Genomic DNA, 71,105 nt, shown 5'->3' on the forward strand with positions numbered 1-71,105 from the left:
TCCTGATACCCCAACAAGCAGCACCTGCCACTGCAGAGGAGACTGGAATGTGGACCAGTGGGGGTGGGGTGCTGGAGACCAGGTGGCCCTCTCCAGGAGGCCTGAGGGGTGACCTTTGTTCCCTTGTCCCATTAATCCTGCTTCTCCCGGACCTGCCATTCTCAAAGATGTAGAACAATTGCAGACCCCCACTTGCTAGACTAGCCCAGCAAACCAGGATGCTGCGTATTGATCGGTACTGAAAAGTCTGCCCTTTGGGGGACCGGAATACGCTTGTCAACCTTACCTGCGTATTCTCTCCCTCAGATGGATCTGCATGGGAAGCCGAGTCATAAACAGGCAGTGTCTTGGCAGGCTCCGGGCCAGACAGCAGGGCTGCATGAAGCAGATGCTCAACAGCCCTGGCTAAGAGGTCTGGGTCATCCATCCCGCAGTGGACTGGCGTCCTGTGGGGCAGAGCTGACACCCTCCTCCCCGGGCACTGCCTGGAGGGACAGTGGCCTCTGGGACTCTCCCTTCCCCGAGTGCCCACAGCCTCCCTCCACTGTGGAAGCCGATCTTCCTTCTGCTGTGCCAACACGCTTCGTGGGGCCCGTCAGTCCGTGCGGGTGGGGAAACCACATCTGACTTTCTGCCGGCATATCTCTGCTTCGGTCCAATATGCCAGATGGCCATGCCAGTCCAGGTCAAGGCTGCCCGGCTTCCAATCCTGCCTCTTCCACTTGCCAGCTGTGGATGTGGGCTGGGTCACAGACCGGCGCCCACCTCTGTTTGCTCAGCTGTGGAGTGCAGAGGCTGGAGGATTGCTCGAGATGCTACCTGGAGGGCCCTTCGGACAGCGCCTGCCTGGCGCAGTGATCGCACAACAGAAAGGTTAATGATTACCATGTGCGGGGGTCGGGGCTTGACTCTGAGGTCAAATTTATTTTTCCTCTCTCTTCCAAGCTTTTGGGGAATTCCTCATTGGATCAGAAAATTCTCAGCTCTCTGTTCTTGGAAGGACACTGGAGTGCAAAAGCTGTCTCCCCTCCCCCCACCCCACTCCCCCACCCCCACTCCCACCCAAATGACCGAGGGAACTCCATTGTGCTGTGTTGCTTAACTGAAAGCTTTCATTGTAAACGTGCTTTATCACTTTGAGCCGAAATCTGCTCCTGGACCTTTCACCCACAACCAGTCTAATTCCGAATTCCTTTTCCCCGTGACAGGCTCACATGTTTGCCCACATGTTTCCCCAAAGAGCTGCCCTTCTCAGGGCAAGCATCTCCCGTCCTCACACAGCTCCCCATTGCTGGACTCCGGCTGCACCCCTGCTAATCCTTCACCTGATAAATGTGTGGAGTTTGTCATCCGACAAAAATCAGAGCACCACCCAGTCCCTAAAGATGCATGCGGTTAAGCGCTGGCATGTATACTGCAGAGATATCTCTGAGGAGAGAAGCTTTTTTTGTTGTTGTTTTAACAAATGAGATGTAAGCTGAACTGTGGTATGTTCCTTTCGAGCATTCCACTCAAAGCTAAAGAAGTGGTTCTGTCTCCCTTTTCTCTTTCTTGTTGACTGGAATACAGACATGATGGCTGGAACCTGAGTAGCCATTTTAGACCATGAGGCGCTGTGCTCGGAATGACAGCACAGCACATAGGAGAAGCTCAAGGTGCCAAGGACTGTGCAGAAGCCATACCAGCCAGGAGCAGCTTCCTTTGGAGTTTTCTTGTTTTAATATATGGAAGTGAGCCCGGCCAGTGTGGCTCAGTGGTTGAGCATCGATGCAGGCACCACCAAGAGGTCACCAGTTCAATTCCTGGTCAAGGCGCACGCCCAGGTTGCAGGATCGATCCCCAGCGGGGGCATGCAGGAGGCAGCCGATCGATGCTGATGTCTCTCTCTCATCCATGTTTTTCTCTCTCTCTTCCTCTCCCTTTCTCTCTCTCAAAATAAAAAATCAATAAAAGAAACATTTAATGTGTGGGAGAGAAATTATCTGTCTAGTGAAAAAACGGTTTTCCTCTCTCATCCCGGCCCTCCTTCCTTCTCTCCTTCCTTTAATCTTTCTATTTCCCCTTCCCTCCCTCGATTTCTCCCACCTACCTCCCTCTCTTCTTCCCTTCTTCCTTTTTGCACCCAAACTTAACTCTATCTGATACTCAGCCTGGCGCTGCTCCATTTCTCCAATACAACAGATCAAACAGAAGAATAAATTGGGCGGAGCCGTCCCACCACCTGCTCTGCAGGAAAACACCATCCGTCAGAAGAGTCCGCTCTGTCCAGACAAGCAGAGCTGAGGAGGAGCAGAGACCAGCCCCGGGGAGACGCTCCCCAGGCGGGTCTGGAGGACAGTCCGGGCCATGGGCTTTGTGCCTGCCTCTCCGGCACCCGCTCACTCGGGGGAGGGCGCGGCGAGGGGGAGGGAGTGAAGGGAATTAGCCTGCCATGCATAGAGCTGTGTGTCTACGATTTTAAAAAAAGCAAGTGCTTGGCAAAGAGGGGAAAGAAAGAGGGAAAACTCGCTGAGATCCCTTGTCTGAGGCCCCTTGTTAAAGAGCCCCCAACCCCCATTCCATCTCAGTCTTTGGAAAATTCACTAAATCCTCAGTGCCAGAATCTTCCATCTGCCCCCCACACACACATATTCACCTCCCCTCCTCTCCTTCCTACCCTGGGGCTGGCCTGTGCGGCCCATCAGAGGGCTCCCCTGGCTCACATGTTGGGCTAACGGGGAGTCCTGCAGGAGACTAGAGGGAAGGAGGAGAGGGCTGTGGGGCATATAGCCCCGCCCCTCCCTCTCCCACTGTGTCCCCTGATGGAAAATCACTGTTCCCCTTAGGGCAACCTCGAGATAACCCTCTCCTTCCGGTTCCAGAAATTTCTTCCATGCCCTAGATGGTTTGGCTCAGTGGATAGAGCGTCGGCCTGCAGACTGAAGCATCCCAGGTTTGATTCCAGTCAAGAGCACAGGCCCAGGTTTCAGGCTAGATCCCCAGTAGGGGACGTGCAAGAGACAGCCTATCAATGATTCTCTCTCATCATTGATATCTCTATCTCTTTCTCCCTCTCCCTTCCTCCCTGCAATCAATAAAAAAAAAAATTTTTTTTAAAGAAATTTCTTCCTTCCCTCATCCCTTCCGGCCTGTGGTAGAGACAGCTCCCTGCCGCCCGCCCAGGGTTCTGAACTCTTCCTTCAGGCTCTGCGCACCTGCCACATCCTCTAAAATGGTCTCTTGGGAACAAAGCACCTGCACTGTGCTAAGTCGAGAGCCTCTTTGCATGGGGACCTCTGACGCAGCCGCCCAGAGCTCAGGTCCTCATATGTAAATGTGGTGATCACACCTACTTCCACGGTTTTAATGAGAGTTAAGTTGATGATAAATATGAAAAAGCTTCAACTGTTAAATCCACTGCAGACACAGACTTGCCAAAACAGATGGGGAAAAGGCATTTTGCTGACTGTAAATTCAGCTGAGTCAGCAGTGGGCGGGGCTGCCAAATGCAGCTAGCATCTGGCAGTGGGCCCTGGGGTCCTAAAGAAGGGAGAGGAGAGGCCTGCTGGTCCCCTCTGGTCAGGCCACAGGGAGGTCTGTGTTCACTTCAGGGACCTCACCTGCAGACCAGACTGAGATCCGAGCGAGCGAGGGGCTGGCGAGGGGCCCGAGGCAGGAGTGGGGTTGGAAGAACCATGGCCTGTCCCTGGAAAAGGGAAGCTGTGCGGGGCCTGCCAGCCGCCTTCACTGCTCCATGACCTGGTGAGCATTTGAGTTGAGAGCTCATGGCTCCTTTGCGCAGAGCCTGGACCCCTGGGTGGGTGGGTGGAGGCTGCCAGGAGCTGGATCTGGGTTCTAAAGGAGGACAAAATTTCTAGGGACTTGAGCTTCTGAAATAAAATGCCTCCCACAGGGAGGAGGGCTCCTGCACACATATTTATTGCAGTATTGTTGGGGGAAGTCGGGGATTAAGGGACCATGGATAGAACTGTCACAGCACAGAACAACAGGCTGCATTTAGAAAGAGCATGCTGCCCCTGGGTCCTGCAGGGGGACGAGCTCTGTCATAGATGGTTGAGTGACAAGAGCAACTCACAGACATGCATGTGTAGTTGAGGATGAAAAGAAGTATTAGCAGAGTTGGGTTAGAATAAAATAGGGATCCATTATGTATATTAATGTAAGTGAATAAATACATGAGGAGGAAAAGAAAGCTCTAGAGCAGAATGCCATCTCCTGTAAGGAACACTGGCATTTGAAAAATCACCATTTGGCCATCCTAATAGCAATCATTAATTAAAAGAAGAGATATTCATGGATTCTAAAATTAGCAAAAGAGGAATAAGAAACAGGATTTTACATAGTCTCAACGTTTCTCTCAACAACAACAACAAAAAAAACATATTAAATACAAAAGGGGAAAGTAACTTTACAGGGAAGAAACCAAGCAGCCACATCTTAATCAAGTGATCAAAGTCAATGCCACCGGGTTGGACAAATCTCCATCATGCACTCCCTCCCCGCCCTCACCCCAGAGGATGCACTGAGAACTCAGGATCATTTCTGTGATTTTCCAGCCAAAATGCACAACTTGTAAACATCAGACAAATCCAAATTGAAAGGCATTGGACAAAAGACGAGTCTGTGATATTCAAACAGGTCAGGGCTGTGACTGCCGAGGGAAGACCGCAGAACGGACCCAGACCGAAGACTGTTCCACGCGTTATGAGTCGGGCCCTAGAACAACGGCTCCCTTCTACTGGGCAACTTAAATGGGGTCCCTGGGTGAGGGGTACACAGGAATCCTTTGTGATGTTCATATGTTTCTGTACATTTGAAATGGTTTAAAATTAACAGGAACAATGAACGTAAAGGAGAAAAATCACAAATAAGCAAAACCAAACGCTATGGAGCTGACTTCTGTGCCTTCTGATAAGAGGCAATAGGAAGGGCAGGGCACCCTCTGAAATGTTCCTGCTGAAAACTGACCCCAAGCCTGACCAGCGTTGTTCAGTGGTTAAGCATCGACCCATGAACCAGGAGATCACGGCTCAATCCCTGGTCGGGGAGCATGCCCACTTGTGGGGTAGTTCTCCAATAAGGGCGTGCAGGAGGCAGCCCATGAACGATTCTCTCTCATCATTGATGTTTCTATCTCTCTCTACCTCTCCCTTCCTCTGAAATCAATGAAAACATTAAAGCACACACACACACACGCGCGCGCGTGCGCGCGCACACACACATGCACACACACGCACACGCGCACGCACACGTACACGCACACACGCACACGGAGACGCGTCATCCAAGTCAGCATGTGAAACACTCTACAGGACCACCACCCAGTTTCTTCAACAAATAAATGGCAAGAGCGAAAGTAGAAGGTAAGGGAGACCTAAGAGACAGGTTGACCTTTTTAAAAAAAGAAGTTTTTATTGATTTTAGAGAGAAATGAAGGGAGAGGGGGAGAAAGAAACATTGATGTGATCAATTGGTTGTCTCACACATGCACGCCGACCAGGGATTGAACCCAAAACCCAGGTATGTGCCCTGACCAAGGATTGAACCAACAACCTTTCAGTGCAGGAGACGATGCTCAACCAACTGAGCCACACCGGCCATGGCCTTTTTTGGATCCTGATTCAAGCAAACCAACTTAAGGAACAGTTCACAGAAAAATCAGAGAAATCTGAATACTGACTGGATAGTAGATGATATAAAGGCATCACTGTTAAGTTGTCTGCAGGGAATTGTGGTATTGCTGTGATACACAGTTTTCTAAGTCCTCATCTCCAAGAGCATTTATAAATGAAACAAGATGATCTCTGGAATTTGCTTAAATAAACCAGGGTCAAACAACCTAAATGTCCATCAAAAAATGAAAGGGTAAACAAAATTCAGTTTACACATACAATGGAATATTATTCAGACATAGAAAAGAAATTCTAACACATGCTCCGCCATGGATGAATCTGGAGAAACATCGTGATAAGTGAAAGAAGCCAGACTCAAAAGGTCAAATATTATCTCACTTACATGAGGCACCTCAATAGTCAAATTCATGGAGACAAAAAGTAGAACAGAGGTTACCAGGGGCTGGGGAGGGAGGAAGGGGAGTTCGTGTTTAATGGGTACGGAGTTTCAGTTTGGGATGATGAAAATGTTTTGGAGATGATGGTGATGATGATTGCAGAACAATGTGAACGGGCTTAACGCCACTGAACTGAGCATTTAAAAATAGCTATAATGATAACCTATATGTTATGCATGTACTAGCACAATGTTCTTTAAAGTCCAGGGCAGGTGAAGCACATGCCTACAGTTGTTGAAAGTGAATGATGAGAGCACAGAAATTCCTTTTACTACTCTCTCTACTGTTATATATGTTTGATTTTTTTACACGCTAAAGTGCTTTCTTTTTTAAATAATTTTTAATTTATTTCAGAGGGGGAGGAACAGAGAGGGAGAAAGAGAGAGAAACATTGATCGGCTTCCTCCTAAACAGATCAGACTGGAGATTGAACCCAAAACCTAGGTATGTGCCCTGACCGGAAATCAAACCCGGCACTTTCCAGAGCACAGGATGGCATTCCAACCAATTGAGCCACACCAGCCAGGGGTAAAGTGCTTCTCAAAAATTTACAACTCAAATAACCGCCCAAACACCCCAGGCTGATGAGGAATAAGTATGAAAACAAAAGCAGCATGGAAAAATGCTCGTGAAATTATGTTGGGTAAGAGCTGGCTCCCCACTTATGTCTACACTCTATATCATATGCAAATATATGCATTAGGGGGAAAAGTCTGGAAGGAAATAGACCAAAATTACAATAACTATAGTGTTTGGAATGTAAGATACTGGGTAAATTTTCTTTTCTTTTTTTAAACTTTCTCTAATAGGCTTACTTAGATAGTTTTTAGAAATAAATTACATATACTCCAAGGTATAGTCATAGGAGTGGATATTAAGAAGCAAGAAATGTGAAGGATGCTGAGTGATAAGAAAATATCCTTCTAGATGGTTCTAAGGCCTTCCTGGGAGAGGATTTACCAGAGAGCTGCAAGCCCAGACCAGGGGGTCCGCATCCTCTGCCCACCTATCTGACCCTGGGGTTTAAAGGTGGGCACCCACCCTGCGGGCGCCTCCGTGGTGTGGTGTGTGTGAAGAATGGACCCCAAGGCGCCCACCCTGCACAAAGGGGCTCGTGAGTCCAGGCTGGGGGGGCACTTCCTGTGCCAACGCCTGTGGTCGTCCGGCCCCAATCTGGGCTAGGAGTTGTGCAACCCGCCATGCCTTTCCTGTTCCCCTTTTCCCGGGCGGGCGTGCAGCCTCTGCAGCATCGGCGGGGGCTCTGTGGGCTCACCACAGGGAAGAGCCAGCTCCCGGCACAGCCAACCCCCCCCCCACCACCACCACCACCCAGAGCTGTTTCCACGTCTCTGATTGTTTTCCCTCCCCGGGTTGCTAAACAGCATATGAAGAAAGCCCTTTCTTTTGCTTTTTTATTTTAGGGAAGGAGACTAATGCTGTCTGTTTTTGAAGATGCTAGGATGAGCCAGCTAAGGCCATGGGACAAGCCCCGCTGCACCCCGAGAACAAGGTGGAAGCAGCTCCCCCTCCTTCCTCTCCATGAGCAATGGTGCCCGAATGTGTCTGGAGTTTGCACGATAATAACACCACGAATGTTTACCACCAGAGCGGGGAGCAAGCCCGTCCATCCCATGCTCCCAACAGCCCTCCCTCCCCCACTTCCCCTCCCCCTCCCGTGACCCTGGGGTTTAGATGAGGAAACTGCAGAGGCACCAGGAGCTGACCCAGCTGACCTGGGTCAGGGAGGGGACTGGGGGTGGGCAGTGGGGAATGGGGCGGTGAGCAGAACCAGGATTGGACCACTCACTGTCCCAGGTGCCCAAGGGCCTCAAAGACCACTCTGAACCCTGCGGGAACAGGGGTCCTTGGTAAAACCGAAGACTCACTCCCAAAACCACACCTTTTGGAAGAAAGCTGCAGGGGCAGGGAGAACACCTATGTGGAGAAGAATGTCACTTCTCTGGGGGGTTGAGAATTGAGGGGGTGATAGAGAAGGGGTCCCAGTTAATGCTTTTTTTTCTTAAGCCAGATGACAACAGGTCCATGGGGTTCATTATATCATCCTGCATACAATTTTGTGTCTGAAATACTTCACAATCTTAATTAAAGCAAAAACAAAAGCCCAGCTGCACAGATCCCTCCCCTAACAGTGGGTAAATACTCTGAAAAATACTGGCCAGTATTCTGGTGCTTGATCTTTGCATCAAAGACACTGGGCTCCATTGTGTATCCCAAGACACAACCTCAGGATTCCAGCTCCCGGAAGACAACATAAAAGCAAAGCCAGGCCCTCCCTGACAAAGGCCCCGCCACAACCCGCTGGCTCCGAGGGCCACCTGACCTCCTTTATAAGAACCTGTGAGACTCTCCACAGCAACCCGGACTCAGAGCAATTGGCTGTGTTTTTCAAACCCAAGGGAAGAAAAATTCAGGCTGCTCAGACATCTGAAACAAACATTGGCTTCTCTGATTCTGAGACCTGCGGGGATCTTTATTATGTAAACATCTGAGAGATCTGTTCTCTGCAAATGGACAAAAATACATAATTCATTTGCAACGTAAATAGCTCAGCATTCAACTACTCCAGACCCTGGTTATATATTATTATTTGAAAAATCTCCTGAAGGTTTCATGGCCAGTGACCAATGCTCTGTCTCCATGAGTGTAAGTCTGGCCACAACAGGCTCTGTGTGGAGTAAGGGCAGGGAGAGCCTGGGCTCAGGGCAGGGACATCCCAGGTCTGCGAAGCTGCATCCCAACACCACCCCCGGCTCCTTCTGTGCCAGTGGTGTGGGACAGGGGCTGAGTTTCGAGGCTTTGTTTTCTGGGATTGCTTCAAGTTGAAAACGCTTTTACGTGGTAGCAGGCTATTGTTGACACCGGTACAGCTCACCTCTCTGAACCTGAGCTTTTCACCTGTGTGTTAGGGGGAGGGTGGACTAGATCCATGGTTAAAACGTTCCCCAGGAGTCCAAGGTCCCCAAGTTGACCCCTTGAAGTTTTTTTTAATATTTTTAAAATTAATTTCAGAGAGGAAGGAAGAGGGAGAGAAAGAGATTGAAACATCAATAATGAGAGCGAATCGTTGATCAGCTGCCTCCTGCACACCCCCTACTGGGGATTGACCCCACAGCCGGGCATGTGCCCTGATCAGGAATCAAACCCTGACTTCCTGGTTCATAGGTCGATGCTCAACCACTGAGCCACACCAACTGGGCAACCCCATGAAGTGTTTTGAAGTCAGGGGTCTTCAGCCGCCAGTAACAGGAAAACACCTATTCTAGGCAAAGGGAAAGGAATTTATGGACCCATATAACTGGGCAGTCCTAGGGTAGATCCAGCATGTGGGGTCTAGAGCTTTAAATAAAACTGCCAGTATTCAGTGTGTGTGTGTGTACGTGTACTAGTATGTGTGCAAGTCCATGCATGTGTGTACATTGGTATGTGTACATATACGTATGTGCATGTATTCACACATGTGCATGGTCCTGTATGCATGTGCACATGCGTTGTGTTGTGTATGCATGTGTATTTGAGCATGTGTGCATATTGTGTGTGTGTGTGTGTGTGTGTGCATGTGTATCTCTGAGACCAGGCTTCACAGAAAACTCGGAGTGACAGCTGGAACAGACGCTGGAGTGGGGGTTTTCTGTGTCTGCTTCAGAGCCTGGTTAAGAACTAAAACACCACAGAAAGCGATCCTCCAGATCCCTTGCCCAAACCAGGGCAGCCGCTGCCCTGAAGTCGCATGATCCCACATGCCCACAGCCGTCTCCTTTTCCACAGATGAAGGTGTCCCTGAAGACTGCACATCACTGCCTCGTCTAACATTTCTCCATCGTGGTTTCATGCAGTCCACGTCCTCAGCACCTCCCCCCTCTCCCTCCTCCGAATGGTTCCAAGATCTGCCTGGTTGATCCAGGTAGATCTGCTGTGTCCTGATTAACTGCTGGATGTGATTCCATGGTGTGGCCACACCACAGTCCATTTCTCCATTTCTCTCTCTTTTTTTATATTTTTATCAATTTCAGGGAGGGAAGGAGAGGGCTAGAGAGATAGAAACATCAGTGATGAGAGAGAATCATTGATTGGCTGCCTTCTGCACACCCCACACTGGGGATCGAGCTCACAACCTGGGCATGTGCCCTGACCAGGAATTAAACCGTGACCTTTGGTTCATAGGTGGACGCTCAACCACTGAGCCACACTGGCCAGGCACTCTGTTTCTCTCTTAACAGTCAGGTTCTTTCCATTTCCTTCTGTTTTATTTTTATTTTTAAAATATATTTTTATTGATTTTCAAGGGAGGAAGGGAGAGATAGAGAGATAGAAACATCAATCTGCTGCCTCCTGCACACCCCTCACTGGGGACCAAGCCCCCAAAACCCAGGCATGTGCCCCGACCAGGAATTGAACCATGACCTCCTGGTTCATGGGCCAGTGCTCAACCACTTAGCCACACCATTTTTATAAAAATAAAAATATTTTATTTTATTTTTATTTTATTTTTTTAATATTTCCCCCCAAAAAAGATTTTAAATATAATAATATCAGCCCTGACCGGTTTGGCTCAGTGGGTAGAGCGTCAGCCTGTGGACTGAAAGGTCCCGGGTTCAATTCCGGCCAAGGGCATGTACCTTGGTTGCGGGCACATCCCCAGTAGGAGATGTGCAAGAGGCAGCTGATCGATGTTTCTCTCTCATCGATGTTTCTAACTCTCTATCCCTCTCTCTTCCTCTCTGTGAAAAATCAATAAAATATATTTTTAAAAAATATAATAATATTACATGTAATAAACATTAATATTTCAAGAAAAAAAGATTTTAAATATATTAATATTACCAAAACCGTACTAATAGATAATATCACAAAAGTTGTAGGAAATATTAAAAATCTGCAAATAACAGGATTACTTCTATTATATTCTAAAATATTTTTTTCCTCTGGCTCTATTTTTGTTCATCAGTTTATGTTGTTCATTATATTCCACAAATGAGTGAGATCATGTGGTATTTATCTTTCTCTGCCTGGCTTATTCCGCTCAGCATGGTCAGCAGGGCTCTATTTTAAACAATGCCACCGTGCATATCCTCAGACACTGTAGGGATCTACAGGCCCAGCTTCGCCCAGTATAGCGGACCATTCCCCAGTGTGGTCCCACCCATCTAGTCTCTTCCCAGCAGTGTTCGAGGACTTTCTCCTGGAAGGCAGTGCTACAATGACCGATGTCAGAGGAGCGGAGAGAGCACTGGCTGATCAACACAGGAGATGATGGTGCGGATTCCACGCTGCTCATGCTCCGATGAGCCTGGGAAGAAGAGAGAGACACCATACACAGCTCTGTCTCACCTAATCTCAGAACCTGGAAGGCTCCAGTGTGGGCTTCCAAGAGCTTTTTAGCCTGAGATTCTTGGTACCCAAAAGGTCCATGAAAGAGACCCCTTGAGCCAATGGGCTCCATCGCATGCCGAAGTCTGTGTGCTGGATTCTCAAAGCAGGTGGGGACTCCAAGCCTTTGAACCTCTGTTTTTCAGTTGGGCTCTTCCAGTTAAGATTTTTTTTAAATCCGGTTTAATCTGACAAGCAAATAAAGGAGAAAAAAGGAATTGATTGGCTCACCAGGGCAAAAGGTCAGGAATAACTGGCCTCAGGTAAGGCTGAATCCAGGGGCTCACACCACACGAAAGAGCCCAAATCTCCATCTCTGGCTCCACTTTCCTGTTAGCTTTGTCGTCAGGTGGACTCACTCCACCCAGGTCCCCCAGGGTTCAGACTCACGCTCTTGCAGGCAGCATAGAGGGGGACTTCCCCCGTCTCTTCACAGGAGGCCCGGGATCCAGTAGACCAAGCAGGCCATGTGCCCGTCCTCTGGCAGAGGACTGGGATGCTCCAGGAGGGCTCAGGGTCATGGCGGGGTGGCAGGGGCAGTAAATGTCCCCTACACTCTGAAGAGGGCTACTGCCGTAAGCGAGTTCAAGCTCAGGTACTCCGGTCTTCTGTTGTGACTAGTCATGGCAGAGACCTGGCAAGCCTGGTGCCATCTGTAGGGATGGCCTGGGGGCAGCAGTGCCATCTGTTTTGAGTTAAACTGTGTCCTCCAAAAAGATACGTTAAAGTTACTGAAGTCTGACCCCCGGTTCCTGCGGTGACCTTATTTGGAAATAGGGTCTTAGCTGATGTAGTTAAGATGCTGGAGTAGGGTGGGACCTAAATCCAGTGTCAGGTCTCCTTAAAAGAAAGGAGGGGATTGTGCAGACACAGGGAAGGCCAGGTGGGGGCACTGGAAAAGGCAAGGACGGATCCTCCCATAGAGCTTCCGAAGGGACCATGGCCCTCCCACACCTTGATTTCAGGCTTCTGGTCTCCAGAACTGAAAGAGAATACATCCCTGTTGTTCTAGGCCTCCCAGTTAGGGGTAGTTCGTTGTGATAGCACTCGTCCACCATCCAACTCTGATCCTCGGCTATGACCTATCAGTGAATCCAGGCACTGGCATGGCTCCTAGGTCTCTCCAGCCTGTCGCCCCTGCAGCCCAGACTCATGAGGATCCCAACCTGGTGTTTTCCAACGTGGCCTCGGAGAGATTTGAGGAAGTGGTGGCCCTAATGGCTGGGAAAGTCCTTAGGGCAGCCCTGCGATTCTGCTTGGCAGGTGACCCCAGCAGGCTACTTGATCTAAGGGGAAACCCATGAGTCTCCCTCTCACCCAGAACGGCCATCACATGTGTGGAAACACCTGGGCAGCACCAGGAGCCAACGCAACCACTGGCCAAGAAGCCCCAAGCATGAAATTGCTGCCTAAATCCCCTTGCTGGTCACAACTTCTGGACACATGGGTCAACTCCAGCTGGTGCCCTCTACTACTAGACACTGAATTGTCTCTAGAGCCAACAAAGAAGCTAAATCAAAGCCATCCTTGAGCTCAAGTCCAAACTGATGGCTGTGCCAGAGCCTCAGGCCACCATGGTGCAGAGAGGAATGCCCAGGCTCCGCAGCTGGAAAGACTGGGGTGTAGATCCTGACTCCTGGGGTACAGCCTTTGGAAGTTGTCAAACCGCTCTGTGTCCCCATCTGGAACAGATACCTATACTTGCTACCTCCTGGGATTATAGTAAGCAGTAACTGAGATAATACACAACATAAATGTTAGCATGATTAAATGTTGAGGAGGCATTGATTCCATAAATATTTATTAAATACCTAATATGTGTCAGGCAATATCCTAGAAGCGAGGATTATAGTAAGGAACAAATCAGACACAGGGACTTGGAGCTTATGAAGATGGAGAAGGTAAGGATGGTGATGATGATGATGATGATGGTGAGGAGGAGGATGGTGGTGGTGAAGATGAGGCTAAAACTCCTCTCTAGACCATGAGATCCTCATGAGCAGGAGCTGTGTCTCCCATTTCCTGCCCCCCTACTGTCCAGCATAGAGCCTTGCACATAGTAAAGTACTCAAGAAATGTGTGTTGCCTTAGCCAGTTGTTCAGTGGTTAGAGCATTGGCCCGTGGACTGAAGGGTTCCGGGTTTGATTCCAGTCAAGGACACTATCTCGGTTGCAGGCTCGATCCCCACCCCAGTGGGTAGGCATGCAGGAGGCAACCAATCAATGATTCTCTCTCACATTGATGTTTTTCTGTCTCTCCCCCTTCCTTCCACTCTGTCTAAAAATCAATGGAAAAAATATCCTTGGATGAGGCTTAACACACACACACACAAAAGAAATATGTGTTGTTGATGGATTGATTCTTCAAGTTGCTTTAAGCAGAGATTCTCTCCTTCAAGGGTAGCTCAAACTGGCCCCTATGCAAACCATTTTGAAGTTATATGTTTTATCTTTAAAACTGACGTGAGCTTTTCATTCTATTCAATGACATATCCATGTTTGTTTTACTTATAAACAAGAATTTTTTTTCAAAACTTTCAGAGAAAATGATGCCCCAAGAAAACATGCTCTGTTTATTCCTGTGGCTTTTGAGACATTAACAACACACACACACACACACACACACACACACACACACACACCAGTCCCCACCCCAGGCCACCCCCATAGACATCCAGAGGTCCACAGAGCCCAGGGCCAGAGCATGACCCAGACTGTCCCAGGCTGTTAGACACTCTGGAGAAAACGAGCCTCCCTCCTGGTGGTGCCGGGGCTGGGGGAGCAGGGAGGGCCAACGCCTCGAAGGCAGCTCGAGTGCCGCTCTGTGCTCTGAAGGGCAAGGAGGCTGAGCCTGGACTCAGCGACTTTAAGCTGAGAGCCAGAGTCAAAGTAAAAGGAACCTGAAGAGGTCTCTGGAAATTTTGTTTTCCTCTTAAAACCTAGTGTCATCAACGTGAGAACCACACCATCGCCATGGACAGACCCTGGGTTACGAAGCAGCAACATCAGTTCTGAGAGTCCATGAGCATAAACTCTGGGAGTGCATGAGTCCAGCAGGCATGTAGGGAGCTGCAGCTGTGTCTGGCCAGAGTTTTAGGATTTGCTTGGGCATCTTGCCAGTTCCCCAGTGACAGACAGCAAAAACAGGCAGGAAGAGGGAAGGCCTCAGCCCGGGTCCCTTTGACTTGCTTCAGAGACTGCTCCCTGAGTGTCTATTTCCCCATCTCTAAAGTGAGTCTTCGACATGCTCTCTAAGATGGTTTTAGCTCTGTTACATAACATTCATCCTCACAAGCTCAGAAGCATGGGAGTGGAAAGCAGTTTGTGGATAATTTGGTCATGACACGTGTTCATAAGTAAACTGGAATTAACTGAGCGGATGAAGATCCCTGAGGATGGGGTCCTGTCCTTCCCAGAGCAGAAGCTTAGCATCGATGAGGAAATGAACAAAGGGGACAGTCAGTCTCATTTCTCCCCCTGCATAGGCCAAGGGTAAATCTGGAGCCCAATCATGTCGTTCTGAGCTTTTCAAGCCAGAGGAGGCACATTGACCTTTGATGTGTGCCGTGCCAAGAGGCTGCAAAAGCATTTTCTGGGGGGAGAGGGTGTCAATTATATTTGTAATGTGTGGGAATAATTATTTCTATATTAACACAAATACAGCCCTGGCCAGTGTGGCTCAGTTGGTTGAACCTCATCCCGTGCACTGAAAGGTTGTCAGTTTGATTCCTTGTCAGATTGTGCAGGAGGCAGCCAATCTCACATCGATGTTTCTCTCTCTCTCCTTCTTCCTTCCTCTCTCTCAAATCAATAAAAACATATTTTTTAAAAATACAGCAGTGTCATGGAGCAAAATACAAAATTCCCATGGATTTTCACAATCAAACACAAGACTTTTAAAGGAACATCACACGCATGGCAAAACAATTCAGGCCATTGCCCCATAATCCAGATTGCACAAAATCTCCTTCTAACTTTTCAGTAGGCGAGTCTGAGAGAGAAAAATCAATGCAGAGCCAGCCTCTGTGGGTCCAAGGACAAGCACGGAGCCTGGATGCCACCTCGTGTTCACTTGGGATATGACAGCCAGCTCCATGCAGCCTTAGTGAAGATGTCTGATTCAAATGTGGACAGGTGGGGGCCGTCCTGGGAGATGCTTCCCGGATGTGTCAATAGCATTGTAATAACTGTGTATGCTGTCAAATGGGTACTAGACATGGGGGCAGGGGGAATCACTTCATAGGTTATATACATGTCTAACCACTAGGCAAAGCACTTAAAACTTATATAATCTTGAATCACTGGCATTTAATAACTGAAAAAAAGTTTTTAAATTTTTTAAATAAATTACAAAAAATACCAGTTAGAGCTATTTTCTGCCTCAGTAATCGGCAGAATCAATCAGCTAAATTGCAACACTAAGAATGCAGGGCTTGAGTGCTAAAACTGGGAATGTCCCAGGAAAACCAAGACAAGTTGGTTTTCATCCTCAGACCTACCTCAGACTAGCAATAATTGGGGCTGGATCTCAATGAGTACATTTTTGAGAGTAGCAGCCAGAATGTCCATTAGATCCTTAAAGGCGTTTGTAATCCCCAAAGATGATAATCCTGCTTTCCACGCTTCTCTGCGACGCAGGCCCTGGTGGTGCATGGACTGAATCTGCCACTCGCACCACACAACTACTGTTATGAAGGGAATGGGATGCCTAACACCCATCCCAGGATGAGGTGCTGCCTGCAGGGCAGGGCAGGCAGAAAGGGCTCAGTAACTGGTCAGTTTGAGAGCAATGGACATCTGAGTTTAGCTGGTTTTGTTGTTGAAGTTTGGTTTGGTTTGGTTTGGTTTGGTTTGGTTTGGTTTGGTTTGGGGGTGAGGTGGCTATTAGGGCAAAAGATGAAGCCCTGTGAAAAGCCTCTTAAGATTTGGGCATGTTTGCTTATTCGCTGAACACTTACTGAGCACCTACTATGTGCCAGGAATTGCACAAGGTACCCAAGCAAAAACAGTTACACAACAGGCATTGACTGGGCTCTGCCATAGGCCAGTGGGGATTCGAATACCAGCTCTGCCTTTACTGGCTGTGTGGACCGTGGACAAGACACTTAACCTCTCTGTGCCCCCTCCCTTAATCTATAAAATGGGAGAATGACTTCAGAGCTCAAATGAAAAAATAATGCACGTAGGGCAGTAAGCAGGGGCTGGGACCCAGGCAGCCCGAGTTGGTGACGGTCCACTTAACCCCTTGCCGGCCTACTTCAAAAATAAAGTCCTGTGCACTTTGACTTAGAGTGCAGTGGTGTCAGTAGCTAACTGCAACTGGCTCTCAGGAACATTTTTTCCAGCGTTGTAAGCCTACATCACACCCTCGTACATTATGTTTTGCTCTTGGTAACTGTGCCAAGTCAGAGCCGTGCAAAGATCCCTGGTGGTGAAATGAAGTTTCCAGAGCATGTCCCTGTGGGCCTGATGATTCTGCAGGACAGAGAAAAGGCAGCTGGAGAGGAAATTGCAGTGAATGCCTGGTGAGTGATGGGTTTGGCCAGTGCTGCCCTGGGAATCCCTTGCCTATTGGTGAAACACTGCTATGAGTAGAGACACGTAAAGAGGAAGGTGTGTGGACAAGTGTGCCATCCATGCCTCACCCTCTGGGCTGGAGGAAGCTCCAGGGGAAAGCCCCTGATCGCTCTGCCCTGGTACAGGTTTCTGGATGCCCCTCTCTACAAACAGGATGGGTTAGGTCTCAGCACACCCTCTGCTGTTCAACACTGAGAATGCAGCCCACTGAAATACCAGGTCCAACTCTCCAATACGCAGGTCCTATCGCACGATACGAGACACCTGCAAGCTAAAGAGAACCCTTTAAAAGGCATCTGAGCCCCTGCTCTGGAACAGGAACTGTGGCTCAAGGCTGATGAGGACACCAGCACAAATTAACCATATCTCAAGTGGGCAAAGGACCTGAACAAACATGTTTCCAACAAATACATACTAAAGGCCAACAGGTATCTGAAAAGATGTTCAATATGACTAATCATTAGGGAAATAAAAGTTAACACTACAATGAGGTATCACCTCACACCTGTTAGAATGGGTATTATAAGAAAGGTAAGAGGTAACAAATGCTGGCAGGGATGTGGAGAAAAGGGAACCCTTGCGCACGGGTGGGAAGAATGTCAATCAGTAGAGCCACATTGCAAGCAGTACAGAGGATCCTCAAAAAAATCAAAAATGTAAGTACCATATTGTGGACTGAGTCAGTATTGAACATGTCTGAGAGTTGCAGGAACAGTACTGGTTACTCCTCATATCTAGAGTAAAACTCCAGTTTTGAAGTGAAATTAGACACAATAGACTGTCTACCTGAATTTCTGCAAAATCCTCTGTATGTAAGGAAGTTCAAAAGATGGCCCTTTCTACACCTCCTAACCTAATAACAGCTTTTCCCCCTTCAATGCCAATATCAAAGCTAAATTAAAAATAGATGTTCAATTTATTCAATTGTTCTTTTCCAAAAAATTCACCATCCTCCCTTTCAGAGCATTCTGCGACACCTCGTGGGACCCGGGAAACCTCAGGCTTCTTAAAGCTCCGTCTGGCGGCCTCTGCGCTGCACGGGAGCTCATGCAGACACTCCTCAACATCTTGGGCCTTGCTGTGTGCTGCTCTCCCCCAGGGCCTGGGCTTCTCACAGAAGTGGCTGAGGCTGCTCCTGCAGCGTGGACACAACTGAACAGCAAACGGCTGCAGCTACGGAGAGAACTGCCATTGCTGGGGTGAACACACCTGCTGGGTGACACTCACAGGAAGTAAACAGGACACCAACAGAAAGCAGACAGGAAACAGAAACAGATAGGACACAGGAAGCAGACAAGAAGAGCTCCTTTCTCCTCCAGCCTTCTAGGCTCCCTCAGGGCTCTAGTCACAGAGGCCAAGCCAGCGGGCCAAGCTGAAATTCAGTTTGCAGCCTCCCAGCGCCCACATCTGTCAGCAGGTACGGAAGGGTGGGTTTGAAGCTGCAAGACAGTAACTTACCTGGCACAGTCCGTCCCTTAGGCTACTCAGAGACCATGCACATTGCTCTACACATTTATGAACCTCCATACATCAAAACAAGTCTACAGCCCCACCAAAGAAGATGCAAATATCCTTCATTCGAAAGATGTTCTTGCCCTCATCCCAAAATGAGGACTCAGTAAGCCCCACAGTCATAATAGATTTACCCTTGAGCCGTGTGAATTGCTGCTCAAATTCAGTCACAGTTCCTTCTGAATATCCTGTTATCTAAAGGCTCAATTGTAAAATCAACCTCCAACAAAATTGTATAAAATAAGGGAAAGAGAGGCCAAAAAAAGAGACCTCAACCCAAACTCATTCCCAGGCCTGAGGCCCCATACTCAGGCATCCGCACTCTGCACCCTCATCCCCACTTCCTTCCTCTCTCACAGTGCTCCAGATCAGGCCCCATTGATGTCTCTTAATTCCTGAACAACCCGCCCTGCCTTAGGGGCTTTGTGTCCTTCTGAGCTTGGAACTATCTCCACCTGTCACCCATCTTCACTCACGTTTTGGCGTGAGTGGCTCCTTCTCATTCAAGTCTCAGCTCACGTGTTACCTCCTCGGTGATGTCTCTCCCAGCCAAACTCAAATTGTTCCCACACCTACCCAAATATCCCCCGCCCCCTCAGCCCCAAGGAGCACTGTTAAATCTTCCCACTATTTTATCCATTAATATTTTACTTGTCCTCCATGAGGGTGAGGGCCCCAAGGGTCATGGTCACCATTACATCCCTATGACATAAAGATGATCAATAAATGGCCAAGTAGATCCCCAGCTTAAGGATGGTGGGTTGAACCTAGCATTAACTCTACTCCCTCCCAAATTTGCACTAAAATGACATTAAAGGGTTTTTTGGTTGTAGTTTTTTTAAGGCCTAAACTCACAAAGACAAAAAGAATGGGAGATAAGTCAGTTTAGAATCTGAAACTGATGTACAAATGGAATCCTCTTAGCAAGTTCAAGAGAGCAGGCTCCTATGAGGTAAGGGAGACCCAGGAGAGCCTGATTATTCCATGGAAAGTCTCGGGCTCAGGGAGACTGGAGCTCTTCAAGGATAGAAACGGTTTGGGGCTCAGAAGGACCTGCAAACACCATTTCTATCGCCTACTTGTTTCCACTCAAGCAAAGCCCTGTCTCCAGCCCAGTCAGTTCCAAAGTGTAATCCAGACTAACAGCCCCTTCTCTAGGGGTTGTCCTAAGATGGTGGTGTTGGGAGTGCCTACCCCAGGGAAGGTACACCACCAATGTCATTTAAGAGCAGGTGATGGGCCAGGGGTGACCTTGGGCCAGGTCGGCTCACCTTGGAAAGGAACTGAAAATGGCATCACTCAGTAGGAGGTCCAAGATTTGTAGCCAAAGCCACAGCCGGGCCCGCATGCTCCCAGACATCTTTTTCCCCACCAGGCAGGAGAGCCTCCCAGGGAATCAGTTGGCCCTTTGAGAACCAGGGATCAAGGGCATTTCTAAGCAGCCAGAAGACACTACAATCACAGGCTATATTTAACCTGCTCTTAACTTTAAACTGGTTAACTACCTAAGGCCCTCCTCCTGTGACATTCCCTCAAGCAAGTTCTAGGGACAGAGTTCCCGTCCAACTTAAAGCTGAGCTTCTCCAGGGTCACCTCCCACCCTCGCCTCATTCCTACACTGATACTGCTGGGAGACCCTTTGCACCAGATTCTCTGCAGCTCTCCCCAGGTAGCTTGTGTTCCAGGATTTATTCTGCTTCTCCATATAGGGCAATGGTTCTCAACCTGTGGGTCGCTACCCTTTGGGGATCGAACGACCCTTTCACAGGGGTCGCCTAAGACTATAGGAAAACGCATATATAATTACATATTGTTTTTGTGATTAATCACTATGCTTTAATTATGTTCAATTTGTAGCAATGAAATTGGGGGTCACCACAACATAAGGAACTGTTTTAAAGGGTCGCGGCATTAGGAAGGTTGAGAACCACTGCTATAGGGTCTCCTGGGACCAGCAAAGGGAACTAGGGTTAGAACAGGGCAGAACAGGACAGTGGGATGAGAACCCTACAGGAATCTTGCCAAGGGCCAGGATAATGTTCCTTAAATCACTGCCTTGCCTGGCATTGGCTTTGTTGTAGCTTTTTGGATCAAAGCCTGAGTAGCCAGGGAACTGAGCAAGCCACAAGTAGGCGAAGGGAAATGAGTCTATCATTGAGACCTCCTGCCCTTCCCAGGCACATGGTCCACCCACCCAGCCAACATTGATAAATATAAGGGGAAGTGGCCATAGTGACTTCTATCCATCTGGCTACAATAAGGGGATTTTACTCATAAAAATCTCATCATAAACCGAATTAAAACATCCCACATCAGATGACTCTATATTTTTAGTTTTTACATGATGTCCCTGTATACAATCTACTTTTGCCATTTCATTTACACCCAAAATATATTACTTCAGACACTTGGGAGAAACCTCTTGTGTTACAAATAACGGACACTTCCATTTAGTTATCATCAAGAAACCGATCACAAGGATTTCAAGTAAACTGTGCGTTTATTTGCATTGGGACTGCAACAGAGCAGTTTCCAGTGAATATGCAGAACTGCAAGGAAATGACAGAACAAGGTGAGGTGTGAATGGCAGGTTCTTATTTCTTCCACTCGTTCTTGTCGTAGTCCCACTTGGCAGAGAAGCCCTGGATCGGGCTGACCTTCATGTCGAGCATCCTCTTGGTCTGCTTGGCCACCCACTCCTCTTCAAAGGTGTGCGGGATGGGGCCATACACTACGGTCCAAAACAACTTCATGAGACAACAGTATCTTGACTAGTTGTTTCTAAAGTAATGTGCTATATTGGTTAGGTCTGTTACAACATACTGGCAAGCAGGTCAGTGAAGTCATCTGCCACTCAACACCAATGCCTATGCAAATGCACTGGTTTTGAATTCTGGGCACTGACAAGTCTTGATAGTTCCAAATTATTCCTTTGTAAGTTAGCAATTAAACACTTAAGCTAAAATCAGAATGTTTTCTCTATTGGACATAGCTAAAAGGGTTACAGAGTAGCACAGAGCATAAACCGAGCCAAGGTGACTTGGGAGAGGATCAAAGATATATATCCACAATCAAACCACAAGTACAAGATTGTTATCTACTCAGAATGGGAAAATACCTATTCTGCCTGGACATACAGAACACAGAAGAGGCAGCACTAGGATGAGTAGACAGCCCCAAACCTGAGCAGAAACTGTTAGGTCTTCTGACCCAGAATTCTCGTTACTGAGATGCAGTCCCTAAAGAGCTAAAACAGTCCTTTAATGAGTAAGTTTTCTTCTCTTTTTTACTACATCACCTGCTAGCTGACTGGTGAGCAAATATCTACTGAAAATGTGGTGTACGGTACAAAGTAGGTAAGCAGTTCACTACCATGCAGGTATGGCTCACCCTGAATGGGATTCTGGCTTAGCCAGTTTCACAAACCTGATCAACAATCCTGGGATGGAACCTAGACTGGAGGACCCTACCTTATGTGAAGGCTCCCCCACCCCAGCCCACTCCTAGGAACTGAAAGACGAAGCTGTGCTGGCTAATTCCAGCTCTTGTGTTGCTGGGGGCTTTTCACCTGAACCATTCCAGGCACACAGCCTCTTGTTTCCTCTCTACTCACCAAAGCGCTTCTCCCAGATCAGAACGAGAGCAGTGAAGCCGATGAAGAACATGGCCGCACCCACAACTGTCTTCCATTCATTCGTGCTCCTGTTCATTTCAGCAAAGCTCTCGTTGAACTTAATGCGATACACTGGGAGCATAAAGAACAGCCATTTGCAGGCATAACAAGCTACAGAGACCAACCACTCCCTCATCCACAGTGCTCCACCATTTCTCCCCACAACACAGTGAAGGATGAACATGGAGCTGAGAAATACAACAGAGAGGCCTGAAGCCATAATACACTCATGCATGTACACACACAAGCTGTCACACGTGCACATAAGGGGTCAAGGAGGAAAGAAAATGCACGGAGTTTGCTTTGGGCAAAATAAACAATAAAAATTAAAGAAATAAAAAAACTGAAAGTCTTCCATAGAATACAGTATAAGGGTCAATTTAGTTATTTTCATTCCCCTTTCCTACCTGATATTTTGCTGACCTTATGTCAATCATTTACAGTAAACCCAGTCCCACCCAGCAGAGGCAGTGATGCTGCATCCACATGCTACAGACTTAACTGATCCAAACTTAACTGTTCTGCATCCATGTTCATGCTTCTCCCCAGATGAGGTCCCCAGCCAGCAGACCACAGAAACACAACACACCTAGCCTCGGTGTATGCTGGTCTCTGGGCAGCACGCCAGTGCTCAGAGTAAAAATGATCTCTCACACACTGTACCTTACTTCCCTTCAATACCCACATTCAACTTTTTCATCAATCGATAGACTATTCCAGGGGTTCTTCTCCTTCTCTTTCAAAGCCTTCTGGCTGGCAGAGAGGTTCTTGACGTGGGCCACATCAGGCAAGGGATAGTCACGCCGATCAACATAAGCCGGGAGAGAAAGGTCTTCACTCTTCACAACACTCCCTAAAAAAACAGTGGATAAATATTTGAAAATTCACATAGATTCACAGTTACAAACCAGGTGGTACTTTCTAAAAACCAAAATAAGCACATGTATGCACACTCTGAAAACCTGTCATCCTAAGGGGCTGCAACCACTGTTTCAAATAGCCAAAGGACTATCATATGGAACAGGAAGCAGAATTTTCCTGTGTGGCCCAGCCGGCCGAATGAGGATGGTAGGTAAACAGTTAACAGTAGCAGGTTTCATCACAGCAAAACAGATACCTACCAGGAGCAGCTGCTCAGAGAGGCAGCACTTCTTGGAACTAAGAATAGTCACGCAGAGGTAAGACAAAGGCTCCCCTGCCTTAGATGGACACTGAACTAAAGAAAGGCCCTTCTGCAAGTGACTCAAACTAATGAAGAACAAAAACAATATAAAACTCATAAAAGAAGTGTTTTTCTCACATCAATGTTTCTCTCTGTCTTTTCCTCTCTCATCCACTCTCTCTAAAAGACAATGGAAGCTCAGCCAGCATGGCTCAGTGGTTGAACGTCGACCTATGAACTAGGAAGTCATGGTTCAATCCCCGGTCAGGGCATATCTCCCGGTTGCAGGCTCAATCCCCAGTGTGGTATGTGCAGGAAGCAACTGATCAATGATTCTCTCTCATCATTGATGTTTCTATCTCTCCCTCTCCCTTCCTCTCTGAAATCAATAATAATATGCTTTTTTAAAAAAACAATCAATGGAAAAATATCCTCGGGTGTTAACAAAAATAACAACAAAAAAGAAGTATTCAAAGTTGAGAAACAAAGACATATGAAAAGATGGTTACTGCTTCACTGTTTGTTATCAGGGGGGAAAAACACCTGTATCCAATACAGATTAGCTAGCTCCTTAGAAATGTGTATCACTGAGCCATTCATTTACCTGTTCAACAAATGTTTACTGAGTATCTGCTATATGCTAAGTGTGATTCTAGACATCTGAAATCATTAGAGAACAAAGCATAGAATACCACCTACTGGTGACTACATGCTCAAAATGGGAAACAAATAAATATAACAGACATGTAAATTACAAAGCATGTTAGAAAATAAGCACTCTGGAAAAGAAAAAGAGCAAAGGAAGAGAATCAAGAGGATATATGTATAGCAGGAAACAACTCACTACAGGAGAGAGAAGATCCATGTGTTCAAAAGGAAAAAACAATCATGTACTCATCAAGTCACAGAACAGTATCGGAGTTGTTTTATTTTTCTTTTTAAAAATGTAAATCATGTATATATACTCATATAAACACAGAAACCTCTTGGCAAAGTAAACTCAAGTTGTTATCAGAAGAGAGGATGAAATGGGGATTTCTGCTCAAATAGGAAGAAATTTTAGTTCCTTAAAATAAGCATGTACCCATGTATTAACTAGAGAGGGGAAAAGTTCAGACAGCAGAAAAGAATATTTTAGTTTTTACTTAGGGTTTTCCTACAGCTAAAAACTGTTTTTTCAATTCTATCAAACATCTGCAAGGTGTTCCAAATTGTTCTAAAGCAGCGGTTCTCAACCTGTGCATCCCGACCCCTTTGGGGGTCGAACAACTCCTTCACAGGGGTCGCCTAAGACCATCGGAAAACACATAAATAATTACATATTGTTTTTGTGATTAATCACTATGCTTTAATTATGTTCAATTTGTAACAATGACATTGGGGGTCACCACAACATGAGGAACTATATTAAAGGGTCGCGGCATTAGGAAGGTTGAGAACCACTGATCTAGAGGTATGAAGTCCTGCAAAAATGCTTTCCTTCCATTAGCTTAGTCCCAATGGTTAAAATCTCCCAAATCATGTTAATAGTAAAATAAAACATTCAACCTAAAGCAAAGCAGTATAATTTCTCTAGATACTTATCTTTGTCACACAAATGACTACCACTTTTATATTTTTACTTAATCTTAACCCAAAAGGATCTGATATGAAAATGGCTAGAATTACTTCCCAATTTTACAATTCTAAGATTCTATCAAAATGATGAGTGAACTAAAAATAATGGCTGTATACTAGCACTCAGCTTACACATGAATTTTAAAAATACGCCTAGTGCCCAGCCAGTGTGGTTCAGTGGTTGAGCGTCAACCTATGAACCAGGAGTTCATGGTTTAATTCCCAGTCAGGGCACACATTATTGTGTGTGTTGTGGTGATGCTGGTGTAAACTTACTGTGCTTCCAGTCTTATATAAAAGTATACATGTACAGTACATATAATACTAAATGACTATGTTACTGGTTTATGTATTCACTATACTGTACTTTTTATTATTATAGTGTCCTCTTCCTACTTAGAAGTTATCTGTTAACAGTATGCCATGTTACACTGGCAGCAGCCTCATACGTCTCGAGTTTACCATTCTTGATTACGTCATTTTCTCTCCGTTTCACTCAGTCTCGTGTGGTTTTGTTCAGTGGCATGTGCACAGGCTTGCAGCCTACGAGCAGTGGGCTATGCCACACAGCCTAGGTGCGGAGTAGGCTCTACCATCCAGGTTTGTAAAATCGCCTAACGACACATTTGCCAGAATGTATCCCAGTTGTTAAGCGGGGCATGACTGTAAATGCTCATAACCTAGGAGCACTCTAAGCATAATACTGCATTTTCTAGAACAAGAATGGCCAGTCTGTGACCTCAGGCCTGCTAGAGGCTCTTTAGCACTTGGGGCCAGTAAATGGAGGGGGGCAAGAAGCAAAGATTAACATACTAAACATTCCTTTTCAAAAGACAGAAAAGGGTTTGACTCAGTGGATAGAGCATCGGCCTGCGGCCAAAGGGTCCCGGGTTCAAGTGTGGTCAAGGGCACATATCACGGCTGTAGGCTTCTCCCTAGCCCAGGCCCAGAATGGGCACATGCAGAAGGCAATCAATCGATGTGCCTCTCTCACATCGATGTTTCTGTCTTTCCCTCCCTCTTCCACTCTCTCTAAAAAAAACAAAACAAAAAAACAAAAAATCAATGGAAAAATATCCTTGGGTGAAGTTAAAAAAAAAAAAAAGAGAAAGCCCTAGCCAGTTTTGCTCAGTGGATAGAGCGTCAGCCTGCAGACTAAAGAGTCCTGGGGTCAATTCCAGTCAAGGGCATACTAGTATACCTGGGTTGCAGGCTGGGGACGTGTGTGGAAGGCAACCAATCGATGTCTCTCCACATCAATGCTTCTCTCTGTCTCTGTCTCTCCTCTTCCCTTCCATTCTCCCTAAAAATCAATGGAAAAATATCCTCAGGTGAGGATTAACAAAAAACCAAAAAAAAAGAAAGTAAATGACCTGACTTCTCTAATGGACTATAGTTTCCCCCATCTGCCTACGGAGTGCTAGAGATGCAGCAATGAGTAAGACAGGCATGGTCCCTGGGCTCAAAAAACTTGCACTCTAGAGCAGTGGTTCTCAACCTTGGCTGCACATTAGAATCACCTGGGAATCTTTTTAAAATCCTGATTTCTGGGCCTCATCCTCGGAAATTGTTTCTTTGTTACTAATGTTGTGGCCCCACCCCATAACAAAGAAACAGAATTTCCGGAGGATGAGGCCCAGAAATCAGGATTTTAAAAAGATTCCCAGGTGATTCTAATGTGCAGCCAAGGTTGAGAATCACTGCTCTAGAGGCACCAACAGACAATGCTCACACACACAAACATACAAACCCACAGTATGTAAGTGCTCTAAGGAAAAACAAAGCAGGGTGATGTGCGACAGAGCATCTTTAGAACAGGTGCTCAGGAAAGGCTATCCTAAAGTAACATTTGCATGGAGGGAGGTGATTACAGGCAGCCTCCCACAACTCAGGAGCTGAGGCAGGAGGGACCAACCTAATGTGTACGAGGAAAAAAATACTGTACTACTGACCGCTGAGACTTTGAGCAAACAAGGAGGGCTGGTTGGGCTCTTTACTTGAGTATGATATAATGAGATCAGAAAGGCCAACTTCAGATCTTCCTTTAGGTATGAGAAGGCACTGGAGGGTTTCCAAGAAGGGACTGATTTGATCTTACTTCCTCACCAAAAGTAATAGCTAAGAGTAAGTCATAGCCAATACCACTATAAGGAGATAGAAATTGGCTTCTTATAAAGGAGCAGAATGACCAAAGGTAGATGAAGGAATCTGGGGGGTGATGGAGATGTATGTCCTGATGGAGTCGTCGTTACACACTGTGTGAGCTTATCAAAATCCATATTTTACTTTCCATAAATTATACCTCAAACAAACTCAACAAAAAACTATCAGCAAACCAAAATGGAAATAAAATGTGATCTTTGTCATAGTGACCTCTTAGGCTTTTAATGAAGGTGTTTCTTTCTGTATGTATGAAACAATGATTTTTTTCTTTATTACTTACTTGTTTAAATAACAGACATTTCAATAACACTCTTAATAAAATGATCTGTTTGAGAGTCTGTATCCATAGTGTTATCCTGGGCAATAAGGAATATAGAGAAATTTAAGACAACAGTATCACTAATTAAAGGACACAATTTCAAGAAAAATTCACATATAAAGCAGTTCAGTTAACAGAAGTTACAAGTTATTGATCCCCTAGATACATAAACCTTGCTTTCCAAGTTCATCATCCATCACTCAAGCCTTGCAATTGACCGTCAGTAACACACCTTGCCATGCTGACTCGCATTTTGTCCTTTTGCTTCCTTTCCCTCTGCCTGGAATGCCATTCCCCTCTTGAAAGTGAGGTTAAACCTGCTAGTCTTTCAGCAAAGCCAAGCCTCTCCTCCAGAAGCTTCCTCTGAACTCCAAGCCAGGCTAAACACTTCTCTGCAGGGGCCATCTGTTACTGAAACACTGTCTGCATGTATCTGTCCCTCTCCAGACTGCAAACATTCATTCTTGTGGAAAGATTCCACATTTCATATTGGTTTTATTCTCAGTGCCTGATGGTGTCTGGCACAAAGAAGATGCTTGATAAGTGCAAAACTGAACTTGCTATGTGCCGAGCACTGAACTAAGTTCTTTACATATATTTCAGGTAAGAAAACAGATTCCTAAACTTAAGTAGCTAGTCTAAAACTAAAATGAGACGAAACCCAGCTCAGGCAGAAAGCCCAAGCTCTTTCCTTTCCAATGCCCCAATAATGTAAACAGTATTAAAGGTTAAGTGACTGGAAGTTTTTTAGAGGGGGAGGAGGTCATTAAAACCAGGTACAGTGAAGAGGAACTCTTGAAAGGGGTAGAACTTGAACTTGAAAAGGAGAAAATATCAGTAGAATCAAAGACCCAGGACTAGTATTCAATGATTCATAAATAATCTTTAATATAGAACTCTGTATCCCCTGTTAAAATATTTATCCCCCCCCCTCCGCCCCCCCTCAAATCCAACAGCAGGATCTTAGCCATCTGTGTTTGAAACCCGGCACAGGGCCTTACACATAGCGAGAGCTAAATGAAATTAGCTCAGCCTACGTAAAAGTAAAGTTAACTTACCGTGTGCTCGTGCACACACCGAGGTGGAAATTGCTCGCTTGCCAATCAGGCTAAATACTCTGGTTGTCAACATTCTGAAAGATAAAAGCGTACACCTTCTCTATGAATGAGGGCAAACACCCACGAGGAACGATTCTTCTTTTTGCCCCAGTGCATTTTCAAAGTCAGTGAAATTCTTTTGTTTTCTCCTCCCCAACATACATGATCCATTCGTTACTGACTCTGAATTCACAAAATAACCTAGGATAAGGTTTTTCTTCGTAGTCAGCACGTCTTTATGGAACTTCATTATAAACCAAATGCCATAATATATACGAGATTCAGGCAATTAGCAGAAAACTGGCTTCCTTAAAAAACAAGGGGAATTATAAAAAGGACACTAAAAAAGCTAAAAATAGTAAAGCACTGTGCTGCCATGATGGGCTCCATTGTTTGGAGGGAAAAGGTAAGGAATGGCTCCGAGGAACGGTGGCATGCGCTGCATTCCACTTAGTATTTAGGACGGGAAACCCGGGAGAAAGGCTGCAAGCATGGTCCTGGTTCAGTTCCAATCCCTGCAGATAACGGGTGACCTGGATGACCCACGCCTCACTCGACCCTTCCTGACTCAGGCCTATCTCCCCTACCTACGATTCCTTTAAAACTGGACCTTTTGGGGGGCTGTTGCCGATGAATAGGCTCCCCAACACATTCAGAAAATACCCCAACTAGGGCCGAATAAACAGAAGCATGACGTCAGAGCCGAACTTCCTCCACTATCGCTTCTCTTCTTCCCCCCATTGCCAGGCCGCGTGTGGTGGACGCTGGACGCCTTCCAGTCCGGGAAGCGGAGCGTCTCTACCCGAGCCCCGTGAAACCCCGGGAGACCGTGCAGACATCGTTGTAAGCAGAGGCTGCAACGCAGGCCCCGGGCCGCTCCCGGAAGGCCAGCAGGCGACCTGCCCCTAGCGTCCGCTTCCTCGACTAGCGGGCGCTCCAAGGTCAGAGCCCGAAGCCAGTCCGCGGTCAGGGCAAGGCGGGGGGAGCCGAAGGGAGGCTTCGGAGCCGCACATAGGCCGGGACCCGGCGGGCCCTTAGTCTGGAATCCCCGCAGTCCAGCCTCAATGTCAACGGGTCTGAGGGCCAAACGCCGCTTCCTGCTGGCGCCGGGCCGCGGGCATTCAGGCCCGATGGCTTCCGGCCCCCCACCCTCCCCAGCCTCCCGGCGGCGCGGACCGGCCACCGCTCGCCTCACCTGCCGCCTCCGCCGACCAGCCGCAGCCCACCGTGCCCGCCGCGACCGCCCTCTACACCCCGGTTGCTCGCGACCGGAAGAGAGCGAGGCCGTGCCGCAGAGCACCACGGGATCGTGGAAGACTCCACCTCGCGCCCGTCAGCGCTAGAGGTCACTGAAGAGGAAGGAGGGGAAAAGCCGCGGACGTCGTAAAACGCCGGGCTGGGCTGCTTTCCGGCGGGCGCTGAGGGACCGCTTTCCGGCGGCGCCGGGCGAGTTGCGGGAGTAGAGTCTGAGGCTCGCCTGTCGACTTCCTCGTGCCGGAGTCGATGTCCAAGGAATCCCAGCCCAAAGTGGGAGTGGGCCTGTGGGGGGCCTCCGCCAGTGGCCGGGCCGCGCCAAGCAGTTGCCACCTCGTCCCACTTCCCCGCTGAGGCGTCGCGCGGCCGGGCAGCGGATCCAGGCCTCAGCCGGCGCCCAGGGCCTCCGGGGCCATCCCGGGCTCAGCATGCCCGGGGTGAAGCTGACCACCCAGGCCTACTGCAAGATGGTGCTTCATGGAGCCAAGTACCCGCACTGCGCCGTCAATGGACTGCTGGTGGCTGAGAAGCAGAAGCCGCGCAAGGAGCACCTGCCCCTGGGCGGCCCGGGCGCCCACCACACGCTCTTCGTGGACTGTATTCCCTTGTTCCATGGCACCCTGGCCCTCGCCCCCATGCTGGAGGTGGCCCTCACCCTGGTAAGCGTGGGAACGGCTCCTGGCCGCCCCTCGGAGATGGCCACGCAGTCCCTGCCGGAGGCTGACAGGCGTCCGGCGGGGCCTGGAACCCGCCCTCTGAGGTCGCCGTGACGGTGAAGGCGGGGACCGCGAGCGCGCGGAGGTCCTTGCCCGGCGCTTAGGAACTGCCCCGCGGATGGCAGCTGGTAGTAGCGGTGGCCCGGGGAGCCACCCTCACCGTCGTGGGTGTTCTTAAAGGCGCTGTGGGCAACGAGTAACCCATGAATTTCCTCAAAACAGTAGCCTTTCTAGAAACACGCTGTCGTTAACTGGGTGATGGTTCGAAGGCGTTGCCGTTTGGGATTTGGAGTCGCGGGCAGGGTTGAAGCCTTGACACCCGCACGCTGGAGTTGGGTTCGAGCGCACCTCCGCTGAGCCGGCTCCCCATCCGACGTGGGGTACACACGCTGTGGCTCTTTTGATGTTGGGACTCCGCAATCCCACAGCCCAGACACGTTAGAGCGGTGGCAAGAGGTGGCGTTGGCATCACAGGCACTGCGCCCCTTGAGCGCGTGTGAGCAATGTTAAGGTGAACTTATCTCTCCCCGTTTGTGACTTATCTAGCATTGCTGCCCCGGTTTTAAGGGCTCGAGACTTTGTAAAATTAAAAAGCGGGAGCAGTGGTACCTTCTATCCACCACACCTTTATATGTCTTCTTACGATGACTGCTTTATTGAAGCTCAGTGGGGAAGACCTTGGGCTACGTGTAAACTGGGTGGTAATTGAATGATAGGCAGTAGTTTTTGCGGTATCGTGATCAATAAGGGAAAAAAGACCAGCTATAAATTCCTGTGAGTTGTTAAAACCTTGCAGCGGTTCTCAACCTGTGGGTCGCGACCCCTTTGGCGGTGGAACGACCCTTTCACAGGGGTCGCCTAAGACCATCCTGCATATCAGATATGTACATTACGATTCATAACAGTAGCAACATGACAGTTATGAAGTAGCAACGAAAATAATTTTATGGTTGGGTCACAACCTGGGGAACTGTATGTAAAGGGCCAGAAGGTTGAGAACCACTGCTAGAGAGACATAAACTAGCCTCAGACCTGCCTCAGTACCTGAGCTGAATGAAATACTGTGTATTTTTCTTTTAAGTATAATAAACTATGACTAAAAGCATATTTAATTCTTGCAAAAAAGTAGTTAAATTTGAGAAGGCATAGGTAGAAACCCTGTATCTATACGTCCCACCAGGTAAAATAAGTCCATTTCACAATTCGCCTGATTATGGCACCCGTGTAAATTGGTAAGCAGGAAGTACCTTTGGGCACATGGTCCCGGCACATGCTCACTGGGCATACCTTTGAGTGCCTGTAAAACTGAGGCATTGTGTGACTGTCTTCATATCATCTCTAAGCAGGAGATAGATAAGAAGTAGATGGTATGTATAAAAGCAACCATTTTAGCTTCTGAAGAAATGTACTGTTAATACCAAAACATCACTGGGGTATATACGTGTATATATTTTAATACAAGTCTTTTCAGCCAGCTGTCTTAATTATTCTGTTATCAAGGGAATTGCAGGCTGCTTGGTTGTGTAGTGTATTCACTTGCAGAGAATTAGATTTACCAATTGCATTAATGTAGGATTACTTATTTCTCCAACAGTACCAGGCCTGTGATGGAGGGATTACAGCTGTATATGAAACACAGTACCTGCTTAGCAGTTGAATTTGTGCCAAGCAGACAAGTACAATGCTGAAGAATAAGTTTCATGTGGGGTTAAGAAGAAGGTGGTGAGGGGTCCAAGAGAAAAGTCAGCTAACGGAAGCTTACAGAGTAAGGAAAGGCAGGCTGCCCAAAGAAAGAGACATACAAGTAGTGGCCCAGTGGGCCAGTCATAGTAACCCAGGGAGTAGAGGGAGAACGTTCAAGGCAGGGGAACCAGCATGTGCAAAAGGGGCCACGGGTAAAGAGGTGAGCAGTGGACAGATATCACTGTAGAGGACCTTGCAGATCAAGGTCGGGACCATCATGAGGACAGGGAATCCACTGGAGGTGGGTTGCGTGGTCAGACTTTTAGAGTGATGGTTCTAGCGTCTAGCCTATAGCAAAGAGAAATTTGGGGCCCTAGCTGGTCTGGCTCAGTGGATAGAGCATCTACCTGTGGACTGGAGGGTCCCAGGTTCTATTCCAGTCAGGGGCACATGACCGGGTTGCGGGCTCAATTCCCAGTAGGGGGCGTGCAGGAGGCAGTTGATCAATGATTCTCTCTCATCATTGATGTTTCTATCTCTCCCTCCCTCTCAGAAATCAATAAAAATATATTTTAAAAAAAGAGAGAGAATGTTGGAGACAGGAGTACATATAAGACTAGATGCAGAGAGGTGGCCTGAACTGAGTGCAGTGTGAATGCAGACAAGGATCAGGGGGAGCCAGGAGGGAAAATCCACAAGACTTGGTGACTAATTCAATGTGGACATAGGGAAAAGGAAGCAAGGGGGAATGCTCAGTTTCTGCGTTAGGCATTGAGAGGACAGTGGTGCCTTTCATTGAGAGAACATGAAGACAACCTAGTGTTAAAAGTTGAATGCATCTGCAGCTCAGAAGATGGATGGGCTGGAGACATAGATTTGGGACCAATAGCTTCTCAATGACTTTTGAAGCTGTAAGAACAGGTCATGTTGGCCAGGACTGTGTGTAGAATGAAGAGAGCTATGAACAGAAGCCTGAGGAACTATAGCTTTTTCAGGGTGGATGGAAGAACAGGAGTTACAGGGTAATTGAGTAGCCAGAGGGGTAGGAGGAAAAGGAGTATTGCTTTAAATCCATATACAATTCTGTCAGAAATACATAAAGACAGACTTGAACTTCACTGGGAATTAGTAATAAAAATATTACTAATTCTCATTCTTAAGTAACCTTTACAGAATTAAAGAGTTATGTTCCTATAACAAGATATGATTGCAACACTTGAGAGAATGAAATATGTATACTAACTATAAACAACTGCATTTGAGTCACCATTGCATGAATTTCCCCATGGAGCAGGGCTGCTTCCCAAATCACTTACCTGGGCGGAAAGATGCCCAGAGAAGACCTTGACTCTTAAGATGGGCCCACTGGTAAGAGGGAAAGAAGTCCTGTTCTAACCTTTCTCACCCTGTGTCATTACACTCTGCACTCCATACTCTCAGCACTCCCCCTTCAATGTTTGAGTCTCCCATCCTGCAAACTTAAGTCCAAACTAGATTCTCTGAAACAACTTTTCAACAGTAAAAACAAACACCCGAAGTTCTGTACTTACCAAGCAGTGGTGGTTTATGCTGGCTTTTCTTACTTACGTTGACAAAAACTTTGAATCGTAGCCTCAGTATTTGACAAATATGAAAAAGATGCCAATCAAGTACAAATTAAATAACTTTCAGAGTAAAGTTATAAAAGAAAATTTTGCCTTCTGAGTCCATCCAAAAATTTTGTATTTCAGTTAAGGTATTTAAATTTATATTATTTAGCTTCTGACTTAGCAACTTTGTAACCTAAAGGCAATGAAAGATCTCAGTGCAAGGAGCCGATACACTGATGGAATTTTAATAAAGCACCTAAGTCCATGAAACTGTATAAATGAGGCCTTGCCGAAACCGGTTTGGCTTAGTGGATAGAGCGTCGGCCTGCGGACTGAAAGGTCCCAGGTTCGATTCCGGTCAAGGGCATGTACCTGGGTTGCGGGCACATCCCCAGTGGGAGATGTGCAGGAGGCAGCTGATCAATGTTCCTAGCTGATCGATGTTTCTCTCTCATCGATGTTTCTAACTCTCTATCTCTCTCCCTTCCCCTCTGTAAAAAATCAATAAAATATATTATAAAAATAAATAGAAAAAAAACAATAACCCTAAGAATAAGGCCTCATTTATTTATTTTTTTAATATATTTTATTGATTTTTTACAGAGAGGAAGGGAGAGAGAGAGAGTTAGAAACATCGATGAGAGAGAAACATCGATCAGCTGCCTCCTGCACATCTCCTACTGGGGATATGCCCGCAACCCAGGTACATGCCCTTGACCGGAATCGAACCTGGGACCTTTCAGTCCGCAGGCCGACGCTCTATCCACTGAGCCAAACCGGTTTTGGCTGTTTTTTTCTATTTAGAAAATTTCATATTGTAATTATTTTTTATAATTGGGAAATGCTGACTTGATATATAGCCCATCATACGGCAACATCAGATTCTTTTGAAAGGCTTTTCATCATAATTTTCCATTTAAAAAAAAAATCCTTGCATTTCTGGGTGCTTTTTATTTTTTTTATTTTTATGCCTCTTACCTTATTTATCTTTATAACCCTTTGATGTAGGTAGTGACAGAATTATGTCTAAGAGCAGAAACCCATAAAATGTTAGTAGGAAAATTAGCATAGACCTGCTATTTCTCTAAGCCCTCTTTGTCCTTTTCCCTCTGATTTCCTAGTACAGTGGAGCAGCCTTTGATTACATTCTGCTCAGATGACTTTCCTATTTGCCAATTGGCCTGGATTCTTCCATGTGTTTCTTCCATGTGTGCCTTCTCTGGGCTCATTTGCAGGAGCTGCTGTCCTCTAGCTCTTCCCTAAGCCCCCTGTCCTTCTGCCCCTTGTTTATTTCCAGACATTCATGTGCTAGCCTGGGAGAGGGAGATGTTTACTCTGGGCCTTCCTTTCAGTTCTTCCCCCTGACTTCTCCCTTTGTCCTATTCCATTTACCTCCAACCCTCTTCATTTATGGAGCTAGCTACTTTCTATTCCATAGAAAACTCAGCATCCCACTTAAGAAAGAGCTTTTCTTCTCAAGGAAACGAACAGCCCCTCTAAGTTTAGCTTCCAAGGCCTGCTTGTTGCCACAACCAACCTCAACTTGTAAGTGGCAAGCCCTCCTCAGAGTGGCTCTCTTTATCAGTTCCCTGTCTTACCTACATTATGTCTCTTTTATAGTCATGAGAGGTGGGTGATAGTGCTTTGAAAATTGTAACGTGCCTCACATATGCAAATATTAGCAAGTTTGCTGAGCAGAGCTACTTTGTACTGTATCTAATTGGGAATGTATGGGTTGAACCCAGTGCCTTTAGTTCTAGTGTCTGGACTGGAATAAGCCAAAAATTGCATTGACTAGAGAGTATATCAGGCTTATGCCAAGGCTGAAGTGTCCTTTTTTCTCTCTGAAAAATAAAATAAACTGCATGAATAAATACAGAATTGGGACTCTTCTATTCAGAGTCAGTTTTACTACGTTGACATCAGTTTTCAGGGTGTTATATGAACTTTGATTTTCATTTTCATTATTCACGAAATGCATGACAGAAGTAGGGAATCATAGCAGCAAGGCAAGGGAAAAGGAAATGGAACAGGTTCACTGAGATCAGAGGGTCAAACCGCTTCTCAGCTCTTTTACCTTACCCTTCCCCACTTGGGAGGAAGCAAGTTGCCTTTACTGAGCAAGTTACCGCTTAAATCCACTAGGATTTTTATTAATGAGCCATTATGTTGGGCTTACTGCAAGATTCTGGAGGCCCTCCCTGCCCCATCCCCACCCCAACCCTGCCCACACTGTTCATCTTCCACACACTGACTTTTACTTCACTCTCACCTAATATCCGGTACCATTTTTAAGACTATCAAAGAAAACTCTTCCCTTCTTATTAAAACCTGTTACCAGGACAGAGTGGCTCAAGTGGTTGAGAATCATCTTGGGCACCAAAAGGTCACCGATTTGATTCCTGGTCAGGGCACATACCTGGGTTGCAGGTTTAGTCTCCAGTCGGGGCACTTATAGAAGGTAACCAGTTAATGTTTCTTTCTTCCTTTTCTTTCTTTCTTTCTTTCTTTCTTTCTTTCTTTCTTTCTTTCTTTCTTTCTTTCTTTCTTTCTTCCTTCCTTCCTTCCTTCCTTCCTTCCTTCCTTCCTTCCTTCCTTTCTTTCTTTCTTTTTCTTTCTCCCTCCCCCTCCCCTTCTTTCCTCTCCCTAAGCATGTCCACAGGTGAGGATTTTAAAAAAGGGGAAAAACTTGTTTGCCCTTCTCTCTGGGCTCTGGTGGCGGACGGAAGGCCTTAGTCCTGCATTTCTCACTTTGTGTTTTCCATTCCGCAGTTGGTGGCCAGTTCTGTCTATATCTGGACAGCTGCATACAGTTAACTTGGTTATTCTTGTTTAAATCATTTAAAAGTTTCTGAAACCAAGCAGAGCTTTGTGACCTGGTTCACTTTTTAGGATAGCCTATTCAGAGAGTTCTACTAGAAGTTCAAGGTCATGACATTATTTTTATGCTGGAATTTGACTAGGCCCTTTAAGTTTTTTATACAGGAATTTGCCCTTGTCGGCTAAAGTGTAAGTCAAGGTGTGCAATGTGTTTGCTGAGGAGTCCTGTACCCTTGCCTTCAACCCAGGAAAGGGATCTAATAGCAGCTTACACTGCTCATTAAAAACTGCTGCTGGGGATGGTCAGGACATCACCAGTAGCAAATAACTATCTTATCCTTATATTAAAAGTAGCTGGTGTGACTCAGTGGATTGAGCATCATCCCATGCACCAAGAGGTCACTGGTTCGATTCCTGGTCAGGGCACATGCCTGTGTTGCCAGCTTGATCCCCCAGTAGGGGCCATGTAGGACTCAGCCAATCGATGTTTTTCTCCCATCAATGTATCTATCTCTCTTTTCTCCTCTCTTCCTCTCTCTAAAATCACTTTTAAAATATATATATTTTTTAAAGTAGCTGTGATCTGCCCAAAAATATCCTCCCATAATGTCCACATCCTAATCCCTAGAACCCATGAATATGTTACTTGGCAGATGAAGATTCCGGGTTTTGAGATGGGGAGATTATCCTGGATTATCTGACGGATCCAGTGTAAGGGTTCTTAAAAGAGGGAAGCAGAAATTCACTCAAAGATGTGATGACAGAAGCAGAGGTCACAGTGATGCAGCCACTAGCTAAGGAATGTGGATGTCCTTGAGATGCTAGAAAAAGATAGCATTCTCCTGTAGAGCCCGCAGAAAGAATCAGTTCTGCTGACCCGTTGTAGACTTCTGACCTATAAAATAATAAGTCTGTGCTGTGTTGATCCTCTAAACTTGTGTAACTTGTTACAAGGACAATAGGAAACTAAGACAGTAGCCAAACTTGGGACACATCACTAGTTCTTAAGTGGGATATAAGGACAAACCCATACCAGAGGGCAGGGAGAGGGACACCAAAGCGGGCAGAGATAAAGATCACTTTGAGTGAGGTGAGGTCACACTCAAGAGGGTGGTCTTTGATTAGCAAAGGCTGGGAAGGCTACATTAAAGGGGGAACTAATGCGTCTGAGTGCAGGGGAAGGGGTCAGATGCCACATTGTAAAGCTATATACCCTTTGGTGCTACATAGAGGTGTGTGTGTGTGTGTGTGTGTGTTAATGAAAGACATTGCTGCTATAAGCAGCAATGGAAAGTTTCTAGAAGTCATTCTTTTAAGGGGTGAAAGAACAAAATACTGTATAGGTAATTTTGGAGTCATTTGCAGCAAAGTTACAGTGAAAGAGCCATTATAAATATTTTGGAGACACGGCCCTAATCTTTTGGGTGGATGGCCAAAATATCTAATTGGTTCAATAAGCCTTGGTTTTGACCCAATATGGTAATTCATGAGCTCTTAGGAGGCCAGAATTATTCTAATCCTCCTGTGAGCCAGGGAACCTTGAACTGTAACCGTCTTGTAATGTCTGCTTTTAATCATAAAGAAGACTGAGGTCCAAACCAGAATTCAAGAAAAAGAGCCATAGAACTATATTAAACAAAAAAATGAAAAAGAAAAACATTTTAACCAGTTAATTCGCTGTGAAAAATGCGAGGATCAATTTTTGTTCTTCTTCTGCAGACTGAGAATAGAATTTATTGCAGTGTATTATTAAAATTCCATTATGGCAAAACAGGATGACCTTTTGTTTTTAATAATAGCATTAGACCTGCAGGAAGCTAAATCTGATGAGAGAAGAGTGGCATTAAAAACGGACAAAATAACTTTCAAAGTCAGCCACCATGCTCCCATTTAAAAGCATGCCACATGGAATTGAGTGTGTGTGCGCACCCGCACGGGGGCATTCCTGCCTGCATCTGCCCACCTGTGCATGTGTACCTGTTTACCCCACATTCCAGTATGAAGAGTTTTTCATGGTATGTTGCTAGGAATACTGAAGTATAGTACAAAAAGGCTTGGTTTCAAAAGAGACTTAGATGCCCTACCAGGTTATGCAAACTTAGAACCTCTGAGCTTTAGATTGCTTATCTGTGAACGATTGATTTAAATGATCTTAAGTATTTTTCACGCCCAGAATGCCTCGGTTCTTTATATTGTAAGAGCAGGTGGGTAAAGATGGTCTCCTCTACCCCTCCTCCCCACAGCACTGCACCTGTTTAATATGTCTCAACATTGGGGCCTTCTGAAGGGACTTGGTGGGAAGGTCATTCCTCATGTCTAGCCCCACCCCTTCTGGCCATTACAGGGAAGACATACCACCTCAATGAGAGTGAGGGGCCCATGCTCTTCTATGCTCTCTCTGGCCTGTGGAAAGCAGGTTGGAATGACCTTTTTTCCTATGAACACCCCTTTCATTTATTGTAGCCCTTCTGGGGAGAAGGATACAGGTTTATATGATGTCTTGTCTCAGCATTTGGAAGGGCGAGGTCTCCTGTGTTTATTAAGACTTGATACTTAAGGGAAAATTATTTATCATCCCAATTTTTGTTCCTCTTTCAGATTGATTCATGGTGCAAAGATAATAGCTATGTGATTGCTGGTTATTATCAAGCTAATGAACGAGTAAAGGATGCCAGGTATGTTCATGCAAAAATTCTCTGTGGTCTGAAAGAATGATCATGTGACAGACAAAGACATCTCTGGTGTGCTTTTTGATCTTCTTCTATAGGCTCGAGATGTGAAATCTGTGAGAACAAAACCCCTCCCTGCCCTCTGTGCTTGTTTATAGTGTTTGAGGGGAACTGTGGAGTGGATAATTCTAAACAACAGAAAGTCTAAACATTTATATTAACTTTGGGTTTCTGTTTTGTATCTTCTTTATTTTGCTTGAAGAAAATTCATGCAATGAAAGCAATGGTCATGGACCTCCAATCGCTGTCCCCACTCAGCTCTGCCTTGCTTCCCATTCCCAAACTAGGAATGATGTAGGACAGAGCATTAGGAAAGAATACCGCTCTCTTTTGGGATGAATAAAACAACTTTTGAATTTGGTGCTTTAAAGGTCTGATACTATGATGAAAATATGGTGTGTGCTGCTTCCTTCGTTTCGGCTCCTAGGAGCAAAATGGAGAACTCTGCTTTATTTTTGCCTCGGTATCAGTCACAACAGAGAAACAGATGACACACTAAAATTAGGATAATTTAAGGAGGATTTAATAAGCAGATTATTTCCAAAGGTGTGGGAGTTATGTAAGAAACCTCACAAGAGAATAGTGCAGTAACTGAAAGCTGGTGACAAAAGCCAATACTATTCCTGGGCCTGATAGGACAGGGAGGAAAGTTGAGTACAGAAGTCCACTTCGGGAAGGGATTAAGATGTACAAATTTCCAGTTATAAAAACAGTCACAGGGATGTAAAGTACAGCATAGGGGATATACGTCCACACTATTAGAATAAGTACTAGAAGCCCAGCGCACAAATTGTGCATGGTTGGGGTCCTAGGCTTGGTGATTGGAGCCGTCCAAGGGGAGGGACCATGGGAGGTTGGCTGACTGTGGGAGCTTGGCTGTGGGAGCACACTGACCACCAGGGCGCAGCTCCTATGTTGAGCGTCTGCCCCCTGGTGGTCAGTACGTGTCATAACAACCAGTCGTTCAGTTGCTTAGGCTTCTATATATATAGACTAGAGGCCTAGTGCACAAAATTCATGCACAGAGGTGGGGGGGTCCCTCAGCTCAGCCTGCACCCGTTCCAATCCAGGATCCCTCTCGCAATCCAGGACCTAACCGCTCACCTGCCTGCCTGCCTGATCGCCCCCCCTGCTGGCCTGGTCGCCCCTAACCGCTGTCCCCTGCCAGCCTGATCACCCCTAACCACCTCTGCCTCAGCCCCAGCTACTGTGCTTTGTCCGGAAGGACATCTGGAAGGATGTCCGGAAGATGTCCAGTCTAATTAGAATATTATCCTTTTATTAGTATAGAAGATGTGTGGTGTCAGCTGAGTACTTGACATATGGGTTGATCACTTCATAAGTTATATAAATGCCCAATCACAATGTTGTACACCTGAATCCAATATAATATTATATGTCAACTAGAGGCCCGGTGCACAAATTTGTTCACCGGTGGGGTCCCTTGGCCTGGCCTGCACCCTCTTGCAATCCGGGACCCCTCGGGATGTCGGAGAGCCAGTTTTGGCCCAATCCAGACAGGAGGCAGCCCAATCCTGTGCATTGAGCGTCTGTTCCCTGGTGGTCAGTGCATGTCGTAACTGGTCATTCGGTTGTTCGTTTACTTAGGCTTTTATATAGAGAGATGGTAATAGAAAAAATAATTTAAGAAAAAAGAAGTCTGCCTGGCCGGTGTTTCCCAGTGGTTAGAGCGTCAGCCTGCACACCAAAGGGTCTCAGGTTCTTTCCCAATCAAGGGCACGTACCTGGGTTGCAGGTTCCACCCCTAGCCCTGGTTGGAAGACAACAAACCAATGTGTCTCACATCAATGTGTGTCTTTCTCTCTCTTTCCCCCTCCCTCTTCATCTCCCCCCCCACCCCACCCCCACCCCCACCCCCACTTACTTGCTCCCTTCCTCCACTCACTAAAAATCAATGGAAAAATATCCTTACTGAGGATTAACAAAAAAAGAGATCACCGATTTTCAATTCCCAGTCAGGGCACATGCCTGGGTCGTGGGCTTGATCCTCCATAGTGGGTTACAGGAGGCAGCCGATCAATGTTTCTAATATATCCTCCCTTCCGCTCTCTCTAAAATTAATAAATCACATATATTTTTTTAAAAAAAGGAAGGAAGGCCCTAACTGGTTTGGCTCGGTGGATAGAGCGTCAGCCTGCGGACTGAAAGGTCTCAGGTTCGATTCAGGTAAAGGGCATGTACCTTGGTTGCGGGCACATCCCCAGTAGGAGGTGTGCAGGAGGCAGCTGATCAGTGTTCCTAGCTCTCTATCCCTCTCTCTTCCTCTCTGTAAAAAATCAGTAAAATATATTTTTTTAAAAAGAGGGGGAAGAAGGAAGATAAAAGTAGTCATCCTCAAGAAGAGCAATGCCCTTTGGTTGAAGGACATGGCCAGCAGCCGACCTGAGGAGAAGCCCAAAGGAGTCATGCCCTGACACACACACACCGCCCCCCTGAGTTCCTCCAGCCAGGAGCCTGGCCACAGGGGAAGCCAGGAGCACAGGACATAATGGGAGGCACTGACTCACTGTTCTCACAGTGGCTGACTCCAATGTCCAGGCAGTTGGGAGATGCAATGAAGGACCTTAAACCTAAACTCCTGGAATTATGTCCACTTGACCAGGACAGGCGAGAGGTTGGACTCAATAGCATTTTTGGAAATAATAAAATAAGCTGGTGACCAAATATTGCTATCATTGATGAGATACAAATGCACTTCAGAGAGTTAAACCCTCTTATCCTTGGAGGACTGAGTCCAGTGGGGATTCTGAGGGAGTCAGAGTAACAAGGGAAACTCTAGGCTCAAAACAACTATTGAAGCCTCCCCTGGGATGACAGCACATAGGCACTCTCTGAGCCCAAAAGCACCACTCATTCTCCTCAGTTGCATCTCTTACTAACTTCCCTCCTTCTAGGACCTCTTCTCCATTTTATTCTATCCACCTTCCATGTATTGATGACTCAGTGCATTCCCATCTCTGATCTAAAGCCTATTCATGGGGCCATGTCAGGCTTGGTCTTTGACTTGGCACAGAGTGCCTACCCTGAGCAGCCAAGCTCTGATGAGCAAAGCTAAAGACTCTGCCCTTGCCTGCAGGTTGATGGGTTGAATATGAAAGATATTGCCAACACAGGACTAACACGAAACAATAGGCCAGTTGCCATGAGGGTGGTGCAGAGGGCTGTAACAGTCGGAGCAAGGAGAAGTTGCATCTGTTCATATGACCAGAGAAGCCTACAGGAAAGGGAGTCATTTGAACTGGGCATTCAAGAGTGGACAGCATCTTGTCAAGTAGGGACCATGAGGGGACAGCATTCCAAGAGGGGACAACATGATGAAGACACCAGCTGGAAAAGGGGGCAGGGACATAGGGTGCACACACAGAGGAAATTGTAGCAAGGAAGTCTGAAAAGGTAGGGTGAGGCCATACTCAGATCTTTAAGATATTTTGAACTTTATTGTATAAGGAATAGAGAGCTGTCCTTGGAAGGAGGGTTTTCCTGAACCAAGCAGTTCTTTCCCACAGCTATTCTTTTATATATATACATATATAATATATTTTTATTGATTTCAGAGAGGAAGGGAGAGAGAGAAACACCAATGATGAGAGAGAGCCATTAATTGGCTGCCTCCTGCACGCCTCCCACTTGGGATTGAGCCCACAACCGCATGTGCCCTTGACCGGAATCGAACTTGGGACCCTTCAGTCCGCAGGCCAGCGCTCTATCCACAGAGCCAAACCAGCTAGGGCAACCCACAGCTATTCTTGAAGAAAGGAGAGGAGACTAGGCAAGAGGTAAGGGCACTTGGCTTGTCAGGTGATTGTAGATGCCTCCCCTGCCTTTATTCCCCATGCCTACCCCCAAATCCATTTCTTATGTGATCATCGCTAGTGTACCTGCACAGGGTCTCATCCACATGCCTCCTTTGGCTCATGGCCTCTCCATCTTCCTGCCTCTATTCGGACCTCAGACCTTATTTTTTTAGCCCAACCCAGTAATATCTTAGGCACCATTTTCATGCTGTTTTATACCTGGTTCCTTCACCTGCTCTGTGCTCAGGAGGTTTTGCATTCTCCCATTGATGTTGATATTTAAGTACCTATTAACCAGCCATTTCTCAGATCCATAGAGAAAATTAAACATTAGCAGGGGGAGGGAGTGCAGAAGTGTACCCAGTAACTCTTTAGTTGTTTCTGGTGAGTCTGCTCTGCTTCAGGATTTCATCCATCCCTCCCACACGCTGGTATTGTGTTAGGAGTTAACCTGGAGTCCCAAACTCTGTACCCAACCTGAGACTTCACTGGCACTGTCCTATGTGACCCTCACAAGGATGCTCAGGTGAAGAAACTCCAGCCAGAGATGGTACCTGCACAAAGGCCACATGCTTGGAAGCTTAGGAGCTGAGATATACCAACTTCCTTCTTCAGCACTATTTGCATCTACCTGAAAATCTTTCCTTCTCTCTTCAGCCAGACCTAGCTAAAAATGTGCTCTTCTTTTAGAAATGTCAGCTGATTAACTGTCTCTCAGAATAAGCTTTGGAGCCAGGGGACTTGGATTCAAATTCTAGGTGACTTACTGATTCACCTCCTTGACCTTGGTGGTCCTATCTGTAAATGGAGCTAAAAGCTTATACCTCAGTGAGTGGTTGTAAGGATAGTGAAGGAACAAGCAGCATTTTAGTTTTGTGCTTGGTTCAAAGTAGGAGCTGGCACTATTATTAGCCCTATGATTACTTTAATCAAAAAAGGATCATTCAATGTTTTATTATTTAAAAAAGGAAATGTAAGATGTTTGTAACTGTTTAGTCATTTCCTAAACTTGAGGTTTTTCCATCATCTCATTATATCATGTCATAATTACTGGTGTTTTGTTTCAAAATCAGCATTTCATGTATAAATTTCAGTACCGGGCACCGTGCCCTTGCCTAAGGTAGATACTCAGTAAAAAGCTTATAGATATAAAATGTAAGATTTCAGTTAGGAGTAAATGCCTACCTCTGTGCCAGTTGGGAAAGGGCTTAAAAGTGGTCCCAGTCTCCAGGGTCCCTGCAGTTTGATGTGGCAGCTGATTCTTCACAGGAACAGTAGTTGATATGACCTGGTTAAAACTTCTTTCAAAAGAATAAATTTTAAATTTGAGTTCTTGGGCATCTAAAATGGTAGTTCTTATTTTTAATGACTGTTTCTTGATTCTTGTTCCAAATAAAAATCACCAACTTCATGATAATCTTAAATGTTAGGATAATAGTTTTATTAGTTTCTTCATGGCACATGCTTACAAGCCCCTAGAGCCGTGGTCGGCAAACTGCGGCTCACGAGCCACATGTGTCTTTTTGGCCCCTTGAGTGTGGCTCTTTCACCAAATACCACGTGCGGGCGCACGTACAATGCGATTGAAACTTCATGGCCCATGCACAGAAGTCGGTTTTCGGCCTGGGCGAGTCTATTTTGAAGAAGTACTGTTGATATTTGGCTCTGTTGACTAAAGAGTTTGCCGACCACTGCCTAGAGGATCATGCACTTAGCACATGCCAACTTCTTTTCCCTTTGCACGTGAGGTGTGAGTCGGGACCGGTAACGATGCAGAGCAGTCAGGGCATCGCTTTTCCCATCTAAGCTGTGGAAACTTGGCCCTTGTGTACAGTGAGGCACTGCCTTTACTTTGGGAGCTTTCTGTGCTGCCCTGGGAGACAAGACTCTCTAGGCTCCTTTCTCAATGTTGTTTTTTGATTTTTTTTGTGGTTTTTTATTTTCATTTTTCTTAACATAATGCAAACTTATAATCAGCATATCACTATAAATTCCCAGTTTTGAAAGTGAAAATAGGTTAAGATATAAAACACGATTCTGCTTTTTTCAGTTTAATCACAAGGTAAGGATTGTAATTGTATAGTGTGTCATTGATTTTTAGAGAGTGGAAGGGAGGAAGGGGGAGAGGGAGAGAGAAAGAGACAGAGACAGAGAGAGAAAAAAAACATCAATGTGAGAGAGAGACACATCGATTAGATGTCTCCAGCATGCACCCCGACCAGGGCTGGGGATCGAACCTGCAACCCAGGTACCTGTCCTTAACCAGGAATCAAACCCAAGACCCTTCGGGTGTGGGAGTTCCTCCAACCATTGAGCAACAACAGCCAGGGCATATAGTATGTGTTTTTAAATAAATTAAAAATAATCAATGTATTTTTATGGTCATTAAAATTCAGGATGTCCCAAAAATATATATACACTTTTAATAATTATTAATTCCAATGGGTTAAATCGTAAAAGAAAGGGACATCAATTGAGCTATCAGCTGTTAAGTGTATATACATTTTAGGGAACACTCTGTATATAGCTCAGTATCTGTTCAAAAAGCTGAGATTCTTATTGTGTGGAGAAAATAAGATTCAAAAAAAGACAACTGCACACCAAGAATTACGTGTCAAAGACTTTAGAAGTAAACAGTGTTTAGAGACAGGACAAATAGATCTCATATGGGGCAACTTGGCAAGACCTCCCAGCAAGGATGGCATTTTCTAGGCATTAAAGATGGGAAAGAATTCAACAAGCAAAGATTGGTATCAGAGGGCATTCCAAACGGACCAGTGTGGGTGAGGGAGGTGATACATAGACAGTTTTACTGAATATGTAAATAAATGAGTCATTTCCTGAAATTAAAGACACACAGAGCTTTGTTCCTTGGGTAGGAACGGTAGCTAGGTCCATGGTGAGAAAGGCCTGAATTTGCCAGGCTGAAAAAGGTAGGCTTTTATCTTATAAGCGAAGGTGGGGAGCATGGAAGTTTCATTTTAGGAAAATTGATCTAAAGAGCGTTTTCAGAATGTATCAGATACGAAGAGCCTAGAAATTTAGACCAGTTAGGAAGCAATTTTAAAAACCCATAGCTAGCTCTGGCCGGTTTGGCTCAGTGGATAGAGCATCAGCCTGCGGACTGAAGGGTCCCGGGTTCGATTCCAGTCAAGGGCACATGCCCAGGGTTCGGGCTCGATCCCCAGTAGGGGGCGTGCAGGAGGCAGCCGATCAATAATTCTCTCTCATCGATGTTTCTCTCCCTTTCCCTCTCTGAAATCAATAAAAAATATTTAAAAAAAAAAAAAAAAAACATGGCTAGATACCCTGAACAAAATGGATGATGGAGAATGAAGGAGACAGAGGCAAGGAAAAAATCTATAGTGCCTGTTGAGTGAGTGAAGAAAAGTGGGAAAGGTAACCTCAATCAAAGAAATTAGAAAAAGTCAAGCCCCGCTAGGAGGCTTTGGAAGTGTGGCAATTGCTTGGTAGGTTTCAAGGGTGCTGGCCCGCAGAGGTAAAGAAGTAGAACCACAGTGCACAGTTGTATGAGAAAATGGAGCAAGAGGGACAAGATCATCAACTTATCAAAGGAGCTTAAGAAATCTGGTCGAGCCCTGGGTGGTGTGCTCAGTGATTAGGGTGTTCGCCCATGCACTGAAGGGTCACAGGTTCCATTCCCAATCAAGGGCACGTACCTGGGTTGCAGGTTTGATCCTCAGGCGTCACATCCATGTTTCTCTCTCTCTCTCAAAAAATCCTTCCCTCCCCCCCTTCCACTCTCTCTAAAAATCAATGGGAAAAAATATCCTCTGGTGAGAATTAACAAAAAAATTTAAAAATAGAAATGTGGTTGAAAGGGAGGAGAGAGTTTATAGTGGCCACTAGACGGAACCAGTTAAATATTTTTTTATCCTAAATAGGAAAAGACTTATTCAGATTTGACAGCAGAGCTGTCAGATTTAACAAAGAGAACATATATGTAAATTTTTAAAATATGTTTTTATTGATTTTAGAGAGCGGGGAAAGGAGAGGGATAGAGAAATAGAAACATTCATGAGAGAAACATCGATCAGCTGCCTCCTACACGCCCCCTACCAGAGGTAGTGCCCACAATTGACCAGGAATTGAACCGGTGACCTCTTGGCTTATGGGTTGGTGCTCAACCACTGAGCCACCCTGGCTGGGCAACAGAGAGAATATAAATAAGACCCAGAGGAGGAGGTCAGAATGGATAGGCCCATGGGTGGGAAGAGGCCTCTTCCTAAAATAGGATAGAAAAATAACTTTGTGTATGGGGGTAGCCAAGGATGATGTGGAGCCACTCTGTAATTCGTTTTATTGACTGAAGGTAGAAAGTTGTCATTTATCAAGGTCGGGATGGGACAGGCCATAGCCAGCAATTCAAAGGTGACGAGCATGGTGAAGATTTGAAATGGCTTGGGAATTTTAGAGATTTTCTTTAAAAGAAAAGGCAAGCAACTCAATTGCCAGCAGCTGAGAGCTGGACAGAGTCACTTTGGGAGCTTGCAGATGGAAAAAGTGGGCCCAGGAAGTTCCAGCCTGGAGCTTGACGCTAGCCTGGAGCGTTGAGCAGCAGTTCATCTAAGTGCCTTGGGTAGCACTCTCCCCTGGGTTCCAGGGAGCCTTTCTGTTTAGAAGATGCCGTCTCAGGATCCCCTTCACAAGGGCTTCCTGGTGGGATGAGACAGAACCTGCTTTGCTCTGGGCTCGCATTGCCCTCACAGCATTCCCTGTCCTCGGCACAAGTCATTGCAGCTGGACCACTGGTCTTTTATCATTGCTTGTTAACTATGCTATAGGTATACAGTGTTGAGTTGCATTAACTAGAATGTGGTAAACTCACTGGTTCTTTGTTTGCAGTCCAAACCAGGTTGCAGAGAAGGTGGCCTCCAGAATTGCCGAGGGCTTCAGTGATACAGCTCTCATCATGGTAAGTCACTTCATTGCCTGTTGTGTTTTCTATTTACAGGATGGCTACTGAGCATTTCCTTGCTAACCTAGAGCTTTGCTGGATAAGCAGTCTTTCTTTCTGCAGATACTTCAGACCATTGCCACCTTTTTTGCAGTCACAGCACACAAGTCTCCAGAAGTGGGGAGTCATTTCTCAAAGTGGGACCCCCATGCTGGCAGTATCAGCACCAGCTGGGAACTTGTTAGAAATGCAGATTCGTGGGGCCCAGCAGTCTGTGTTTTAATATGCTTCCAGTTGATTCTGATGCACCCTCAAGTGTGAGAACCATTCAATTAGAATACCCAGCATAGCCTATAGGGAAAGAAGAAGGAAGGAAGGAGTCAGATAGGTAGCTAACAGAGCCTTTTTAAATAATCTCAATTTAGATAATTCTAACAGGGAGGGAAGAATAAATGTTTAAAAGCTCTACTTTTGTGAGAAAACAATGAAATGCTATTTATCCTGAATAGCACACAGTTTACCTTAGGCCACACCATGGTATGGTTCCACACATCACATTTGCAGTGTTTGCACACTGTAAGGCAGGGTTTCTGATTGTGGGCCACGAGGAGGTGCTAAGGACTTCCAGAAAGGTGCTGGCCCTTGACTTTTTGTTAGCTCTGTTACAGCTGTCCTTTGTCTTGTGTGCAGGTAGACAACACTAAGTTTACGATGGACTGCGTGGTACCTACGATCCATGTGTACGAACACCATGAAAACAAATGGCGGTGCAGAGACCCACACTAGTGAGTGCTGTGTCCTCAGGGTGAACTATGTGCAGAGTGTGCTGGGGCCTGTTCCAGCTACCCAGATCCGCCAAAAAGCGGGTCCCAACCTCCGTGTTTTTTTCAGTTAGCTTCTTCTCCAGAGGAGCGCCCAGCCCTCATACAGAAATCGTGTGTGTTCCTCGGCTCCTGGAGGACTGAGGCCAATAGGGCTTCAGAGCAGTAGAGAGAATCTGAGTGTTACTCAGGGGCTTCCCACCCCAAACCTCAGGACACCTCTCCATAAACCAAACCCTCTCTGCAGACGTGTGGTTTGGTTTACTGGTCATCACTCAGAAAGCATCAGTCATCCACCACCAGCTTTGTCAGCATGTCATTTGGAGGGTGTCTCATTTTAACCACGTTTTATATTGTTGCTATGTACAGTTACATGTTTGCTAGTACTCATTATTGTCTTCTTTATACCACTCTGTGTATGGTTTTTTGTTTACTCTGTTGAAAAGCTAGGTTTTGTTTTGTTTTTCATTAAGAGATTGATTTCTCCTGTTCCACCTCGTAGTGATTACTGTGAAGATTGGCCAGAGGCCCAGAGGATCTCAGCGTCACTCCTGGATAGCCGCTCCTATGAAACGCTCGTCGATTTCGACAACCACCTGGATGACATTCGGAATGACTGGACAAATCCAGAGATCAATAAAGCTGTTCTGCACCTGTGTTAGGGAGGGATTTCAATGACTAGTCTCTAGGTATTTCCACTAGGCTGAAGAAAAAAAAAGCTATTTTTAAATGTAAATAAAATATCTCATTGCCTGTGTGGAAAGCTGACAGTTTTCAGAAGTGGCGTGTGCCTTGAAAGAGGGCAGAATGTTTCATCAGTCGTCTTTTTAATGTAGAATCTCTAGAAGAGGTACGGACTGTCCAATCTGACCATCCCTGTGGAGTTCTTCCCAGTTTTACGTTGCCATAATCCTCCCAATCAAGCTGTTTCTGCTTGTCCAAGATTGTTCCTATTAAACAGTTTTAACCTTTTATAATCTGGAGAGGATACTTTTTAAGACTATGGACTACCTTTTTTAAAAAAAAGCCCATATCTTATACCTGTATGGGAGTGTTGGTGAGTTTTTGTCCAGTATGAGTCAATGTCATCCAGTCCTGGGACTGGGCGGGTGCCCAGCCGGTGCCTGAGAACCTATGTGTTGGTGTTCTGTGTCGGGAGGCTACAGCTGTGAACAGCACTGCCCCACATGATGTGGAGCTAATGTAGCTGCAACTCTACACAGTGGGAATAAAGCCACTGTTGCCTGAGAAACCTTCGTCACTAAGGGTAAAAACAAACATGTTGGTAATGGGAGCGCAGTGTAATGCTTCTCAATCAACCAGAAAGCTTATAACCTGTGGAATCAAAAAAGGGAAAATGGAACTAAGCTTATTTTTAAAAGGCAAGAATCAGTCCTAACTCTAACTTGCATGATTTTCTAAATGATTCTAATTTATGTCTTAAAAATAATTATTTCTTTTGTATTCAAAGTAACAGGAGCAAAACAAAACTTAGATTCCCCAAGTTTTACAGAGCTTGTCTGTAATGTGCATACATAGAAGTTATTGTAGTTAAACTTCCAATCATAGGAAGTTGATGGGGAAATTTGACGGTACTGTTGCAATTTTTTATATGAACTGCCAGAGGCCCAGTGCACAGATTTGTGCACCAATGGGGTCCCTCAGCCTGGCCTGCACCCTCTCACAATCCGGTACCCCTCAGGGGATGTCGTACTGCTGGTTTTGGCCTGATCCCCACCCATCCAGGCCTGGCCTGTGGGAATCGGGCCAAAACTTGCAGTCTGACATCCCCCGAGGGATGTAGTAGGGTGCAAAGTGGTGGCTGGGAAGGAGCCTGAGCCTGGGCCAAGCACCCTGACACTCCTATTGCACCTGCCGCCACCACCGCCCGTCAGTCAGCTGAGTGGCGCTCCCACTGTGGGAGTGTGCTGACCACCAGGGGTCAGCTCCTCCATTGAGCATCTGCCTCCTGGTGGTCAATGCTTGTCATAGCGACTGATCTTTCAGTTGTTTAGGCTTTTATATATATAGATTGTGCAGAGTTCAGAGAATCCTATCTTTCCTACTGTCTTTTTCTTTGACTACATGAAGGAAATTTGTAACAATTGGCATGGTCTATTGAAAGGGTTTGGGGACACAGCATTATTTTCTCTTGACAAACAGGAAAAAATTTTCAGACATTGCTTATAGTAGATGTGCTTTGATCCACCAAATCCCCTCTTCCCCTTCAAATACATCTTACCCTTAATTTTTGAAGCTGACATTATCTTGTATGGGAAACACAAATGAAAGGGTGATGGATCAGTGCACTTTGTCTTCCTCACTGTCCTCACCTTAGAGCCCAGCACCATGGGCAGTCTTGTTCCAAATGGGTTTGGGTTTTGTTTTTTTTGTTTTTGTTTTTTTTGTTTTTTTCAAAAAGGAAGAAGAGTCACCTCCAGCATTTACCACAGAAAAGCCTGTCTTTTCCTGCGATTTAAATGTATGTTCTATCTGTAGTTAAAGGTCAGAGCTACTTGGAATCAAGGTGTGCCTAAGACTAGTTTGGGAGGCATTTTAAAGATAGTCTTAAACCATGGTTGTTTTCCCTCAGTTTTCCCTCTATGTGGAATTCCCAACAGCTTCCCAGGAGCATGTGTTATCCTCCAGTTTGGATTTTAACCTGGAACCAGATCCTTTCTAAGGATGAGTCAGATGTAGATTTTCAGAAGAAAGCATATAAGTATTCGGAAGGAAAGGACCTATTTGTGAAAAAGCAAAAACGTTTCCAAGATACCTGTTCCTATATCTGAGTATGAAATGTATTCATACTGTGCCTTTGTATAGAAAAGATTTAAAGGAGCAACATAAAGTATATTTGTACATTGGAGACATCTTTGTCCATCAAAATGTTCTTAAATAATTTTTTCTTAAATCTGTAGGGCTTAGAGAGGAGAGGGTATGTGTATGGAGACATCCCTTAGAGCCATCATATGCTTAAAATTATTCTGGTGAAAAATTTTATCTCTTGTATAACATCCATTCATTAAGAGGTGAGTAGGACTAATTAATTATATAAAAATTGTCATTTTCCGTTTCTAATCATGGTTGCATTTAAGAACAGGATACTAAACATGGAAAAGTAAGCAGTAACATCATAAATAACAAAAAAGCAATGTGCTTGCTAAGGAATTGGTTTTGCTAGTTCTAATAAAATTAGGTTACTTAGAAATCTTGAGTAATTTGAATTATTAGGTTAATTTCCCTGGGATCTGGTATTTTTTTAAGTCTCATCAGTGTAAAAAGTTCTGTATAATTTAGGTTTGATTTAATAATTTATTTTTCTGATTGATGTACTTGGAAAATCTGTTCCCACATATAGTAATTCTCACCTTTCCTCGCCTATCTTTTTTGTTTTGCCTTCAAAAGAAAAATATTTGCTTCTAAAACTGCCCTTTTTTAGTATTAATATCTGTCTTAACACAGTAGCTACTTTATGACATCATGGTAAGTGGAAAATAGCCATGGGCATTAATCTCCATACCCTGTGGGCATTTTTAGCAATTTTAGTGAAGAGAGCTGAATTTAAAAATAGACTTCCGCTCACTAATTGACATTTGTTAAAGCTTTCCATCAACCCACTGTCTCTTAAGCATTGGATTTTTTTTCGGTTCAATAGCCTGGCACAAATGTTAGTTTGTGTTCCCCCTGCCAGCTCTCCAGTAAGTGATATGTTCATTTAACTTCATTTTCATACACCTCAGAATCCAGAGGATAAATATGTTTGTTCTCATAATGTTGACTGTCACCCCTTAAAATGCTGAAGATATTCTTAAATGGGATGCAAAATCTGATCAAGTTTAGTTATTTCTTAGAAATAAATGGTCATTCTAAGGAGCCTTGTCTTCCTTCAGGATTAATTCTTGGGGTCGACATTTCCTTGCAGTGATCTGGAGATTTTTCTTTAGAATGTGAGACCTAGTCCAGAACTGTTAAGAATTGTGTTGACTGGTCTTTGCTTTTAGAATATCGCAAGTGCCAGGCAAGCATCCACTGGAAATTGACTGGAGGAAACCTTTGGCTTGAACTTGTGCCGTCTTGTAAAGCAGAATAGCGATCCTATATTTAGTGCTGTGTGAAACATTCCAGATACCATCAGTAAATCTGTAAATAATTGAGTTTCAAAATACTGTTGAAGTTCTATGGGCAAGGCTTCACGGGGTGTCTGCCCAAGGTAGGAGACTCGCTGAGTTTGCCAAGGGCCCTTGATGCTCCCCAAGCACTGAGGATTAAGTGAAAACCTAAGATGGGCTGGATTTAGTGTCCCCCAGGTTCCCTACCTCAGTACTAAAGAAGAGTCGATAATTTCTCAGGATTGGATGTTCTCAAAAAAGAATCTTCCTGTTGCCCCCAACAGTGCTTCATTTCTTGCTTGATAATTCCAGATGCTGCAGCGGTGCCTAGTAGCGGCTAATAGGAGGAGGTTCGGTAGTGATTAGTCGGAGCACCAGGTGTGAAGCCCAGCTTGGCCATTTTCTAGTTTTGTGGTTGTGGGCATTACCTCCCGTGTCTTGTCTGAAAAATGAGGGTGATAACACCTACTTGCAGTGATGTCAAAAAGGCCACAAGGTCTTCACTTAATAGAATGTATTGGGCCTGCACTGACAAAAGTTCTTAACTGCCGATGTTTTAACAATTCTAGAACATACTATTGGCCAGACTGACAAGTGCTTATTCATAGTAAACATTCAGTGAACGTCTATTGAGTGAATAAGTGAGTAAATGAAAACATTTGTTCTCAAAAGATAACAACAGCTTACATTTCTTGCTTTTGTTTGTATTGCCTTCCCAACCTGTGATGTTGAGGAATGAGTGTAAGAAATAAAGAGGAGTCACTATAGTCAAGCTGCTAAATTACTAAAGTCAAGTAACTGAGGCAGAGGAACCATCTCTTGCTTTAACTAGCCTGGAATTTAAACTCTTGAACCTCAGATAAATAGGTCCTATAGGTAACCCTGATTACCCCTGAGGGACTTAGGAAAGAATGGTCACAGGTCCAGAACACCAGTCATCTAGAGGATCACCATCTTGGACCAATCCAAGGGCTTGCGGGACTGGCCCTGCTGGTGTGGCTCAGTAGTTGATCATGAACCAGGAGGTCACAGTTCGATTCCCGGTCAGGGCATATGCCCAAGTTGTGGGCTTGATCCCCAGTAGGAGGCAGCTGATTAATGATTCTTTCTCATCAATAATGTTTCTCTCTTCCTTCCTCTCTGAAATCAATAAAAATAGATTTTTTTAAAAAAAGCATGTGGGACTGATTCTTCTTAAGAGCATACTTTTTACTATAAGAACTCTCAGTTTTTCTTCAGAACACTGGATATTACCTACTTGTGTTTATGATTTACAAACCCTGAGAACTTGAATAAAACCATTTATTTCTAGCCAAAGCCTCCTGACTTTTGTGCTCAGTTGGGAAGGCTGATACCAATATTGCTATAGTTAACATTCTTGCATGTGCTTCTTCATGCATATAGATACACAATTCTTTTATGGTTTTATGTATATATGAACCTGTTGAGGAGTGTTTGTTCAATTTTTTAGAATATATTGTCAGTTGGAAACCCTACCCCACAGTGTGTGAGAGCTACAATTTCTCCATATCTTCACCCAACACTTTGTTATTAGTCTTTTTAATTTTAGACATTTTGATAATGATTAATGGTATCTTATGGGTTATTGGCCTAAATATGAAGAGTAAAATGATAAGAGCTTCCAGAAAATACCAGAATGTATTCATGACATTGGGCTTGGCAAATTTTTTTTTTATTGATTTCAGAGAGGAAGGGAGAGAAAAATAGAAACATCAATGATGATAGAGAATCATCCCCGCACTGGGGATTGATCCCGCAACACGGGCATGTGCCCTTGGCCAGAATCGAACATGGGACCTTTCAGTCCACGGGCTGATGGTCTATCCACTAAGCCAAACCAACCAGGGCTTGGCAAAGATTTTTAAACAAAACACAAACAAATTGTACTACATTAAAATCACAATACCTAAAAAAAAATCTATCAAAATACATTTAAAATTACAGGTCAATTTAAAAATAAATTGATCAGGCACCTCCCAAAAGAAGACACCCAAATGGCCAATAAGCATATGAAAATGTGCTCAACTAATGTCATAAAAAAGAAGCAAATTGAAAACCTGAGAGTTCGGTTTTTGTTTATTTTAATGTTTTTACTGAATTCAGAGAGAGAGCGAAACATCAGTGGTGAGAGAGAATCATTGATCAGCTGCCTCCTGCATGCCCTCTACTGGGGATCGAGCTCAGAAACTTCAGTATGTGCCCTTACTGAATGGAATCATGACCTCCTGGTTCATGGGTCAATGCTCAACCACCAAGCCACACTGGCTGTGTGAGAGTCCGTTTTTCAATGGGAAGAAAATGTCAAGAAGCAGAATTCCCTGCATGTGCACATTCCAAGCGTCCTGGATACCCGGGGACAGTGTCACACACTTGACTCACACATTGTCAGAATACATCCAAAGAAAGAGCAGCCTCCATAACTCTAAGAATACTGGATAGGGAAAAGAGAAACATCAATGATGAGAGAATCATTGATCGGCTGCCTCCTGCACGGCCCCTACTGGATTAAGCCCACAACCCAGTCATGTGCCTTTGACTGGAATCAAACCCAGAACTCTTCAGTCCACAGGCCAATGCTCTATGCACTGAGCCAAACCGGCTATGGCTGGGTAGGGCATTTTTCAAACAGCTTTCATATCTAGCTAGGCAAATAGTAACAATTTTGGCTTTGAGGATCTTAGCTGTGGGTTTCTCCTAGCCTACTTAGGACACTTCCCCCTGCACTCTTTCAGGAATATTACTATCAATGTGGCCTGCGGCCTCTACCATCAGGCCTCTAACCTGGTCCTGCCCTGCAGCTCAGAGCTAGACCTTCTGGAGTGGAATTGTTCTGCTAATCACCTATAATTCCTGGGATTTACTCACTGACTGCCTTCTGAGGAGCTCAAAAACCATTTGTAGATCCTGCTGATAAAATGGCTGCCCAGAGGTCAGGTAAGCTCTCTGCCAAATTACTTCTGGGCTAAGAGGCAGTCCTCAAACTCCACAGAGACCCAGGGTGCCTTTATAGCAGGCTCTTCACAGCTGGAGCCCTGGGGAGGAAGGTGCTGCGCATCCAAGCATTATGGGATTATCCTGGAGGGATGGTATGAGAGTGGTTATCAGTGTGAGCTCATGCACCCCCAGATGCAGCCACACACCAAGCTACCATTCACATCTGGGCAGAGGGAAACTGAGGCAGGCCAGCAGCAGAAAGGAGGAGAGTGTGTTTTGGTTGGGGGACTAGTGGAGCCAATAGATGGGGAGAAGCCCAGGGCCCCAAGGACGTTAAGATTCAGCTCGGTATTTTTTTGCTTTCAGCAAGAGGTCCCTTGGCTCCCTTCCCAAATGTGTTTGCCAAGATACCCACCTTGAGACAAGCCCCATCAGGGCACGGCCTAGGTCATTCTTCTGTGGACCCCATTCCTTCCTGAGCCTGCAGGAAGATTGGGAGTTGGGTGCTGAGAACTGGTTCCCCACCCTCATCTCTGCAACCTCTAACCCAGCTGACTCACTGCCCTTCCATTACTTAGCCCTGTGTTTGGGGCAGTAGAGGCACAGAGATGGACACACCAGGCTGGGTGTCCCATGTCTGGCATGGAGGAAGTATGTGTGAGTGCTACCTGCACAGGCTCCATGGAGCAGAGGAAGGGGCATTTAGGAAGGGACAAAATTTTTACAGTGAGTCAGGAAAAGGAAGTGGTCCTATGCACAGATGTCCGTCATCTCTGCTGATGACCAAGAGGCTCCCTGTAATAAGAGAACACTGGGGATTTAAGAGCACACCCCCCCTCCCTCGCCCACCCACTTCCCACCTTGCCTAGTATCTCCTGTGAAACTGCCTTTGCTAGGTCCCGCTTACTGAACCACCTCGGGGGCACCTGTCACAAACAGACCCCCAGCCCCACCCCAGATCCTCCAGAGGAGACCACAGGGAAAGGACTTAGAAATGTCCTTCTAACAGAGCCTGGCTGTCTGCCTCATTGTCTTTGGGTTGATTTGGATAGGAGATTGAGGGTCACTAGCTAAGCCTGGAGCTGAATAAATCTTGTCATTTACTGTCCCCTCTCCACAGGGAGCTGTCAGCTGGGGCAAGACCTCCCCAGCACCACAGACAGTTCAGCTGTGAGTAGCCAGTTTGCTGAGTCACTGGGGAAGGAGCACCTCAGGCTGACAACTGGTTGGATCCCACTGCATCACAGCTCGCCTCTCCACCCCTCAGAGAGATAAGACTTGACATCAACCGCCCCCACCGCTCACAGGGCCAGGAGAACCATGGTTTTGTGGTGGCATACTTAGCCCTCCTCAGCCAGAACCTGCCATTGCGCCAAGGCAGGGAAAGCCTACCCAGTCAATTAAAGAAAAGGTGAGGCCATGGGGCCTTTTCCTGGGACAGACCTGGCCACCTACCAACCCAGATGGCAGGATGCAAAACCCCCAAACTGCAGACTCTCCTCCCTTCAGGGTGCCCGGGAAGTACACACAATCACAAGCTGAGCTGGGGTTGACCGGGCCTACAGTGATATTCAATACTCAGCCCCAAGCTGCTGGGGCAGGGCTCCTGGGACGGACTTAGACTCCCAGCTGAGGATGGAAGAGGCTGAGGTTACAGTCAGATGGTCCTGTCAGGCCATACCTGTCCATGTGACAGGCTGCCTTCACCTGCACCCTTTCCACCCTAAGCAGAGGATGAGAGGAGCAGCTGAGCTGGGCTGGCACTGGGACTGTCCTGGGCGCTTTGATGCATGTGGTGACAATTCTAGAAGTCAGGACAAGTCTGGGAAAATGCCACCACGACCATTCCCCTCCTGGCTTCCAGCTGCACCTTGGGACTCCCTCAATTACTGCAGGAGCCCTGGTTCCAATCTGCCTCCAGCTCCTGTCATCTACAACAGCTGTTTTTACAGAATGGGTGGATATCCGCTATGGCTCGGTGGTGGTCAATGGGTAGAGGCCAAGGTCGGCCATTGGCAGCCTAAAGACACTCTAGGAAGAAAAAGTCACTAAGGTTGTCCCACAACAGTGGCAGAGCGCACTGGGGTGAATACGGTCCTCGCACAGGCTCTCGGCGGGGAGAACCCCGAGTTCACTCCTCTCTAGTCTGATCTTACCCAGGCTGCAGAAGCCAAAGGCCTCTGCTTCTCCCACTCGGAGATGGTGTCTAGGCATGGGGCGGGGTGGGACTCGGCCAACCCACAACCTCCTGTGCCCAACACCACTTCCTGTGCCTTCCAGGGCCCACTGCCGGCTTTAATTCCAACCACATTCTTTACTTGTGAGGGGGTCAGAGCTGAGCCTTTTCGTGATGCTTTCATTTGAACCCCAAAAGGCTCCGGAGCTAAGTGGCAGCCGGGGGAACAGGCTGGGAAAGGAGGCCGTATACCCCCTGCCTTGGTGAGCCTCGTCTCCCCTTCCAGAACTGCTGTGAATGAGTGGATTCGGTGCTCTTCACAGGTCTGAGCAGATGCCCTTGCCATGGCTGACTTGGTTCTTGTCCGCTTGCTGGAAATCCCAGTCTCTGCCCGGCTGGTCTCACCTCCCACCACAGCGCTGGGCCCTGTGGGAAGACCTCGTAGCTCTCTACCCAAACTATCGACGCGCTCACCTGCGGCTGCCTGTCTGGCCTGTTGCAGTTTGAAGTCCACAGGCCTGGATCAGGGTTGCTCTCTTGCTCTGGGCTGCTTGCCTTCCATCTCGCGTGGGCTTCATTTGAGCACAATACCCAGTCCCACCACCATTACGAGGGCACCAGTCCTGCTGCAGGGAACAGTGGTCTGCTTTTCCTCCCCAGGCCACAGGCCACCTGCTCACCAGGGGAGTCTGTGCAAAATGACCCCGGAGCCTGGAAACAGTCCTCCCAGGCTCTCAGAGTCACCGGGTCAACCCTCCCCATAAACCAGGTGTGGTGGCATATGCCTGGCACACCCCCACTCAGGGGACTCAAGGGTCTTGAGGCAGCTCACCCCAGTTCTGACTGCCAGAAACTTCCCACTCTGCTATATATAAACCATTTCCTGAAACTCCCCCACTATGGCCCCACAGGAGTCCCAGGAGAGCCTTTGGAAATGGTCACATCCTTCCTCCTTCCTCTCCTGTCATGGTTTGATTCCCTTTACCACGTGGTTTCCGTCCTCTGCATGGGCTCCAGTTGGTCCGTTCCTCTATCCTCAAGGCCAGAACTGGGGGAATGAGCCAGGGATTAATGGCACAGAGTAAGCTTCAAAAGCCACGGGGGCCATTGGAAGGCTTGAGCTTAAAGATAATTTCCCTTCTCTGCAAAGGGCAGGCATTTAGTCCAAATGGGCAGAGTCAGGAGAGAGTCAGGCCAGCAGGGGACAGGGAGCAGCCACAGCCCAGATGGCCACCCCAGACGAGCGAGTGAGCGACTCTCCAGGGGCTGAGATGCCAGGCGGCCACTGATCTCTTCTAGAGGTAAGAGGGGGGCTGCCGGGAGCCTTGCAGGGGCTCCCTCGCAGGACTTGGAGGGAGAGCAGCCCGGTCCCTGCTGCCTCCAGAGGCTTGGGGAGGGCCCTCTCTTTTTGTACTTGCCATTTGACTTCTCATCGGTATTTAACATCACCTGTGTGCCCAGCAGTGTGGCAAGCACTTTTCTATACCTCTTTTCCTGAACTTTAAAAACTGTATCGTTATTTTCTTATAGCAAAAGTCGTAAACACTCCTGGGTTTTTTTTAATGAGTCAAGATTAGAGTTTATACTAAAGAAAGAAGTGGCAGAGCTGCTTCCTTCCACCCGACCCCCACCCTCAGCAACCCACAGTTCAGTGTAGTCACTCCAATTTAAATTAAATGAGATATTGAAATTAAATGGCATGTAGAAAAGAAAGTTCATTTTCTTCTCACCGTTGACTGCCAGTGCCCGGGGGAACATGGTATTCATCTGTGGCACAATTCATTTGCTCAGACAGTGGTGCCTGCTGCCAAGGAATTTCCGAGCATTCGGTTTTGTCTTAGGCTGCAAGGGAGCCGTGACCCCCTTCGGTCCCCTGCTGAGGCTGCCAGGCCTTCCTGGGAGGTGAGCTGCTCTCACTCAGTCCCGGGGCAACTTGAAGGCAGATCTAAGATTCAGAACTCCCCCTTCTGTGCCTCCCCCCAACCCCCTCTTAGATATTTTTATAGCTGGGAGATGTAAAGATGAGACTGCTCATAGCCAAGGCCTCTGTAGCATTTAATAAGCTGATTGAACTCGGTGCATGGGGGGCCCCCTAAAGTCAGTTGGTAGCACTTTGGTCTCCCAGATGGGCTTGTCCATGGCAAGTTGTCTGCAGCCAGAGGAGGCACCACCTCCCTCTCCCAGGACTAAACTGGGCCCTGAGCGCTGGGGAGTGGTTTGCAACTGCGGACTTGAAAAATGATTTTCAGTCTCCAGGAAAGGAAAGAGATATAGCACTGATTCCAGGCAGTATACGGAAGGGGGTCAAAATGCCAGTTGTGAACCTGGCTGGCTGGCTGAGCTCAAATCCCGGGTCCTCCATTTACTAACTGGTACTGCTGGGCAACTTAACCTCTCTGCCTCGGTTTCTTCATCCGTAAAATGGGGATAAGGATGCCTTCCTTTTGTACTTGTCATTAAGTCAGTTCATTTATGTCCAGCACATAGTAAGCACTCAATAAATATTCACGACGATTATTTATTAAGGGCTTCTATTATCAGATACTGGTCATGAAAAAATAGCCACATTTTTGCCCCACATCAACTCAATGACATAGGTATTATTATCCCATATTTCAGATGTGGAAACTGCAGCACAGAAAGGATAGGTGACTCTCAAGGCCGTTTATTAATTCCTATTTTTAATTCAGAGGAGTTTTGATGTTTTCATTATGAAATAGTTCAAATGTAGAAAAGTACAGAAAATACCTTAACATGCACTCATAACATGTACTTAACATAAATTAGCCTTTTGCCATATTTGCGGAAGTTTCGAAGAGATAAAATGTTGAGATCATACTTCCTTTCTCCGCCTCTCCCAGAATCATCCACTCCTCTGAAGCCCTCTCAGAGTTCTACAGTGTTTATGCACGTTTATAAACTGCTTTGTCTTTTTTCAAATGTTCAGGTCGCTGTCGTGCCATGTAATTTTGCTTTTCTGCCACTCAGTACGCTTTTGAGTTTTCCCAGGTGGATACACGTAGATCTAGTTCTTTTATATTGGCTGCTGTGTGGTTTTCCATTGAATGAGTAGGTCATGATAATACGCCACAGATTGTCTATTCATTCTTCTGACAAACAGCGTTTCCAACTTCGAACTTTTACCCAAGATGCTAGAGATGCATCCATCAGTGGGTGGCAGAGCACAAGCTTCCCCGGATGTTGCCAGGTTGCCCCCGAGGAGTTTCACTTCTACTCCATGAGCATGGAGAGAGTTCTCAGCTCTCTGACCAGGACCAGCACTTACAAATTTCTAGTCTGATAGGCATCTCCCTGTGGTTAATTCATTAAATGCTTGTCAGCATCTGCAGCTCACCAGGCGCCATGCAGGGGTACCAAGGGACAAAGCAGGGCCCAGGAGCCCAGTCTCCAGAGCCCACATGGGAAACTCTAGACAGTCCACCTCACTCTGGAACCCTGGCGTGCTTACTTAGCTCCAATGTACTAGCACATAATTGGCTGCTTACATGTTTGCCCACCCCCATACTAGGCAGTGATCCCCTCCAGTAAGGGGAATGTGTGTTACTGGTTTTTGTATCTCTAGATCAATGCTGTCTGATATGGCAGCTGACAGCCACATGTGGCTCCTGGGGACTTGAAATGTGGCTGGTCTGATTCAAGATGTGCTCTAAGTATAAAATGCACACCAGCTTTGGAACACTGAGTATAAAAAATAAAGAATGTAAGCGATCTTATTCACAATTTTTACATTGATTACATACTGGAATACCTTTTGAATTACTTAAACTTATTTAAATGAATTTTGCCTGTTTCTTTTTACTTTTGTAATAAGGCTCCTAGGAAATCATAAATGGCACCTGTGACTCAGATTAGATTTCAATTGGATGGTGCAACCCTAGACTTTGCCAGGTCAGTCGATGCCTTGTGGCAGGTGCCCAGGGAAAGTTGAGTGAATGATGCTTGAGAACAGGAGGACCACAGTGTGTCTGAGTCCCTCTGGCTCCATTCCTGTCATTCTCAGGCTGTTCAGAGAGGCTGGTCCCTTGCATAACAACCCTGACACCCTCCCCTCCTCCCTTCTTCTGCCCCAGAGGGAGTGAGCTGCCCATGGAGGGAAGATGGTTGTCTGCCAGGCCAGCCTCCCCCTGAGCAGGGCCTCACAGAAAGCCCCATATATACCAGGGAAAAGATGTCCTTTGGGGGTCTAGAGAACACCCTCAGCCCTCTCCCAGCTCAACCCTGCTGGCACTGTCCCTGTACGTTCATTCAGAGCCCACGGGAGGCCAGGGCCACACTGTAGAGGGATGTGAGCCAGCTGCTCTGAGAAGAATGCCAAGGGTGCTTGGTCCCCGGGCACAGTGCCCAGGCCCTGCACCCCACAGCACCCGCTTTGATGCCTTGCAAAAGGTTAACTTTGAAGCTGCCAGTCAGGCAGCTGAACCAGGCAAGGCTTGAAAAAAAGAGCTCTCAAGGCCTCCTCTCATCCACAGCCTCCTGCTGAGTAGATGGTCTGAATTGTCTGGGAATTCCCCTCTCTTTCCAAAGATGTGCAGAAACTTACCCATTTGTAATCTTTGGGAAGAAATATATTTCACTTAAGGTTTCTGATAACTGAATTTACCCCTTTAGACACAATGATTAAACATATTTTAATGGTTTCATATGGAAAATATTTAACAACAGCATATCTTTTTCTCTATGGCAAATGGGGGCCATTAGGTATGAGGCTGGACCATTGAATGGCAATGACTCAGGTACTATTAAGCATGGAGGACTGTCCCTCCACCACTGTCCCCAGTGGCCACACTTTCCGGGTTCTGGGTTTGCTTTTCACAGGTCTTCCTTCTTCTGCTCTAGTACCAGGATCCTCATCAGCCAGTGCTTCCAGCTGCCTCTGAGCAGTTGCCCCCCTCCCCCCATCTCTCCTGACCTCCTGTTCCGGAGGCCCATCCAGATCCCCTTTGAAATGATTCTACTAAGCTGGGGGGGGGGGGGCAGGTTTATTCAAGTAGATGTAAAATAAATGCAGAGCTTTGGACTAGGTCTTGCCTCTGAGCCCTGGGTGGTCTTTAGCACAGGGCTTTGGGATGTGGACAGGTGAGGTCCCCAAGCATGCTCTCTTTAAAAAAAAAAAAATGTTTTTTATTGATTTAGAGAGAGAAAGGGAGAGGGATAGAGAGATAGAAACATTGATGAGGGAGAATCATGGATCAGCTGCCTCCTGCACGCCCGAAACCCAGGCATGTGCCCTGACAGGAATCAAAGCAAGAACCTCTTGGTTCGTGGGTCGATGCTCAACCACTGAGACACTGGCTGGGCCCCAAACATGCTCTTAAATAAATGGCATTGCTGCCCTTATAAGAACACATTGGTATGTGAACAAGAATGCCTATCAAAAGCAACAACTTGCCCTAGCTGGTTTGGCTCAGTGGATAGAACATCAGCCTATGGACTGAAGGTTCCCAGGTTCAATTCTGGTCAAGGCCACATGCCTGGGTTGTGGGCTAGATCCCCAGTAGTGGGTGCAGGAGGCAGCCGATCAGTGATTCTCTGTCATCATTGATGTTTTTCTCTCTCTCCCTTCCTCTCTGAAATCAATAAAAATGTGTGTGTTTTTTTTTTAAAAAAGCAACAACTTCCGTACAGCTCACAAAGGACCAATCTTTTTGTCTTCAAGACAGTTCCCAGGTCTGCTATTTCCCTGAATTTGGCACAATCTAAATTAATTCAGCAAAGTAAACTTACCCATGGCTTCAGGAGGCCCAGACGGGAGCCATTCTTGACTGCTCCTGCCCCACACATCCCACTGCTTCCTCCCTGCCTCTCAGGAACTCGCCTATCTCTCCATACTCCCCACCTCAACCCCAGCTCAGATTGGGGCTTCTGGATTTCCTGCCTCCGGAGGTTCCGCCCCAGAGCCCTGCACACATGAAAATCCCACCCAAACCCACCATTAAGCACCAATGGTTTAGAAACGCTTAAAAAAATAATTCTTATAATTTTTCATTTGAAATTATTTGGCTGGTAAGTAACTTATTAAATTTAACGTCGGTTTTGAGTGCTCAGGTCATGCATAGGCAGAGGAGTGCTTGGGAAGGAAGCTAGACCTCAATGTGTTTTCAAAGGTACGGAAACGTTGTGAAGGCTGACTTTAACGACAAATAACATTTCAATGTCTTAAGTAAAATTCTATTAGCTTCTGTTTTGCAGCTTTCTCTATATTTGGGGACCCATGGACTTCTTTTTTAATTTAACTTTTAGACTGGGTAATCCATTCTCCTGATTCCAGTTTCAAAAGGGACAAGGGGATAAAGTCCCCCAGGGCCTCTGTCCCAGCCCTCCCTTCCTCCCCTACAGGCAGCTGGCAGCACTGTGTCTGGTGGAGCCCTCCAGACACTTTATGTAGAATCATAAGCAAAGGCACAGCCATGTTCTTCTCCTTTATTATTTTTTTTAATATATTCTTATTGATTTCAGAGAGGAAGGGAGAGGGAGAGATAGAAACATCAATGATGAGAGTGAATCATTGATTGGCTGCCTCCTACACTCCCCACACTGGGGATCGAGCCCACAGCCTGGACATGTGCCCTGACCAGGAATTGACCCGTGACCTCCTGGTTCATAGGTCGATGCTCAACCATTGAGCCACATGGGCCGGGCTCTTCTCCCTTTTTAATGAAAATATTGAACATCTTTATTAGGGCATAAAGAGCTATTATTCTAATTGCAGAGCAACCTTTTCTGTTTTTGTTCTCTGAAACAATCTGATAGGCCCTGGGAGAGCCCACAGAGCCATGCACAGCCACCTCCGGGTGCAGCACCCTCCCCCTCCAGGCCAAGGCCCTGAGGCAGTGGAGCCAGCTTTCCAGCATGCCTTTCTCTGGTCTGGCCACTCCCCTGCTGAAAACGCCTCAATGACCAGCTCCAGCCATTGTCACAGAGTCCAAATTCCTGAACAGGATCCTAGAAGGCCACTGGTCTGGCTGCCTGTGACCTCCGGCCCTGGCCCACACCCTGGAGCCCTCACCTTCTCAGCACCCCCCCAGGCCTCCTTCAAGCCTTCCAGGCAGGACTGCCCTGCTGTCACTCTCATCCTGCACCTTCCCTCAGAGCCACTTTGTCCCTGGACCCTGCCATCTGCCTCTCCCACGTGACCTTTGCTTCTACAACCCCCATTATGCTTACCATCATATATGCTAGGCTCTCTGCCCTGCGGGCCTGCAGACTCCATGAAGCAGGGTCTTGCTGGTCAGTTCCCCAAACTGCCAGCATCTGACTATGCAAATGTTCAGTAGGAATGAATGAATGGCTCTTCACCGTCACAAGTGTGGGATGGGAATCATGTGACTTCACTCCTGATCCCACACATGACCCTAATTCTCAGGGCCCTGGGCCATCCAGTCTGCCTGTTAATTTGACTCTCCTCATCTGCGTCATGGGAGGGGCGGGGGGAGTTCCCAGGCAGCTGGGGCATGGCTCCTTTTCCCCAGGTTTCTCCACTTCCATCTCCTTCCTTCTCAGGTTGCTTCCACTCTTTATCTTCCTTCTTGTCTCTGCCCCCTTCCAGCCCGGTCTTCTTTAGGACCTTTGCCCTCAGGCCTACTTTGCTGGTGGTTTGTCCTCCCACCTCCCCACCCTAAGTTTCCAGGCTTTTCTTTCTGCTGCAGACCCAGCCCACATGCTGCTGGGGTCATTCACCCTCCTTCTTTTCAAGTGCCCTGGAGCCCAAAAAGCCTCCACCCTGGCTGCAGGGGTTGTTCCAGCACTTTCTGGTCACCTGGTCATTCTAGTGCCCCCCATGTCCCTGGGGGAGGGGCCTCTTCCTCCCTTTACTCTTGTGGCCTCTCACTCTTGGGAAGTGTTTCCAGGGCAGCCATTGTTATTTTTATTTTACAGCTTTAATGAAATGTAACTTACATACCATAAAATTCACCTGTTCTAAGTGCACAATTCAATAATCTTTAGTAAATTTACAGATCCCTCCGCATTCCTAGCCCCAGCCCTTGGCAACCACCAATCTGCTTCCAGTCTCTATCCATTTGCCTGTCCTGGACATTGCATACAAATGGACTCATGCCCCATCTGTCCTTTGTGTCTGGCTTCTTGCATTGAGCATACGGTTTTGAGGTGCATCCTTCCTTCTTATGGCTGAGTGATAGCCCATAGTATGGTTGGACCTCAATTTGTTTCTCCACTCATCAGCTGATGGGCATTTGAGTCATTTCCACCTTTCGAGGACTGTGAATAAAGCTGCTAGGAACATTCATGTTCAAGTCTTTGTATGCAGATATATTTTCATTTCTCTTGGGTAGGTACTGAGACGTTGAATTGCTAGGACATATGGTAAAAAAATGATTAACTTTTTAAGAATCTGACGAACTGTTTTTCAAAGCAGCTGCGTCGCTTTGCACTCCCAGCAGTCACATAAGCATTTCTCCACAGCCACAACCAACATTTGGTTTTTTCCCTTTTTTGATTCCAGCCATTCGTGTGCATGTGAAGTGGCATCTCCTGTGGTTTTCATTAGCATTTCCCTAAGGACCAGGGATGTGAGCATCTTTCCATGTATTTCTTGACCATTCGTGTATCTTCTTTGGTAAAATGTCTATGCTAATCTTCTTTAATTTAATTTTTTATTTAAATTTAAATTTGTAATTGGGTTATTGTTACTGAATTTTAAGTTCTTTATGCATCCAGTCCCTTGTCAGATACATGGTTTGCGAATGCATTCTCCCAGTCTGTGGCTTGGCTTTTCATTCTCTTAATGGTGTCTTCTGAAGTTTTTAATTTTGATGAAGTAGCCTTCGATTCTTGTGACGTTCCACCTGTTGGCAGATGCTGCTTTTTCTGCTGGGTGCAAAGGCCTGCGCTTTCTCGGGCTATTTTTTCCTGTGTCTTTCACACATGGACAGTCCCTGATTTTGACTGTGTGTGTGTGGCCGGGGGGTGGGGGAGTGGGGGAGGCGGGGGGAGATGGCCCTGTTCTCACACTGACTCTCATCAACAGTGAAGGGGCAGCATCGTGGGGAAACCCAGGCTCTATCACCCACTAGTCCAACCAGGGCCTCAGTCACCTCATCTGTAATGTGAGGTATAATATACCTACCTCAAAAGCCATGCAAAGTTAGTACCTAAAACAGAGCCTGGTGCCTAATTAGCTCAGAACAAACATTAGCTATGATTTGTCCAGCTTTTTCAAAGTTACAATGAACTTGCATCGCTCTCACTTTGGATCCTTACTGCAGCCTCTGAGCTGGTGCTCCGCACCCCATTCTAGGGACGCAATACTGAGACTCAGAAAGTCTGAGTGACTTGCTTAAGGTCTCACAGCCCCTGTGTGGCTTACGGAGGTGTCAACCCAGGTTGGGGGGACTCTAGGCCAATGGCTGCTCCCCAGAGGCAGAGATACATTCAATGACCCAGCAAGCACAGGTAGATGCTGTCCCTGGCCCCCAGAGCCCATGTTAACACTGCTCATTAAACCAACTTGTGTCAGACACGGCTGGGACAGGGGACCGGAGGTGAGAGGCTCATCATTGCTGCCCCAAGCTGAGCCCTTTGCCCCCAGGGAAGACAGAGCTGTTACAATGCAGTGTGTTCTATGCAAGGTTGGGAGCTCTGGGTTTTGGGGAGCACTGAGCAGGGGGCCAGAATCAGCCTCAGGGGGCTTCTCAGCCTCCCCCAGGGTGCAAAGTGAGTGTGTGGCTCTCAGGTGACTCTCTTAGGCAGACACGCCCACAGTGATTGCCTGTGGAGCCAGCCTATCCCTCCACACCCCCCCAATCCCCTCTGCTCCTGGGGCCTGTCTCCCCAGGGACTGTGTTTCTTTTTTTGTGGGCGGGGCGGGGGGGACTATATTTCTTTAACTTTTACTTAGGGCATTTTCTTTCTTTTTTTAAAAAAAATATATTTTATTGATTTTTTACAGAGAGGAAGGGAGAGGGATAGGGAGTTAGAAACATCGATGAGAGAGAAACATCAATCAGCTGCCTCCTGCACACTCCCCACTGGGGATGTGCCCGCAACCAAGGTACATGCCCTTGACTGGAATCGAACCCGGAACCCTTGAGTCCGCAGGCCGACGCTCTATCCACTGAGCCAAACTGGTTAGGGCTACTTAGGGCATTTTCAAGCATATATGTAAAGAGAGAAGGGTACAACCAATCCTCATGTACCTATCACCCAGCTCCAGTAGGGACCACTATAGGGCCATTCTCCTCTATCCTCCCATCCACTGAATAAATTCCAGGAGTCACATCATTCCATTCCTGTGGCCCCCATTTCCAAAATCCTGTACAAGTGTGAGCATACACATGTGCACAAAAGTTACCCCAGAAAGAAAAAATCCACCTTCCACCCCATCAGTACTGTATTGATGGGTCCTGGTGAAAGAGGCCAGTTTGCCCTTTTTTAGCCACGAGTCCTTGGTCCAAGCCATTTCACCTCTCTGAGACTCAGTTTCCTTGTCTATAAAATGGGACACCAATGCCTACTGCTGGCAAGCTGGCTATGGTGACTAACCAAGGCTACAGACTGTGTGTGTGTGTGTGTGTGTGTGCGCACAGGCATACAGCAAAACACACACAAAAACACAATAGGAGAATCAACCCCCACATCAGGATGGGGAGGGAGGGAAGAGAATGGGACTGGGGAGGGGTACACACAGACATTGGAAAATCTATAACAACAAATCACTTAAGGGAAAAAAATCAAACAAATATAGCAAATTGTTATAGGTAGGTGGTTGGTGAATATGTAAGTAGCTTTTCTCCTGCTCTGTGCCTTTTTGGGGTATTAGGATTAGTTCATAATTTTAATTGCAACTCTAAATTAAAACAAAGCTTTAAGAAAGCAATAACTCAGAACATGTCTATGCTTGGCATTTAGTAGGCACTTGTCTCAGTTATATCTTACTGTGTAACAAAACATCCCAAACTACAGTGGCTTAAAACAACAACCATTTTCTATTTTCTCCCAATTCTGTGGTTTTCCTGGGCTTGGCCAGGTGTTCTTGGGTAACTCATGACACCGCCTGGGGCTGCCGTCACCTGATGGGGACTTGCCTGGGATGGATGTCCCACCTGACTCACACACAAGGTGGGCAGGTGGGGCTGGGTGCTGGCTGGGAGCTCTCAGTGGGGGCTCTCTCCCTGGCCTGGGCACCTCTCAGCATATGGTGGTTAGATTCTAAGAGGGAGCCTTCCTGAGAGCAAGTGTTCTAGGATGGAGGAAACAGAGCAGCAGGGCTTAAGGCGTAGTTTTCTCTGTTGTATTTTGTTGGTTATAAAGTCACAGGGCCACAGGTTCAAGGATGGGGAAATGGGCCTTGCCTGTCAATGGGGTGAGGCATGAAGAATTTGCAGCCGTCTTTAACCTACCACTCTGCTCAATAAATGATTGTTGAATATGGAACTGAATTTCAGAGACTTGCCTCCAATAGGGAATTACCTGCTGGTGGGGCTTGGGGAGTTGTGAGTGGAGAGATCTTGTCCCTCTTAGCCCTGTCCCTCTGTGGCACCTTGTGCGGCCCCTCTGGGCCCAAATACCTCCAAAGCCGCATGTGATTGGTTTGTGCTTCCAGAGCCACACAGGAAGGTCCACACAGGGTCTGTCAGGAGGCCAGTGTGCTGGGACCCTTACTCTCCCCCCACACTGCCATGGCTGGGACTCCCAAGCACTCTGTTCAAGGCCGTCCTGAGCCAGGATGTTCTTCAGTCAGCACGTGGGTCCCACGGAGCCTCAGGCCTGCGCTCATGTCCTTCCAGGCTCTTAGAGTGTCTGGGGGCAGCCACACCTGCTGGCCAGTGTTGTCTCAGCCCGGACCCGCCCTTTCTTCCTCTTGTCCCCTCTCCTCTGTGGCTCCAGTAGAGCCACCAGCCCTCTCATCATCTATGCTGCCACTTTTTGGCAACTGAGAAGGGGCATAAGTGAGTGAGGCCACACGCCAGCCTCTCCCGTTTCTGGGCACAGCAGCCTCACAGAGACGCTCTCTCTCCTACAGTTCCCCCGGGCAACTCCTCTGGCTTGTCATTTTGGCAGATGGCTTCCTTTGGGAATGGGCTGTGGCACCTGCTCCTTTACTTGGAATGTGTCGGGTCCCCGGTTTCCGGGAAACCTTCTGAGCACTTGTCAGTTCTTTGTTCGTGCATTCAAACCCCATTCGTTCTACAAGGAAGCATGGCGTTCCTGCCCTGCGCCGGGCTCCGGACTGCCCACGAGGGGATAATGGCCAGCAGTGCAGACCCGGTCCCTGCCTTGCAGGGCTCACCCACTAGTGGAGAGACAGTCCTGCAGCAATCACATGGATGAACCCACAACAGTCTGCAGTGCACTGGGTGGGGTTCCAGACTGGCAGAGACACTGCTCAGAGCTATGAAAGAGTTAACTGGGCAAAAGTGGGGGGAAGGAAGGACATTTCAGGAGGGGGAGCTGGCCTACAACTCTAATCCTTTGGTGCCTTCCTTGGGCTGCACCCTGAACCCAGAACCCCCATAGCAAGCACTTGCTTCTAATAGCCACATTTTCCCACTCCCCTCAGGGGTGTCCTCCAAGGCCACATTCTCGAAGAATCTCTCCTTGTCTGCCTAGTCTACAATTTTAGCTCCCACTCCCCATAGCCTCCTACTCTGTTATTTTTCCTCCTCTGTATGCAGATCCTGATGTCCATGCAGGGCAAGGGGTTTTAATGCTCATTCAGTTGCTGTATTCTCAGTGCCTAGAACCGTCCCTGGCACATGGTAGGCAGCCAGTCAACACTGGAACTCTTGTTGAATCATGCACAGGAAGTTGCTCTCCAAACCGTTCATCCCTGAGTGGAGAGGAGGGGAGGAATTGCGCTAATCACTTGGCTCCTACTTCCTCTGCAGACCAAGGGGTCTTGAGCTGAGAAGGGAGGGCTTTGGAGGACAGGTGTCAGGGGCCTAACTCCTTCTTCTTCTT

General features: G+C 46.6%; 2 protein-coding genes across 3 annotated transcripts; one reads left to right on the forward strand and one right to left on the reverse strand.

The window, feature by feature from the left end:
• Window positions 1-21,028: 21,028 nt before the first annotated feature.
• LOC118674112 lies at window positions 21,029-29,906 on the reverse strand. Its single transcript, XM_036345374.1, has 5 exons — window positions 29,774-29,906; window positions 28,540-28,613; window positions 22,906-23,073; window positions 22,161-22,292; window positions 21,029-21,278 (listed from the first exon to the last, which is right to left on the reverse strand). Exons 2-5 carry the CDS (start codon window positions 28,610-28,612, stop codon window positions 21,142-21,144), a joined length of 510 nt encoding a protein of 169 aa, XP_036201267.1. The 5' UTR covers window position 28,613; window positions 29,774-29,906; the 3' UTR covers window positions 21,029-21,141.
• Window positions 29,907-29,996: 90 nt separating this feature from the next.
• On the forward strand, window positions 29,997-49,897 carry EMC8 (ER membrane protein complex subunit 8). 2 transcript variants are annotated; one of them, XM_036345372.1, is made up of 5 exons: window positions 30,002-30,491; window positions 39,239-39,315; window positions 48,051-48,120; window positions 48,793-48,887; window positions 49,426-49,897. In XM_036345372.1, exons 1-5 carry the CDS (start codon window positions 30,261-30,263, stop codon window positions 49,583-49,585), a joined length of 633 nt encoding a protein of 210 aa, XP_036201265.1. In that variant the 5' UTR covers window positions 30,002-30,260; the 3' UTR covers window positions 49,586-49,897. The 2 variants fall into 2 exon arrangements, with proteins under 2 accessions (XP_036201266.1, XP_036201265.1); XM_036345373.1 differs by lacking the exon at window positions 48,793-48,887 and having other exon boundaries at window positions 29,997-30,491; window positions 49,426-49,563.
• The last annotated feature ends 21,208 nt before the right edge of the window (window positions 49,898-71,105 follow it).

Source organism: Myotis myotis, unplaced genomic scaffold (genome assembly GCF_014108235.1).
Source record: "Myotis myotis isolate mMyoMyo1 unplaced genomic scaffold, mMyoMyo1.p scaffold_m19_p_19, whole genome shotgun sequence".
Lineage (NCBI taxonomy): Eukaryota > Metazoa > Chordata > Mammalia > Chiroptera > Vespertilionidae > Myotis > Myotis myotis.

Excerpts from the sequence above, each read along its gene's own strand:
- LOC118674112 (XM_036345374.1), bottom strand. The coding sequence starts at position 28,612 with ATGTTGACAACCAGAGTATTTAGCCTGATTGGCAAGCGAGCAATTTCC. Across the intron at positions 23,074-28,539 it reads GGTGTGTGCACGAGCACACG|GGAGTGTTGTGAAGAGTGAA; the intron begins GTAAGTTAACTT and ends CTGTTTTTTTAG. Across the intron at positions 22,293-22,905 it reads GATTGATGAAAAAGTTGAAT|TGTATCGCATTAAGTTCAAC; the intron begins GTGGGTATTGAA and ends TTATGCTCCCAG.
- EMC8 (XM_036345372.1), top strand. The coding sequence starts at position 30,261 with ATGCCCGGGGTGAAGCTGACCACCCAGGCCTACTGCAAGATGGTGCTT. Across the intron at positions 39,316-48,050 it reads GAACGAGTAAAGGATGCCAG|TCCAAACCAGGTTGCAGAGA; the intron begins GTATGTTCATGC and ends CTTTGTTTGCAG. Across the intron at positions 48,888-49,425 it reads CGGTGCAGAGACCCACACTA|TGATTACTGTGAAGATTGGC; the intron begins GTGAGTGCTGTG and ends TCCACCTCGTAG.